This window comes from Globicephala melas, chromosome X (genome assembly GCF_963455315.2).
Source record: "Globicephala melas chromosome X, mGloMel1.2, whole genome shotgun sequence".
Lineage (NCBI taxonomy): Eukaryota > Metazoa > Chordata > Mammalia > Artiodactyla > Delphinidae > Globicephala > Globicephala melas.
In genome coordinates, this window is record NC_083335.1 from 20,247,852 (window position 1) to 20,319,940 (window position 72,089).

The 72,089-nt window shown below is 37.6% G+C and overlaps 1 pseudogene; it reads left to right on the plus strand.

Moving 5' to 3' along the window:
- The first annotated feature begins 18,539 nt into the window (after positions 1–18,539).
- Positions 18,540–20,152, plus strand: LOC115846167 (histone deacetylase 1-like; annotated as a pseudogene).
- The last annotated feature ends 51,937 nt before the right edge of the window (positions 20,153–72,089 follow it).

Here is a 72,089-nt window from a genome sequence, read left to right on the forward strand (position 1 = left end):
CAATGTACTCACAGTCTCTCCTCAGGAAGAAAAACATTGTGTATCATGATTGTCATTGGACAAAGAAAGAGTCAGGTTGGCCTTGGCAACACTAGTGTCCAGCATGCATAACCCTTTTAGAGATCAGGATGTTTGCCCAGTCTGATCATTAGCTCCCTTCTGTTTCATAGCAGACAAAGCCAGGAAGACATATCATACAAACTCATCAATGGAAAATGAAAAGACCAATAAGAGGTAAACTATTCCACTACAAAATATAGATGGAATAAAGTTACAACTTCTAGAAAATGATGCAAATCTCTAAATCCAGGAGGAAGAAAACATTAATGTGCAAAACAAATTTCTAAGAAATAATTGCGCAATTTGCAGTACAAATGTGCTAGAAAATCAGAGGAAAATCTTCACTATTCATTTTCTGAAAGTTTCAGAGGGAGCTGATAACAAAATATGACATGGTTCTTTGTGAAATTCTTGAAAATATTGTGGCTGAAGATGACTTTTTTAAGCAGGGGAAGGATTTAGCAGTGCTTCTAAGGAAAGGAACTCAGTCCAAGATTACTGGTCATGATCATGTTCTTCATCACCAGATATTTTTATAGTGACAAAATTTAATAAATCAAAATATATTTATTTCCAGTCAAGAAATTCAGGATATTTTGGGAAGGGGTCGGAAGTAAAGAATTCCAGAATTTCAACAGAGTTGCATTTTGGCCTAATAACTGTTTGTCACAGAAAGAGTTGGAATGCGAATATATCTGTAAGAACCAACTAATATGCAAGTATTTTGAGATCCTTATTTAGATTGACTTGAGTTGTCTATTTACTGACTTTAGAGGTAATTTTCCTTACTTAGGAAACAAGAAGCTAATATTCTAATTTAATGTTCACAGCAACCTGTTGTGATTAAGGTAACTCTCATTAATATATCCATTTTAAAGTTGAGGAAACTGAAGCTCACAGAGGGCGAGCTATTTGCCCTGGCCCCACAGTTAATTTATTCAACAAACGTTTTTGAGCCTCTAATATAAGAAACTGTGATATGCAGATATGAAGATGAACGACTCCAAAAAGCCTAGACAACATGATTAAAATGCTTGTCCTCAAAGACATCATCTTCTATTGGGAAAGATACCAGTAGAAAAGTAATTGCGATACAAAGATGCTATAATAGAGATATAATATACAGGGAGCAAAGAGAACTGGGAGTACTTAGCTCTATATTTGGGGGAAAGTAGAGGGATCTTTAAAAAGACTTCACAGGGGCTTCCCTGGTGGCGCAGTGGTTGAGAGTCCGCCTGCCGATGCAGGGGACATGGGTTCGTGCCCCGGTCCGGGAGGATCCCGCATGCCGCAGAGCAGCTGGGCCCGTGAGCCATTGCCTCTGGGCCTGCGCGTCCGGAGCCTGTGCTCCGCAACGGGAGGGGCCACAGCAGTGAGAGGCCCGCGTACCGCAAAAAAAAAAAAAAAAAAAAAAAAAAAAAAAAACTTCACAGAAGAAATGAAAACTGAGCTAAATTGTAGAGAATAACAAGACAATTGTCAGGAAGACATAATAGGGAAGGCATAATAGATGGAATAGCCCAAGAGATCTGTGCTTCTTAAACTTTAACATGCACATGAATTACCTGTGGAGCTTATCAAAAAGCTGATTCTGAGTCAGTGGGTCTGAGGTAGGGCCTGAGATTGTGGATTTCTAACAAGATCCCAGGTGATTCTGATGCTGTCTGTACTGGGAACCCACTTGGGAATAACAAGGCAGTAAAGCACAGAGGTAGACTTTAGAAGTCCTCAGAAAGTTTTAGCCTAAGATCCACCAGTGGTAGACCTTTGCATAAGGACAGAACCCCAAGGAAGACTAAAATGTAAGGTTTGAGATGAAGGAAAAGACATTAAGAAGCAGTAAACAGGTAGAAGAAAAACCAAAAAGGACTGGTGTTTTAGAAGCTAAAGGCAGAGAGTTTCAAGAAGGAAGTAGTTAACGGTCTTAACTGTTCTATAACATTCAGTAAAGTAAGAATATTAAAAATGCTCACTGGAGAATTCCCTGGTATCCAGTGGTTAGGACTCCATGCTTTCACTGCTGAGGGCCTGGGTTCAATTCCTGGTCAGGGAACTAAGATCACACAAGCCACACAGTGTGGCCTAAAAAAAATATGCTCACTGGATTTAGCATGTAAGTAATCAGTGTTGACCACCTCAAACACGGTTACTGTGGAGTGCTCTTAGCCTGTGCTGCCCAGTACAATATCTCCCTGGTAATTTTGATGCTGATTACATGCTAAAATGACAATATTTTTGATATATTGGATTAACATATATTAACCGTAATTATACTTGTTTCTTCTTATTATTTTAATGTGGCTATTAGAAATTTTAAAAATGGCCATACTCCCCAAAGCAATCTATAGATTTAATGTGATCCCTAACAAATTACCCATGAAATTTTTTTCACAGAACAAGAAAAATATTCCTAAAATTGTATGGAACCATAAAAGACCCAGAATTGCCAAAGCAATGCTGAGGAAGAAGAACAATATTGGAGGTATAACCCTCCCAGACTTCGGACAATACTACAAAGCTACAGTAATCAAAACAGCATGGTATTGGCACAAAAACAGACGTATGGATCAACGGTAAAGAATAGTGAGCCCAGAAACAAACCCACACACCTACAGTCAATTAATCTTTGACAGAGGTGGAAAGAACATACAGTGGAGAAAAGACAGTCTATTCAGCAAGTGGTATTGGGAAAGCTGGACAGCAGCATGTATATCAATGAAGTTAGAACACACCCTCACACCATACATATAAATAAACTTAAAATGGCTTAAAGACTTAAATATAAGACATGACACCATAAAATTCCTGGAAGAGAACACAGGCGAAAGATTCTCTGACATAAATCATAGCAATATTTTCTGAGATCAGTCTCCCAACGGAATAGAAATAAAATAAACAGGTGGGACCTAATCAAACTTACAATCTTTTGCATAACAAAGAAAACCATAAACAAAATGAAAAGACAACCTAAGGACTGGGAAAAAATATTTGCAAACAGTGTAACCAACAAGGGCTTAATGTCCAAAATACACAAACAGCTCATACAACTCAATAACAACAACAGCAACAAAAACAAGCAACCCAATAAAAAAATGGACAGAATACCTAAATAAACATTTCTCCAAAGAAGACATCCAAGTGGCCAATAGGCACATGAAAAAAATGTTCCACATCACTAATTATTAGAGAAATATAAATCAAAACTACAATGAGGTATCACCTCACACTGGTCAGAATGGCCATCATTAAAAAAATACTACAAATAATAAATGCTGGAGAGGGTATGGAGAAAAGGGAACCCTCTTGCACCGTTGGTGGGCATGTAAATTGATACAGCCACTATGGAGAACAGTATGGAGATTCCTTATTAAACTAAAAATAGAAATATCATATGACCCAGCAATCCCACTCCTGGGCATATATCCGGAGAAAACCATAATTCAAAAAGATACATGCACCCCAATGTTCATCACAGCACTATTCACAATAGCCAAGACATGGGAACAACCTAAGGGTCCATGGACAGATGAATGGATAAAGAAGATGTGGTATATATACAATGGAATACTACTGAGCCATAAAAAAGAATGAAATAATGCAATTTGCAGTAAAATGGATGGACCTAGAGGTTATTATACTGAGTGAAGTCAGAGAAAGACAAATATCATATGATATCACTTATATGTGGAATCTAAAATATGCTACAAATGAACTTATTTACAAAATAGAAACAGACTCACGACATAGAAAACAAATTTATGGTTACCAAAGGGGAAGGTGGGCAGGGGGAGGGATAAATGAGGAGTTTGGGATTAGCAGATACAAATTAGTATATATAATCTATATTTTTTGACTGCACCATGCAGCATGCGGGATCTTAGTTCCCTGACCAGGGATTGAACCTGTGCCCCTGCACTGGGAGCTTGGAGTCTTAACCACTGGACCACCAGGAAAGTCCCACAAACTACCATATATAAAATAGATGAATAAGAGGAACCTACTGTATAGCACAGGGGACTATATTCAATAGCTTGCAATAACTTATAATGGAAAAGAATATGAAAAAGAATACACACACACACACACACACAAACATTGGGTTGGCTGAAAAGTTCATCCAGGTTTTTCCATAAGATCTTACAGAAAAACCTGAACGAACTTTTTGGCCAGCCCAATATATAACAATCACTTTGCTGTACTCCAGAAACTAACACAATGTAAATTAGTTATACTTCAATTAAAAAAGTACACGTGTGGCTCACGTATGGTTCACATTATAATTCTATTGGACAGTGCTGATCTAGGCAGATAAAAATTGAGCTAGAAATAAAAGTAAGCAAGGATGTGGATACAGTGAAGAGAGTGAAATGTAGGATCAATGTAGGAAAGCATTTTTATATATGAAGGAATTCAATGTATTTATATATTAAAAGTAAAGTGCCAATATAGGGAAAATGTTAAAGACAAAGAAGAAAGTTTATCATTGATAAATGATAGAGTGGTTATAGAAAAGCATAGACATGGGAATACATCAGACTTAAGGCTTAATTCCTGGCTCCACTACTTCTTAACTCTGTGAGTTGGGCAACTTTACTCATTCTAGGATTCATTTTCCTTACCTGTAACTTGGAGATGATAATAGTTCTTAAGCCATAGGGTTGCTGGAAGGAAGGATTAAGTAGATTAATAAACGTTAAGCACTTAGCACAGTGCTTGGCACACAGTAAGTACTTAATAATTGTTAGTTATTATTAATGATACACTTTAAAGGCAGAATATCTCAGGTGCAGGAATTCATCTTGGACTAGAAGAAGGAATTCTAAGTTTAGGACTTCCTATATCTGATGACTGATTACTTCCAGTTAATCAGTGAAGTAAGAAATAAGGTTATTTGTTGAGAAAGAAAGGTAGACAATGATACTGAGAGATCTGATCAGGGACATGCTTCCAAGTAGTGTTGGTGGCCAGCTAAGGTTGGAGACCATGGGTTTGTGGTGGCACCTAACTGTAAAGTGCAGGGTTTGTGTGTGTAGGGGCAAAGAGGGCAGGTGGTTGAATTGGTTTGGATTGGAGGTTTGCTGAATAGGCACAGTACCAGCACAAAGAAATAGAGTGGAGTATGCTAGCAAATAGTGGTTTAAGTGATACACAGAAGGGTCTAGGTAAGTTAGATAGTGAAAGAAGTGTGATGAGGGAAGAGATAAAAGCACTGGAGGAAATAGAAGAGGGTAAGGAATGGAGGAAATGAAGTTAAAGAACGAGTGGAAAGGGAGCATTGGAATAAGAGAGTAGGAGTGGTAGAAAGTAATGGTTAGAGAATCACATATTTGAATTTACGATGTCAGCAGTGGACCTTTTCCAGATGATGACAAACTCTAGAGTGTGAAGTAAAGGTAAAGATTACTGGAATCAAGGAACCAAGACCATGGTGTTGGTTGACTTCTTCCTCCAACTTCTACACCAGTAATAAATAGAAATAGAGATAGTGATGGTCTTTTCTCATCATACTTTAATAGGAATCTCTCAACTGTTTGATCACTCAGTGTGAAGTTAGATGTATGTTTGACATAGGTATTTTTAAGAAAAATATGGTAAGAAATTGTCTTTCTTTACTACATATGAACAGATATTTTTTATCAGGAAGGGATGTTAGATTTTATCAAATATTTGAATTTTTATCATATTGGCATCTATTGAGATGATGATATGGGTTTTATCCTTTGACCTATTACTGGTATAAAATAAACTAAGAAATTTCTTAATATTGAACCATTCTCAATATAATAATATTGAGGGAAATTTATAGCAGTACAGGCCTACCTCAAGAAAGAAGGAAAATCTCAAATAAACAACCTAACCTACCATATAAAGGAATTAGAAAAGGAAGAATAAAGCCCGAAGTCAGTAGAAGGAAGGAAAAAATAACGATCAGAATGGAAATCAAATGGAAAAATCAGAAAAAAACTACAAGTAAACAAAGTAAACAATAATTGGGGCTAGAGTGACGTATCCTAGCTAACTCCTCCTGGAGGGAAGTAGGAGAAGGGAGTTTTGGAGAGGTACATAAGGCAAAGAAAAATGGTATCATGAGTAGGTACTTAATAAAGAGTTTACCTGGGCTTATGCTTCTGAGAGGACATCCACATACTTAGGGGACTGTTGCTTCTCTCTCTGATTTTGCTAGAATCCATGTGAGGTAAAAATTATACGATTATATATCCACATTGTGTCACTGGCCTACTCTGGCACCACTACTTGGGAAGAAACTCGAGAAACTAGAGAACTTGGACTAGGAAAAGAGATGCTCACTCTCCTGATACACTGCATGGAGGTCACAAAGTTTAGTCTGCTCTCCATGACTATCATCACCCTGGGTCAGGCCATCCAAGCAGGGGAGTGAGGAGTAGAACAGGAAATATACACATATTTTTCAATTAATCTTTGTATAAGACTGTTCAGAAGGCTGGTGTTATTTAGGTAGCAGTAGAAATGCATGTATCCAATCCAATGGGGAGACAAAGAAAAAAATAGCTGAAAGAAATTGAAGTATAACAGAGCATAGATTAAGTGCTAATACATAAAAATCCAAAATGGAATTCATTGGGGTTCTACACCATGATGTTTTAGCAACATTGCCATTGTAGGCACAGATTCCTATATCTAGCAATGTATTTATTCCTTAAAAACTATATCTCAGGACAACAAATGATTAGTAGAGCTTTTCCTCTCTTTATTCAGCATTCTTTTTAGCTAGGGGAGAATACCACACCTATACACAATAATTACTATCAATCTGGAGGGAAAAAACCTAGTTTAATCCATCAAGAGTAAATAATAATTGCAATTATACATGCAGCCAACATTGGAGAACCTAAATAATAAAGAAAAGAAAATATTAACAGATCTGAAGGGAGAAATAGACAGTATACAGTAATAGTGAGGTACCACAATACCCCACTTTCAACAATGGATAGGTCATCCAGAAAGAAAGTCAACAAAGGAACATTGGATATGAACCATACTTTAGACCAAATGGAATAGATATATACAGAACATTGCATCCAACAGTAGCAGAATACGCATCCTTCTTAGTGCCCATGGAACATTCCTGGAGAGATCAATGAAAGGTCACAAAACATGACTTAGCAAGTTTAAGAAGATTGAAATCATACCAGGTATCTTTTCCAATCACACTGGTATTAAACTGGAAATCAATAATAGGAGGAAAGCTGAAAAATTCACAAATATGTGGAAATTAAACAACACACAACTGAACAACCAAAGTGCCAAAGGTGAAATCAAAAGGGAAATGAAGAAATATCTTGAAACAAATTAAAATAGAAGCACAGCACATCAAAACCTATGGAATGCTGCATAAGCAATTCTAAGAGGGGATTTTATAGCAATAAATGCCTACATTAAGGAAGACCTCAAATAAACAACCTAACTTTACACCTCAAGGAACTAGAAAAAAGAACAAAGTCCAAAGTTAGCAGAAGGAAGGAAATAACAAAGATCAACATATAAATAAATGAGAGAGCACAAAAGCAATAGAAAATATCAACAAAACAAATAGCTGTTTTTTTGAAAGAATAAACAAAATTGACAAACCTTTAGCTAGATTAACTCTGAAAAAAGAGAATACTCAAATAAAATCAGAAATAAAATGGGTGACATTACAACTGATACACAGAATTACAAAGGATCTGAAGAGATCACTATGAACAGTTATACACCAATGAATTGAATAACCTAGAAGAAATAAATTCCTAGAAACATACTAACTCAGTAAGAGTTTTTTCTATCATGAAGAAGTAGAAACTCTGAACAGACCAATGGGAGGTGATTGAATCACTAATCAAAACCTCCCAACACAGAAAAGCCCAGGACCAGATGGTTTCACTGGTGACTTCTACCAAATATTATGGAGGAACTAACACCAATCCTTCACAAATTCCTCCCAAAAAATGGAAGAGAAGGGACCACTCTCAAACTTATTTTATAAGGTGAGCATTATCCTGATACCAAATCCAGATATGAACACTGCAATAAAACTACAGACCAATATCTCTAATGAATGTAGATGCAAAAATTCTCAACAAAATATTAGCAAAATGAATTCAACAGCACATTAAAAGGATTATAAACCACAACTAAATGGGACTTATCTATGAAGCAAGGATGCTTCAACATATACAAATCAATAAATGTGATACACCACATTAATGGAATGAAAGAAATCATATGACCATCTCAATAGGTGCAGAAAAAGCATTTGACAAATTACAACATCCTTTCATGAAAAAATGTGCAATAAATTGGGTATAGAAGGAACATACCTCAATATAACAAAGGCCATATATGACAAACTCACAGCCAAAATTGTACTCCATGGTGAAAGTTTGAAAGCTTTTCCTCTAAGATCAGGAACAAGACAAGAGTGCCCACTCTCACCACTCCTGTTTAAAATAGTACTGGAAATACTAACCAGAACACTTAGGCAATTATTAGAAATAAAAGACATCCAAATACGAAAGGAAAAAGTAAAATTGTCTTTTTTGTAGTTGATATATATAGGAAATTCTAAAGACTCAACCGAAAACCATTCGAACTAATCAATACGTTCAGTATAGTTGCATGGTACAAAATTAACATACACAAAATTAGTTGTATTTATATACATTAACAACAAAACATTTGAAAAATGAATAAAACAATCCCATTCACAGTAGCATCAAAAAAGTAAAATACTTAGAAATAAATTTAATCAAGGAGGTGAAATATCTGTACATTAAAAACTATAAGGCTTTGATGAAAGAAATTTAATAAGACACAAACAAATGGAAGGATATCTGGTATTCATGGATCAAAAGAATAGTACTGTTAAAATGTCAGTACTACCTAAAGCCATCTATAGATTCAATAAAATCTCTATCAAAATTTCAAGAGCATTTTTCATAGAAATAGAAAAAACAATCCTAAAGTTAGTATGAAGTCACAAAAAACCATGAATAGCAAAAGCAAGCTGGAGAAAGAACAAAGCTGGAGGCATCATACTTCCTGGTTTCAAACTATACTACAAAGCTATAGTAATCAAAAGAGTATGGTATTGGCATAAAAACAGACACATAGACCAATGGAACAGACTAGAGAACCCAGAAATAAACCCTTGTATATTCGGTCAACTAACATTTGACATGGGGATCAGGATACTCAGTTGGAAACAATACTCTCTTTCAATAAATGGTGTTGGGAAAGCTGGATAACCACATGCAGGATAATGAAATTGGACCCTATCTTACACCACTCACAGAAATTAACTCAAAATGGATTAAAGACTTGAAAATAAAACTTCTAGAAGAAATTATAGGAAAAAGTTTCTTGACTTTGGTCTTGACAGTGATTTTCTGGATATGACACCAAAAGCACAAGTAACAAGAGCAAAAATAAATAGATGGGACTACATCAAACTAACAAGCTTTTGCACAGCAAAAGAAACAACAAAATGAAAAAGTAACCTACAAAACAGGAGAAAATATTTGCAAATCATATATCTGATAAAGCATTAATATCCAAAAATATGTAAAGAATTCATACAACTCAATAGAAAAAACAAACACACAAACAAAAACCTGATTAAAAAATGGCAGAGGAACAGAATAGACATTTTTCCAAAGAAGACATACCCATGGCCAACAGGCACATGAAAAGATGCTCGACATCACTAACCATCAGGGAAATGCAAGTCGAAATCACAATGAAATAATCACCTCACACCTGTTAGAAAGCTAGCATCAAAAAAGACAAGAAATAACAAGTGTTGAGGAGGATGTGGAAAATGTAAATTGGTGCAGCCACTATGGAAAACAGTATGGAGTTTCCTCAAAAAAACAAACAAACAAACAAACTACCATTTGATCCAGCAATCCCATTTCTGGTTATATATCCAAAGGAAGTGAAAACAGGATCTCAAAAAGATGTCTGTGCCCCCATGTTCTATTCACAATAGCCAAGATATGGAAATAACCTTGTCCATGAGTTGATGAATGGTTAAAGAAAGTGTTATAGATATACGTACTGCCATTTGTGACAATTTGGGTAAAACTTGAGGGCATTATGCTAAGTGAAATAAGTCAGGCAGAGAAAAGCAAATTGATGTCACTTAAATGTGGAATCCAATAAAAGCCCAGCCCATTAAAAAGGAGAGTAGAGTGGTGGTTACCAGGGCCTGGGGAATGTAGGAAATGTGGAGATATTGTTCAAAGGGTACAAGCTTCTAGTTGTAAGATTGACAGGTTCTGAGGATCTAATGTACAGCATGGTGATCATAGCTAATTACTAATGCATTATATACTTGAAAGTTGCTAAGACAGTAGATCTTAAGTGTTCTCCCCACAAAAAAGAAATGGTAATTGCATAATAGGATGGAGGTATTAGTTAATGCTATGGTGGTAGGTAATCATTTTGCAATATATTAATGTATCAAATCAACATGTCTTACACCTTAAATTTACACAATGTAATATGTCAAATATATCTCAATGAAGCTATAAAATATGTAAGTAAATAAAAGGAAAATGTGAATCCTAGGATAAGAATGTTATAATATGATGGTCTAGGCTGGAGAAAATGCTAGATATCTGGAATTTATTTGTACTCCTAAATTTCCTCAGGCTGGGGTAACATATCTAATTTTCCATCCAATTGTGTGTTATCTGAGTGATGTGCAAGGTAGAAGTCAAGGAGAGAGTTATATCTCTGATGAAAGAGGGAAAGAATTCTGCTTCCATTGTTCCCAAGTTTATTCCATGAATAAATAAGATCAATACCTATGTTAAAGTAGTATGGTCCCACTGCATCACTTAATCTCAAGGAAAACAATCTATTACCTATTTAAGAATAGTTTGTCAGACTAAAGCCTCTGGTTGACAGAGTAACCATCAAAAAATTCTTTATGTGGGTGGAGTGGTGAAAAGCTCCTACCTCCTTTGATCAAAAAGAAGGTTTAAAAATGGTGTTATGAAAAAGCTGTTACGAACTTTAAAATAAATAACACATGTTAACATACGAACATAGAGGTATAAGAACCTCTCATATAAGAATGGGAGAGGTGATTTCTAGTGTTGATTTTATAAAATAAATTATTAGTCTACAATAACATGTTAGGTGAAATATTTAGGGTAGTTTTAGTTCCCTTTTATAGTAACCTATACAAATAGGGAGACATTAGTTACAAATACCTGTGTTCATGTAAAAAGGAGCAGGGAACAAAAAAATGGTGTTATGAAATCAGTTTAAAAAAATTGATGTCTAATTGCAGCTAAATTGTGTGTATATTTAGATACAACTTTGGTAATCTCACTAAGTGTCAGTGTTTTGCCAAGTGAAAGCTCAAGAGGAAAGAAATAAGATTGAAAGAACTTCCTCTTCCGGAAGACCCATGAAAGTCACATGGACAGGTATCTTCTCCTGTTTATAATTCAATTTTGTAAGGTGCTAGACAGACCTAGTGACAAAGGGGTGTAATTTGAGAACAATGATGCACAAAGCATGGCTGGTGTGGCACACCATTTATTCTTCCCTGTACTTGCATAATCATACTTTTATGCTGATTGACTCCACAAGCTTAATACTCAGGATGTACGCTTTGCTACCTTTTCTGGATATTTTATTAACAAAAAAGGTATATCATGCTGATCCAATTTCATGTTTCAGAGATCCAGCTGCAGAATAGATGATGAAGCCACATAAGTTATTAGCTTAGCTGAATGCATAAAAAGTTTAATCAATAATCAGTTTGCATATTTTAATGGAACCAGTGCAATGACTGTGATAATCAAAAAATACATATCAAACGAATTTATATTCTTAGTTTATTCTGAAGAGTAAATTAGTGCTCTTTAGGCTGGTATTTTCAAAGTAAATAGATATTTGTGAACTTAAAAAGAGATAAATACCAGAATTATTCTTCTGCAATTTTTGTTTTTTAATCCTCCCTCTCCCCCCAGAAAAAGTCTCCAGATATTAACACAGAAACTCTGTTTACCAGATGGGCAGCAGAACTATCCCCAAACCTATCCAACCATGGATTTGTCAAACATAGCAACTGGGGACCTTCTAGAAAAACATGATTGACAGAGACTCAGGGATGTAGACCATACTTGGACCAAGGCTGATTGATTTCTGACTAAGAGGGTCAGTTGAATGGTTCAGGAATAGTTTCTTCACTACACATGTTGATGCAGTCAGTTTTCAGGGTATTACGTCAAAAACTCAAGTGATTGGCTTAAAGAAAGTTTTAACTTCTGGTATCTAATTCAGCAAGCCTCTATTATACTACTATGTGCCAAAAACTATTTTAGATATTGGAGGTGGTATTGTGATCTTGTTACCTGTCTTCCAGGACCTTATACTTTAGCAAATTATTTAGGAAGACGGATGCTTGCATAGCTAATAGAACACAGAATGATAAGCAACAGAATATAACCCAGGGTTATAGAACATAGAGGATGCTTGTGAGAGGGGCTGAAAGAAAAGGTAAAATTTGAGTGGGCCTTGAAGGTTAGAAAGGTTGCTGACTCCAATAACTGGCAATGACAGGCATTCCAGGCAGAGTGGTATTCTTCACATTTCTTGAACAGCAGAGTCCTTTTTCATTGAAACTGGAAAAAAGGTTTTTGTCAAGGTTAAATGTACATTTAGAGATACTTTCATCACTTTTTCATTTTATAAAAAGTAAGCTGACTGCTACTAGAAATCAGAGTCTTGACATATCTGCTGTTTTCAGGTTGCTGGTTAGACAGCACTGCTGCCTGTACTGTGCGCTTGGATAACTCCAGCTAAAACTAGGAACTGGGCCTCAGCCATGTATGCAAGAACAGAATAAATGAGGCAGATGTTTTCCTGACTTCTGCTCTTTTGAATCTGCTCTGTGCAGAAGGGAGACGTTGTTTGCTTCAAATTATTTAAGTACAGCATTTGTCACTTCTGTAATTCACTTACCACCACCAGATATGCAATTACTTTAACTGCGAGCCACTTGCATCTTAGTTTTACTGTCTAAAAATATGTCAGCTTTTATTTGAAGAGCTAAGATTGAAATTGTCACTTGGGGCCATTCCAAAACTTTGCTAATTGTGCACTTTAAGTAGAGTAATATTTGAATTAATTTTCCTCTTGGATTTTAAGAAAAATAATTACTCATGTCATGGTTTTCATTTATAACTATCTTTTTACATTATTATTATTATTATTATTATTTTGGTACGCGGGCCTCTCACTGTTGTGGCCTCTCCCGTTGCAGAGCACAGGCTCTGGACACGCAGACTCAGCGGCCATGGCTCATGGGCCCAGCCGCTCCGTGGCATGTGGGATCTTCCCGGACCAGGGCACGAACCTGTGTCCCCTGCATCGGCAGGCAGACTCTCAACCACTGCGCCACCAGGGAAGCCCAGGGCAGATTGCTTTAATGCTGCATGCCACCAGTAAGTTTGCTGCTGCTAAAGAAATGTTCTTATTTGGCAAGAAATGGGAATGGCAAGAGAGAGAAGTCTAATCAGATACCATACTGCTCCTGACCCAACTGGGCATCTTGACAATGTAATGCCACATTGGGATAATTTAGGTGTTTTGATTGAAAGTTAGTCTCACGCAGGTTACCCTAAATCATGGAGTTATTATAAGTTACCATAGTAACCCTGCTCTGGGGCTCTGTTTCTCTGGGCCACCAAAGTGTCACTGTTGATACAGGGCTCTCTCTCTCTCATGGAATCTTGACTTCTTTCTCTTCAATTACAAATATTTTCTTCTGCTACCAACAAGAAGGTTATCTTATTATCCAATCAATTACTAGCAGGAAAGAGTTTGATTGATCTAGCTAATTACCTGATGGGGTTAGCCCTCCTTGAATCAGGTGGTCCACTTGTGATACAGTAAGCGCTATCCCCTGCTCAAGCAGCCTCCCAGTGATGCTTTCATTAGCAGGAGCTATGGAAAGAGCAGTTTCCCTTAGAAGAGGACAATGAGAGTGACAATATTGGCACAAAGTACTCAGAGCTAACTGAAAAGCCATAAAACTTCCTTATCTGAAACCAATATTTCCCATATTCACACCAGTTAAGATTAATTGCTCCTTCCTATGGGCTTCCATAACATTTTAAAATAAGTTTATTGAGGTTTAACTGACATACAATATTCTGTACATGTGTAAAGTGTAAAAGTGGATGATTTTTGACATATGTATACATTCATGAAATCATCGCCATAATCAAGATAATTAATATTTACATCAACATAAAATGTTCTCTCTGTTATTCCATAGAGGGATAAATGACAAAGATCCTTCCCTGAAGGAAATGAATGTCAAGTGAAAAACATGTAAAGAACTCATTTCAGATGGGCTAGACAGAATGAAACTGCATACAGTGCACTGTGTTTTCTATTCAAGATTTTCAATTCCTGAAAGAAAGAATGAATCTTATTTACTTGGTGTGGATCCTGTGCCCACCCCTGGATCAACAACTGTGGCCAAGGGATTAGGATCTCATAGAATTAACATGACCACTGTTGGCCTATCGCCTCTGCATATAGGGGCCATTCCCAGAGAAAGGAGAATTGTAAGCTGGGGCACCATTCCAAGAGGTGTTTACTATAGGATGATAGAGGTTAAGAGACAACCAACATCAAACAAAATATGAACCTTAATTTCCTCTTTCTTACTCTACCACATCTGCATTATACTGTTGAATTTTCTGTCTGGTAGAAATTTTGATTCATAGTGATTTGCCTTTCTCTAGGAATTTGAAAACCCTACTTTTTTGACATAAAATTTGTATGTCTAATTAGCTACCTTTAATTTCTTGTCATTCATTTTTGAAATTGTCTACTTCAGAGTTAATGCCACAAAATTTGCATGTCTACTCAATTCTAACCCTCAACGAAACACACACACACACACACACACACACACACACACACACTCTCACACACACATGCGCATATACAGCCTGCCTCTCTCCAGGATTCTTTGTGTATCTGTTTTGTTTTGTTTTTAACCAGGCAATTTACCTATGTGCAATTGTGGGCATGATATAATGACTTTGTGGGTGGAGAATTCAGTTTGTATCAGTCTCCAAGTAGTTCTAAGAACCAGGAATAGAGAAAGTATTGTAGATTCTGGAGCTGTTCCTGTTTTGATCCTTAAACAGGATTAAAGGAAGAAAAATTAAAGAGACTGAGAATGGAGTGAACTAGGTTTTTTCTGGTCTGGAGATATGAGGATCGGAACCATCTTTTTAAGGTTTTAAAGGGCATGAACAATTTCTACAAAAGGAATTGGGATTAGTTGTTCTTTTTGCAGCAGAACATCACAATACAAGGAACTGAATTTACATCTAAGCAGGAAAATTGTTCCTTAGTCATAGGAAGGAACTTTTTTGCTTGTTGGGATGTTAAGTTGGAAGAATGGGTAACTGAGGGTAAGTGGCATTTCTGCTTCCTGGAGAGCTCTAGAGAAGGGCAAATAATCCTACATTGTACCAAACTGTACTGATCCTACACTGTACCGAAGTTGAGGAAAACAGAAATTTTCTCAGACTTTTTTACAACTCTTCAACTCTGCTATTCCTGATGATTTCCAAATGCTACTCCATTGGCGGCAAGTATCACTTAAAGACTTCTCTGGAAAGAGAGACCTTGTAGGCTCTTTTCCAGGTCTTTTGTAGTTTAGTTGTCTCTCAAGTCGAGTAAACATTTCCTCACTGGATATTCACTTATTTGCACAATGCATAAAAATTAGACATACTTTTGGATCTATTTATATATCACGTGTTGGGCTTAATTAGCCTGAAGTTTGAACAGATAATAGCATTTTCTTTTATGGCTCTCCACCCTGGGGATTGCAATAATTATTAATAGCAACAAGGGATTTCAATAGTGAAGATATTGGTTTAATAATAACTCAGAGTTCTTTAAAGAGACTCAGGGAGTCCACAGAGGCTCTCCCCTCCCTTCTCCAAAGTCATAAAATGACAGTAGCAAAAGAAGTGGAGTGTAAAGAAATTTAAACTATCCTCTGATGAAGAGCAGAGATGTAACTGTGGGTAGGCCTTGGGCTGGAGTTTCTACAGTGCCCCCACCAACCAAAAAAAATATAATAAAACCAGTCTGTTTAAGGAAAAAAAGGCCTCCCCTCATCTCCACCATATGCAGATGTCTTTCAAAAGACTTGACCAGCCTGTGGGAACAAAGTATTTGACCTCCGAGACACCATCCTAGCAGTGTTTGAAGGAGCTTGCTAATCTTAAGGACCATGCCACACATCAAAGGAAAGGAAAATGGTAGCTTTTTGACAAAGTACGCTAAAGGAAGGCTACCATGTGGTCTTTAGAAAGTTAACATTTGGCAGAGCTTGGCTAGACTGTGAGATCTTCAAGGGCAGAGAAGTTATTTGGTTTCCCTCCCCATAGAGGATTATGGGAATGCAACATAATGGTTAAATTATAGACTGAACAAAGCCTAATTTGTGAGATAAGGCTATAGCTAACAAGGATATATTCATGTTTTCCAAAGGCAAATGGCTTCATTCACCCATTACTTACTAAGTACTTCTGTGTTGTGCAGTGTGTTAAGAGCTAGGGATTCAGTCCTGATAAAGACATTATTCCTGTCCTAGAAGGTCTTACACGCTTGGGTAAGGGGTGGGGACTGACTAGTAAACGGGTGATTAAAATGCAGCTAGTCAGGTATTTCCATATGGGAAATATGGGGACAGTGGGATGGAGTACAGAGGAGGGGCAAGCGCTTTGCCAGGACTGGGCAGGGGAAAATGGAGGTAGGCATGGATTTTGGAGAATTTGCTATTTTGTATGCTCTGTGCCACAAGTCCTCTCTGTTAGAATGACTAAGAAATGCTGAATGAATTTTAATTTTCTTTAATGTTCCAATTCTTTTTTAATATTTAACTAAAATTAATTTTTTGCAATGCACCATTACAGAAAAAGAAAGGAAAAAATTTCCAATTCCTTATTCAATAGGTAATTTCCTACATGAATGAGATGGTGTCAAATGAAACACATTCATTCATTCAAAAAATTACATCTTAATGCCTCAAGAAGAATGTGAGCAAGAATTCACCAGACAGAACTTGGAAAATACTCCACCGAGCCCCACTGAGCTGTCCTTGCCAAGGCGAAGGACAGGTAATTTGCCGTGACTAATAGAAAAACATAAAGAACATTAATATGAAAAATGAAAGCATAATCCATGGTATAACAGGCAATGAAACCATTCGCATAACTGATTACTCTTCAAGGTAACATGTTCTTCCTCTCAGGAATCTTTTTCTTTGGCCCAGTCTTTTAAAAGCCTGCTAAAGTGACATCACTTGAAAGGTCATGGGAGCAGCTGTCTTTATCCTCGTGTCCAGAGAGTGATACTGGGACACTCATAATTTGAGGAAAGAATTATTAAAGAAAATACTTAGAGACCTTGGCGATGTTATATGTTCCCTCTGAACATCCTGAGACATAATATTAAGAAACAATGATTGTAATATTAGTGCGTTTTAATTTGAAACTTAGTAGCAGGCTATTAGAGGACCTAGGGTTCAATCTTAGCTCCACTGCATGTTAGCTTTGTGTACTTGGACAAGTCACTTATCTCCACGTGATTCTCAGTTTCTTTATCAGTAAATTGGAGATAATATGATCTCCTCTGCTTATCTTGCAAGGTTGAGAAAAACCAAATAAAAGAGCACTAGTGGAAGCTTTTAAAGACCATAACGATTAAACATAAAAGGATTATTAGGAAAATCCTGACTAATTTTTATGTTGTTAGGTTAGGTCATACCAGCTTATCAAAGTGAATTGTTTTGTATATATTGTTCTTCTTGAAGTTCAAAGAAGAATAGAGCAAATTATGTCCCTTTATAATATGGAAACCTTTGATCTTCTGAAGGTAGTTATTTCCATAGAAACTCTAAATCTGCTGTGGGAACATCCCAAATGCTCATATCCTCCCATGGCTTTGGGTGATAAAAGAGGCAGATACAAGGCAGAATTGGCAAACACAGTAGCCATTGTGTGCTGACAGGGCCAAGGTGACTTATGTTTTTTTTTTTTCAATGTGTTGTGGGCCTTGATAGCACATTAATGACTGGCTAGTGTCCTTACCCTGTGTTATCTTATATGGACAACCTACCTGAAGTCTAGAGGGTGGTATATTGTAATGGCCAAGAGCAAGAGATTTAAGGGAAGGTAAATAATTGCTTTAGATCCTGGCTCTGCTATTTAATAGCTGTGTGATCGAGAGTAAGTTACATAAACTCACTGAGCCTGAGGTTCCAGGTCCCATTAAAATGGACATGACAGTAGTATACAACTCATTTAGGGATGTTGGGAGGATTGAATGAGTTAATATCTGTAAAGAGGCTGAGCAGAGCCGCTGGCAGGAGGGCAGAGGGACCTACGGAGGGGAGCAAGATGGCTCAGACTCAGGGCACCAGGGGGAAAGTCTGTTACTACTACGATGGGTTTTTGTGAGAATCCAGTAAGAAAATGAATGTGAATGTGCTTTGACACCATAAAGTGTAATGACGTGCAAGAGGTGAGCTGTGGCTTACAATAATTCTGAATAGTGATGGTTAGTTTTCTGTTGTGGGAGTGAATTCCCTGGAGATATAGTGAGGGGATGTTGGAAATTACGTTGGATGTAGTTTCCAATTATGTTGTATATTATGGACAAGGCCACCCAATGAAGCCTCACTGAATCTGCATGACTCACAATTTGCTCCTTAACTATGGCCTCGACCGAAAGATGGAAATTTATCACCCTCGCAAAGCCAATGCTGAGGAGAGAACCAAGTACCACACTGATGACTACATTAAATTCTTGCTCTCCATCTGCCCAGATAACATGTCCAAGTACAGCAAGCAGATGCAGAGATTCTACGTTGGTGAGAACTGTCTGGTATTTGATGGCCTGTTTGAGTTCTGTCAGCTATCTCCTGGTGGCTCTGTGGCAAGTGCCCTGAAAATAAACAGTAGACGGACATCGCTGTGAATTGGGCTGGGGGCTTACACCATGCAAAGAAGTCCGAGGCATCTGGCTTCTGTTACGTCAATGTCAATGATATCGTCTTGGCTATCCTGGAACTGCTGAAGTATCACCAGAGAGTGCTGTATATTGACGTTGATATTCACCATGGCGATGGTGTGGAAGAGGCCTTCTATACCACAGACCGAGTCGTGACTGTGTCCTTTCATAAATATGGAGAGTACTTCCCAGGAACTTGGGACCTATGGGATATTAGGGTTGGCAAAGGCAAGTATTATGCTGTTAACTACCCTCTCTGAGATGGGATTGATGACGAGTTCTATGAGGCCATTTTCAAGCCAGTCATGTCCAAAGTAATGGAGATGTTCCAGCTCAGTGCAGTCGTCTTACACTGTGGCTCTGATTTCCTGTCTGGGGATCAGTTAGATTGCTTCGATTCGACCATCAAAGGGCAAGCCAAGCGTGTGGAATTTGTGAAGAGCTTTAACCTGCCTATGCTGATGCTGGGAGGAGGTGGCTACACCATTATAATGTCTCCTGGTGCTGGACTTATGAAACAGCTGTGGCCCTGGACATGGAGATCCCTAATGAGCTTTCATACAACGACTACTTTGAATACTTTGGACCAGATTTCAAATTTCACATCAGTCTTTCCAATATGACTCACCAGAACACTAATGAGTATCTGGAAAAGCTCAAACAGCGACTGTTTGAGAACCTGAGAATGCTGACCCGCATAACTGGAGTCCAAATGCAGGCCATTCCTGAGGATGCCATTCCAGAGGAGAGTGGTGATGAGGATGAAGAAGACCCTGACAAGCACATCTCACTGTGTTCCTCGGACAAACAAATTGCCTGTGAGGAAGAGTTCTCTGACTCTGATGGGGAGGGAAAAGGAGGTCGCAAGAACTCTTCCAACTTCAAAAAAGCCAAGAGAGTCAAAACGGAATATGAGAAAGAGAAAGACCCAGAAGAAAAGAAAGAAGTCACAGAAGAGGAGAAAACCAAGGGGGAGAAGCAAGAAGCCAAGGGGGTCTGAGCAGACGTCTCCAGGTCTGGCTTCTTGCCAAGTTCCCCACCTTTATCTTGCACCCCCTCGGAGTTTATGTTTTCTATTTCTCTGTGTATTTATATAAAATATATTAAATATAAATATCCCCAGGGACTGGACAGGAACCAGGGCCCCGAGCTCAGGGCACATGTGTTAGGTGAAGCTTTTCTAGTAGCTGCCTCACCACCCATCCCTCCTGAATTCTTAATTTTGAACCATAACGGGTGCCAGGTCTGGCTAGAAGGGATACACTTAAGCACCCATAGGACAAAATCTTGAAGTGCCTCTTAGTAGCTTTGAAAAGGTGCCCTTATTGAGCATTTTAGAAGGGGTGACTGGATCTTCAGGGACTCCCTGGTCTTTTCAGGCTCCTTAAGGTAACATCAGCCATTTTTAGATTGGTTCTGTTCTCATACCTTTCTACTGGCCCCCAGTAAGCCAAGAAACTCACACTGCCTGCCCTCTCTGTCCTCCCACAATTCTGCAGGTGAAGATTGTTAGTCCAGTTTCCTTTTTGAGATACTGTTTTCATTTTTGTGAGAATCTTTGTAATAAAATGGTACATGTCTATACACTAAAAAATGTGTATATACAAAGAGGCCGAATCCTTGGTATTCAACAAATATTAACTATTTTATTAGTTAGCCCTCAACATCTGGGATGGATGGGAACAGTAAGAGGTTGTTTCAGGTGAGAACCATCACATCGAATTATGGAGATAAGAGTAATGGAGCTGAAAGGAGCGATAGAAACAGTGATTGAAAACATAGCTCTGGCATCGTAGAGTCTAGGTTCAGAGTCCAGCTCTATGTGACCTTAGACAAGTCAGTTAACTCTCAGAGCTTCACTTTAAATCGTGAGGATCATATTCATTGCTTTTTCACAGGGCTGTTTTGAAGGATCAATTATGTGATGCATATGAAATGCAAAAGAGGATTGTCCCAATCATGTGCATCTGTTATAATTCCTATCGTTAAGTGGTCTTCTGTCCTTCCACCTTTCGCCATGGGCAGAACTGTGAAGTCCTAAACAGTCTGACCTCATGAGTTGAGTCCCACTGAGTTGGAATTAGTGCAAATGTACATGTAGACTCGTGTCCTCCTTTGTACTGTCCTGGAAGGATAGGTCTGCTAAAAAGTGAAAGATACCATGCATATATGGCCAATTGATCAAAGGTGCCAGAGCAATTTAGTGGAGGGAAAATAGTCTTTTCAACAAATAGTGCTGGATCAACCAGACATCAATACAGGAAAAAAGTGAACATGAAATTTTACCTTGTGCCATACACAAAAATCACCTCGAAATGGATAATAAATGTAAATGGATTCTCAATGGAACTAAATATAAAGCCCCAAACTCTAAAGTGTTTAGAAGACAACATAGGAGAAAATCTTTGTGACTTTGGGGTAGGTAAAAGTTCATAGATAGAATACAAAAAGCACAAAAGTATTTAAAAATGATAAATTTAATGTTATCAAAATTAAAAACTTTTGCTCTTTGAAAGATATTGTTGAGAAAATGAAAAGTCAAACCTTGGAATAGAAGAAAATATACACAGCACTTACATCAGACGAAATACTTATATCCAGAATATATAAATGCCTTTTACAACTCCTTAGTGAGAAAACAACCAATAAAAATGGGCAAAAGATTTGAACAGATATTTCATGAAAGAAGATGGCCATGAATAGCCATCAAATGAATGATACAACCTAGGCTGAATTTAAGAGGGGTGTTGTGTGGACCCCATAACAGTTAGACTGGCATTTGAGGGGATGGGCAGGGAGAGAGGGCAACCCTGCTTCTTCCCACCACCTCTTCCCATACATTTCTCTATTTTCTCCTTTCCTTTTGCTTCTTATTATCCTCTTGTCCTGAGGAGAAAAGCTTTTGGAGGGCTCAAGTTCAGTGGTCTGTATTTGTCCTAAGGTCATACAGCTGGTTGTAGGCAGAACCAGAAGCCAAAGCCTAGCGTCCTGACTTCCTGGGTGCGGATTCTTCATGGGCCAATGAAAGGAGTGTGGCCTGGGGTGCCGTGGGCCTTGTTGGTTTCCCTTTCTTTCCACCTTCAGATTAAAGTTGTGTGGTTCTTTAAAACTGGCAGTCCAGCAGAAGTAGAGCCAGTGTTAGTTGCTGAGATCTAGTAGGTGTTTCTGTTTCACCCTGAGTGGCAGAATTACACCTTAGAACTTTGGGCGAAGATCAGCGTTGGCTTTTGGCCCCCTGAATCAAGGCATAAATTTATATAGCTGTAGCAGAGTTGTGCTTTCAAGCTGATGTTCTCAGTTATTTGTAAAGTTTTGTAAAATATTTCTCTCTTGCCGGTCTGAAAAAAAAATCCTTTCCCCAGAACTGCCTAGAATCATCTGCCACTAACTAGCTGTGTGACCTTGGGCAGTCACATCCCTCTCTGCACCTCAGTTTCCTCATGAGTAAGACTGGGGATTGAACCAGTTGATCTCTGAGGGCCCTTCAGATTTGACATTTTCTACGGTCTCTTGTTCCACGATTCTGTCAACTGCCTTAACATTGAAATGCCGCCAACATATATTTAGATATATTTTTTGCTGTCGATTTGCAGTCTCTGGGATTCCTCTGCCTTGTTTATTGCTTCCTTAGAGCTGTATTGCATAATTTGCCTGCTTAGGATCTTGCTGTTTCCTATAGGTGGTGTCTGAAAGGTGAAGACGAGTATTCAGTGCAGGAGCCCAGCCACAGACCCATCCCTTTCTGACAACAAAGCTATGTGTTTCTCCCTTTTCTTGTCCTCTGCCCCTCTTCCAGTTTGTTCCATTGCTACATTTGGGTTATATGATTACATCTGCAATAGCAGGCACAGATGTTTTTATGTTTTTCTCACTCAATTGTATGGTTAATGGTGAAATGGATTTTTTGAGCAGATGCTCACGTGTGGGTGCTATTCTTTTCTCTCCTGATACATTCTCTACACAAACAGCAGATTGTGTGTCTGGTGTGAGTTTGAGCCTACCAAGAGAAGAATTCAAGCTGAATAACACTGGGCTGATTTTCAAGCTCCTAAAAAAATAATTCAGGCACTAAATTTGACAAACTCTTTGTAGTGCCCCTGCAGCCCAGATCCAGACCTGTATCTCCAGCCTTTGCCAGTTTTACATGAGGAGGCCGAGATTAAGCATTTGTCCTTTGAAGGGCTGCCTTATGAAGGAAAATGATAACAGATTCATTTTCAAAAGAGCTGAACTCAGTTGCTCTGTCACTGTGACCTCTGAGACTCAAGGCATGTTATTTAACCTCTGTTTCTTCATCTATGAGATGGAACTGACAATACAAAGCTGGTGTGGATCATTGAAAGAATTGCCAAGTAGCAGAGGTCCCTGCTTAAGTCTAATCCATGTCCACTACTGGGCATGTACGGCTAATTGGAACTGACTGACCAGAAGTCTATTTGTACAAAGGACTGAGAAGCCTCCAGGGAGAGAGGCACATCTGTGGAAGGGTTAAGAGCTTGGGTTTAACCCAAATTTCAGTAGTGCCAGGGTTTCTCATCCTGGGCACTATTAAAATTTGGGGTCAGATAATTGTTTATTGTGATGGCTGTCCTGTTCATTGTAGGATGCGTAGCAACATCTCTGACCTCAACCTAGTAGTGCACCCCAGCCCCCCTCAAAGTTGTGACAACTAAAATTGCTTCCAGATATTGCCAAATGTGCTCTAGCGTGGTAGGGGCCCAACTGAGAACCACTGCCTTAGAGGCACTCAATACTGGCTTTAAATTCACTTACTCAATGTCATGCAGCTAGTAACCCCCTGTGCTTCAATATTCTCATTTGTAAAATGGGGGCTTAGCTATTTTGCAGAAATGATTGTTGAGTGAATTAAAACAACAGATTTGTACAAACCTTGGCACATAGTAACACAGTAACTCCCTACCACCATAGGACCTTTGGTTGTTTCTTACCTTTGTCTAAGATACGCTCTTTCTCTCACCCTGTGTCTATCTTGTCTCCAGCTCATCCTTCAGATCTCAACTAAAGAGCCATTTCCAAGAGGAAGCCTTCCTTGATTCCTCAGACGATATCAGAGTTCAGAGGACTCGTAGCACTTATTTTGTTGACATTATACATTATAAGACTTGGGGGATCATTTCATTAACATCTGTTGGACTGCTAGGCTGTAAGCTTCATGAGGGCAGGTGCTATGTCTCTCTTGTTCACTGTTGAATTGTCAGAGCTCTGGACAGAGCCTGAAACAAAACATGCATTTAATAAAATATTACTGAAGGAAAGGAGGAAGAAAGAAATGAAGAGCTCAACAAACATTGCAAATATCATTAAACTTTAATTCCTCTAAGGAGTTATAGGCAGCTGATCAGCCCAGTAAACAGAATTCAGTGACAGGAGAGGAACAGTAGTTTTTTCTGTTTGTTTGTTTTTATTGAAATATAGTTGATTTACAGTGTCATGTTAGTTTCAGGTGTACAGCACAGTGATTCAGTTATATATATATACATATATGTGTATGTGTATATATATATATGTATATATGTACTTTTTCCAGATTCTTTTCCCTTATAAGTCATTACTAAATATCAAGTATAGTTCCCTGTGCTATACAGTAGGTCCTTTTTGGTTATTTTATATATAGTAGTGTGTATATGTTAATCCCAAACTCCTAATTTATCACTCCCCCCCTTTCCCCTTTGGTAGCATAAGTTTGTCTTCTATGTGTGTGCGTCTATTTCTGTTTTGTATATAAGTTCATTTGTACCTTTTTTTTAGATTCTACATATAAGTGATACATACGATATTTGTCTTTGTCTGGCTTACTTCACTTAGTATTATAATCTCTAGATCCATCCATGTTGCCGCAAATGGCATTATTTCATTCATTTCTATAGCTGAGTGTATTCCATTGTATAAATATACCACATCTTCTTCATCCATCTGTCAATGGGCATTTAGGTTTCTTCCATGTCTTGGCTATTGTGAATAGTGCTACGGTGAACACTGGGGTGCATGTAACTTTTCGAATTATGGTTTTCTCTGGATATACAGTAAGTCCCCTACATATGAATGAGTTCCATTCTGAGAGCACATTCATAAGTCCAATTTGTTCATAAGTCCAACCAAGTTAGCCTAGGTACCCAACTAACACAATCGGCTATATAGTACTGTACTGTAATAAGTTTATAATACTTTTCACACAAAAAATACATAAAAAACAAACATAAAAAATAAAACTTTTTTTTTTTTTTTGCATTACGCGGGCCTCTCACTGCTGTGGCCCCTCCCGTTGCAGAGCACAGGCTCCGGACGCACAGGCTCAGCGGCCATGGCTTACGGGCCCAGCTGCTCCATGGCACGTGGGATCCTCCCGGACCGGGGCACGAACCTGCGTCACCTGCATTGGCAGGCGGACTCTCAACCACTGCGCCACCAGGGAAGCCCAAGAAAACATTTTTGATCTTACAGTATAGTATCTTGAAAAGTACAGTACAACAGCTGGCATATAGGGGGTGGCATCGAGTGAACAGGCAAGAAGAGTTACTGACTGGAGGAGGGAAAGGAGGTGGGAGGTGGTAGAGGTGAAGGATCATCAGCAATAGGAGATAGAAGGCAAGCTGCAGTTTCACTCATGCCTGACATTGATGGAGCACACGTTCACATCTTTTGAAAGTTCACAACTTGAAGGTTTGTATGTGGGGGACTTACTGTATGCCCAGGAGAGGGATTCCAGGATCATATGGTAGCTCCATTTTTAGTTCTTTAAGGAACCTCCATACTGTTCTCCATAGTGGCTGTACCAATTTACACTCCCACCAATAGGGTAGGAGGGTTCCTCTTTCCCTACACCCTCTCCAACATTTATTATTTGTATACTTTTTGATGATGGCCATTCTGACTGGAGTGAGGTGATACCTCATTTTAGTTTTGGTTGCATTTCTCTAGTAATTAGCAATGTTGAGCATTTTTTCATGTGCCTGTTGGCCATCTGTATGTCTTCTTTGGAGAAATATCTATTTAGTTCTTCTGCCCATTTTTTGATTAATACACAGAAATCTATTGCATTTCTATACACTAACAATGAAAGATCAGAAAGAGAAATTAAGGAAACAATCCTATTTACCATCACATGAAAAAGGATAAAAGGCCTAGGAATAAACCTACCTAAGGAGGCAAAAGACCTGTACTTTGAAAACTATAAGACACTGTTGAAAGAAACTGAAGATGACACAAACAGATGGAAAGATATACTGTATTTTGGGATTGGAAAAATCAATATTGTCAAAATAACTATACCACCTAAGGCAAACTACAGATTCAATGCAACCTCTATCAAATTACCAACATTTTTCACAGAACTAGAACAAAAAATTTTACAGTTTGTATGGAAACACAAAAGACTCCAAATAGCCAAAGCAATCTTAAGAAAGAAAAATGGAGCTGGAGGAATCAGATTCCCTGACTTCAGACTATACTACAAAGCTACAGTAATCAAAACAGTATGGTACTGGCACAAAAACCGACATATAGATCAATGGAACAGGATAGAAAGCCCAGAAATAAACCCACGCACCTATGGTCAATTAATCTACGACAAAGGAGGCAAGACTATACAATGGGGAAAAGACAGTCTCTTCAATAAGTAGTGCTGGGAAAACTGGACAGCCACATATAAAAGAATGAAATTGGAACATTCTCTAACACCATATACAAAAATAAACTCAAAATGGATTAAATACCTAAACGTAAGGCCAGATACTATAAAACTCCTAAAGGAAAACATAGGCAGAACTTGACATAAGTCTCAACAATATCTTTTTGGATCTGTGTCCTGGAGTAATAGAAATAAAACCGAAAATAAACAAATGGGACCTAGTTAAATTTAAAATATTTTGCAAAGGAAAAAGTAAAGGAGACCATAAACAAACCCAAAAGACAACCCACGGACTGGGAGAAGATATTTGCGAACAATGCAACTGACAAGGGATTAATTTCCAAAATATGCAAACAGCTCATACAGCTCAATATCAAAAAAGAGCAGTAGTTTTAAGGAAAGTCTGTCACTCAAAACTCTCTCCAGCTTGGTTCCCATAGACTTTGTGGGATTTGGTGAGGCGCAGTAAATGTAATACCTCTTTTCTACCCCAGTTTGGAACTAAAAGATTCAGACAGATGGAGATCAACAATATCATCTTCATTCCTAAAAACAGCTGGATTTAGAGAACATAGTTTAGGTGTGCAGCAAGAATGAACCTCCTAATTCTGCACCCCAGAATTAGCTAGAGTTACCTAGTCAAAGGAAGCACTCAACAAATGCAGCACACTCCATCCAATGGGGCCCTGCATCTCTAAAACTCACGGTGTGCAGAACTAAGACTATTAGCTTCCTGACGGCAGGCCTGTCCGAAAGGGAGAAGCAAGAAGTGTTAAGCTGAGTGAAGACTGTCTTCCTCCTGGGGAGAAAGGCCAGTAGTATTACTCCAGTGTATGTCCCCCCATTTAGGAACATGATACCATGGGAAAGAACATCACTCCACCTCCACTCCTGCCAACAGATTTATATCTGTGTCCAAAGGAAATAGAGAATTGGGAGCAAAAACTGGCATGGGTATTTCATTAAAGAGCCTGTAATATATTGGGACTCAAGAAGTATTGCTCTGGGACTTCTCTAACTAATTACAGTGTAGAAAGGTAGAGAGGTGATCTTCTCCATTTTTCCACAGAACTGCAGCTGTGGCACATTGAAAGCTCCAGTACATTGATCTCACCAGTTGTTTCTGGGAGAGAATGCAGCCCCCATGGAAATGGTAGTGGGTTCCTCCAAATGTGGGTGTGATCTGTGGATGAAGTAGTACTCAGCGTAGGGCTTTCTAGTTCAGGAGAAGAGGCCATGCTTAGTTGGCAATTTTCAGAGGCTAGTATTACAAGGACCAATGAAATGATTCATGCACCCCTATTTTATTTTATTAAAAATTTTTTTGAACTTTAGTTTTTCTTTTACTTTTTATACCATATTCAAAGGTTACTTTCCATTTAACGTTATTACAAAATATTGGCTATATTCCCTGTTTTGTACAATGCATCTCTGAGCCTATCTTACACCTAATATTTTGTACTTCCCACTACCCCACCCCTGTAATGTCCCCCCACACTGGTAACCACTAGTTTTTTCTCTATATCTTTGAGTCTGCTTCTTTTTTGTTATATTCACTAGTTTGATTTATTTTTTTACATTCCATATATGTGACATCATACAGTATTTGTCTTTCTTTGTCTGACATTTCATTTAGCATAATGCCCTCTAAGTTCATCTGTGTTGATGCAAATGGCAAAATTTCATTCTTTTTTATGGTTGAGTAGTATTCCATTGTATATATATACACTGCATCTTCTTTATCCATTCATCTGTTGATGGACACTTAGGTCATTTCCTTATCTTGGCAATTGTAAATAATGCTGCTGTGGACATTGGGGTGCACTTATCTTTTCAAATTCGTGTTTGTGTTTATATATATATATATATATACACACACCCACCCACACACATATATATATATATAACCAGGAGTGGAATTGCTGGGTCATATGGTAGCTCTATTTTTAGTTTTTTGAGGAACCTCCATACTGTTTTCCACAGTGGCTGCACCCATTTACATTCCCACCAACAGTGTATGAGGATTCCCTTTTCTCCACATCCTCGGCAACATTTGTTATTTGTGTTCTTTTTGATGATAGCTATTCTGACAGATGTGAGGTGATATCTCATTGTGATTTTGATTTGCATTTCCTTGATGATTAGTGATGTTGAGCATCTTTTCATACGCCTGTTGGCCATCTGCATTTCCTCTTTGGAAAAATGTCTATTCGGTTTTTGTGCCCATTTTTTAATCGGGTTGCTTGTTTTTTTGATGTTGAGTTGTATGAGCTGTTTATATATGTTGGATATTAATCCCTTATTATATATATTATATATAATATTATATATTATATCATTTGCAAATATCTTCTCCCATTCAGTAGGTAGTCTTTTCATCTTGTCAATGGTTTCCTTTGCTGAATGTACCCCTATTTTAAACCCTGAGCTATGTAAATCAGGCAAATTTGTACATGAGTGCAAAAGCTCTGTAAGCTGTAAATCCATTCAAATGCGAAGGGCTATTGAAATTTTCCTTTTCATGGTTTCATTTGTTGCATTTCCAACCTGATACACTTTTAGGACCTCAGGTGTTCATGATATTTTAGTGCCCATTTGCTGTGGTGTGGCTACTTTTCAGAATCAAGACAGATGGGTAGGTAGGCGTGGTGGCTTGAGAACAAAATAGAATGATCCATGCCAGTACTCAACGAAGCCTTGGTGTTCTTGTACAGTCAGATACATTAAAATAGTTATTCACTAATTTATTCATTAAACCTCAACTTACTAAGTAGCCTGTGGGAGGCTTGCTTTCACCAGTTTTAAATTGGGAATAATACCAATAGCTCATTCTCAGGCCTGTTATGCAGATTTAAATGAGGTAATGAATGCAAGGTACTTACTATAGTTTCAAGCACATGTTTGTTTGTTTTAATCCATAACACTTATTACTACCATTATATTATACAATATATTTCTTTGTATATAGTCTACTTTCCCCTGCCAAAATGCAAGCTCTATGAAGGCAGGGACTTGATTTTGAATCTCCAGAGCCTTGCAAAGTGGAGGTGCTCAATAATTATTAGTTGAATGAATTAATGAACACTCAATAAATAAGTTTCCCTAAATTCCAGACTCATGTGTGCTATGTCCTAATCTTCATTTCTGCTTGAATGACCAATAGACAACTTAAACCTATCATGTCCAAACTAAACCCTTGGTTCCCACTGTACCTCCGTCCTCTCAACGACAAATCAGCTTCTCTTTGTATTTTTCATTTTAGTAAATGGTAACTCCATCTTTCCAGTTGCTCTAACCAACAACTTTAGAATCATCCTTAGGTACTTTCTTTTTCTAATCCTTCATTTCTAATCTATCAGCAAGTTCTGTTCCCTCTATCTCCAAAATATATCTAAAATATAACCATTTCTTAGAGCTTCCACTGCTATCTACCTAGTCCAAGTCACCATCATTTCTTGCCCAGAAAATTGCTTCTATGATTATCATCTAATTGTGTTCTTCTTATCATATATTTATTTTTTAAAATATAAATATGATCATATCACATCTCTGCTCAAATGTTCTGAAAACCTCCCAAGCCACTGTACTTAAAATACCACTCCTGCACTTTATTCCTTTACTCTACTCAACTTGTCATAATATATATCACTACTTGATTTTATATGATTTGTTTGGTTATCTATTGCTATCCAGTAGGATATAAACTCCAAAGGGTCTTTGTAATTTTCTTCATATATCCTTCAGTCTAGAACACTGCATGGCAACAATGATGACGGATGTCTGTCATGCGTGTGACTGTGTGTCTGTGTGAATGTGTGGCTGTATCAGTGTGAGATTATGTGTGAGTGTGACTGTGTGAGTATATGTAGTAGCGGATGAGAGTGAGAATGTGTGAAGGTTAGTGTTAGACAACTTGTAAGAGATTTTTGGAGTGAATGTTTGAGCGTGGGAAAGTGTGTATGTGTGTGAGACCTGCAAAGATATATGTGACAGAATATGTGAGTTAGTGTGCCAGAGAGAGTGTGTATTTGTCAGTGTGTGTGAGTGTGATGATGTGTGTGTATGTGTATGAGTGTGTGAAGGTGTTTGTGAATGAGTATTTACAAGTATGTGAGTGTGTCATGTGTGTGTAAGTATCTCTCGCTCAGAATTCTCCCCAGACCCTTGTGCGGTCCTCCCATACTACAAACTCACTGAGTAAAAGATTCTCCCAAATGTACTCCTCTTCCTTTGTTTCTCAGGAAAGGCACTACTAGCCATCTCATCACCCAACCAGAGATATGGGAATCATACTCCAGTCATTCCTCGTTCTTAGCTTCATATCACCAAATTTCAAATCGATTTCCTCTTTTCTATTTCAACTAAAAAGTTCTGAGTTGAGGCCCTCATCTTCTATCATCCTCAAAAGTCTCCTGGTTAGAGTCCTTGTTTCTAGTCTTGAAACACTGCCTGAGGCCATTCCAGAACAACTCATGGAAGTGCTGGGGTATCAGTTAGAGATTCAATAAATGCTTCTCAATGATGCTGTGGAGGTAATTCCTGTGTTGTTTGGAAGATTACATGAGGTATGCTCTGAGGTCCTTTCCAACACTTGAAAATCTGATTCTTTGCCCCAGTCCCACCAAGAACTAACACTACAAAAGGGTCCACCGTCAATATGATCTTTGATAACAGCTTTATCTACTTTATTCATTAGCATTGGATCAGATGAATGAATGAGAGTATTTAGTGGGCACCAGGAACTTCTGCCAAATCCCTTATCAGGTAGGGACACGATGCTACTAGCAAGAAAAATGGGAGGAGCTCACTGGCTTTAGTTTTTCTCCCCCATCTGCCCTGTTTTAGAATATTAGTAATCTCACTTTGTGCTTTACATCTTAGGGACCTTAGGTTTTAACTGAATGTCCTTACTCAGTCATGCTTCACAAACCCCAATTTCTGGCCACAAGATTTCCACCTTAACATACATTCAATCACTTCATTCATTCACTCAGTAATTACTAAACATTTGCTATATGCCAAGGTATAGTGCTGGATACCAGAGTTGGGAGAAAACATATAATAATGTTTAAAACGACCATCTATTTAGTTCCAGCAAGGTGATAGGCACTGTAGAAAAAAATGTTTTGCATTAATATAATTTAGTCTTCAAAATAGCCTTGTTGCTACAGATGAGAAAGGCGAGGCCCAGAGATATGAGGTAATGTGTCCAAGTTCACACAGTAAGAGGTGGAGCTTGGATTTGAACCCAAGTCTAACTCCAAACCACATGGTTTTAACCACCATCTATATCTCCTTTTATACTGCCTGCAAGGTATTTGTAAAAATCTGATGGAAACTCCCTTACCTTTCCACATTGTCTGACAATCCACATTTCACTAATTTTATGTTCTTTCTTATCTTTATACAATGGAAAGATTTCATTCTTTTTTATGGCTGAATAATATTACATTGTATGTATATGTATGTATATATCACAATTTCTTTATCCATTCATCCATCTATGGACACTTAGGTTGTTTCCATGTCTTGGTTATTGTAAACAATGCTGCAAGGAACATAGTGGTGCTTATATCTTTTTGTTAGTGTTTTTGTTTTCTTCGAATAAATACCTACAAGTGGAATTGCTGGATCATATAGTACTTCTATTTTTAACTTTTTGAGGAAACTTTATTTTTTTTTCGATAGTGGCTGCACCAGTTTACATTCCCACAAACCGTACACAAAGGTTCCCTTTTCTCTGCAGCCTCACCAACACTTGCTGTCTCGTCTTTTTTATAGTAGCCATTAGAATGTGTGATGTGATATCTCAATTTGGTTCTGATCTACATTTCCCTGATGATTAGTGATGTTGAGCATTTTTTCATGTACCTGGTAGCCATCTGCATGTCCTCTTTGGAAAATGTCTATTCAGATCTTCTGCCCATTTTTAAATCAGATTGTTTGCTTTTGTGCTATTGAGTTGTGTGAGTTCTTTATTTATTTTGGAAATTAGCCCCTTAACAGATATATGATTTGCAAATATTTTATCCCATTCAGTTGGTTGCCTTTTGTTTTGTTGATGTTTTCCCTTGCTGTGCAAAAGCTTTTAAGTATGATGTAGTCTCACTTACTTATTTTTGCTTTTGTTGCTTTTGCTTTTGGTGTCATATTTTAAAAATTATCACCAAGACCTATGTCAAGGAGCTTATTGCCTATGTTTTCTCCTAGGAGTTTTATGGTTTCAGGTCTTATGTTCAGTCTTTAATCCATTTTGAGTTAGTTTATGTGTATGATGTAAAATAGTCATCCAGTTTCATTATTCTCCATGTGGCTGTGCAGTTTTTCCAACACCTTTTATTGAAGAAGGTATACTTTCTGCATTGTATACTCTTGGCTCCTTTGTTGTAAATTAATTGGCCATATATGTGTAGGTTTACTTCTGGGCTGTCTATTCTGTTCCATTGATCTATGTGTCTGTTTTTATGCCAGTACCATACGGTTTTAATTACCATGCTCTTATTTAAGGTTCACACTCCACTTGAGTTCTGTATCTTAGTCCCTGTTCCCTTCTCAAGGACCTATATATATTTCCTTCTTTCTTGAATATTTACTAGGTCATTCCCATCAGCATGTAAATATGCTGTAGTATCTTCAACCTTAAGACCAAAAAACTTCCTTGACATATGACACATTCCAGAAAACTCATTTCTTGGTTCCCCTTCACACCAAAATGTCTTAAAAGATTTGTATGTACTCACTTTAATTCCTCACCTTCCATCGTCTTTATAACCCCTTTATATCAGGCTTTTATTTCTATCATTCAACTGAAATACTCTTAGCAAGGTTACTGTGACCTACCACTTGCAAAAACCAAGAGTCAATGTTTTTGTCTTCAAAGACTTGACCTCTTAGCAACATTTGTCTCATGTGATCACTTCTTTCTAGAATAACGTATTTTTTTCTTTGCTTCTCTTTTCCTCCTGCCTTATGGGTTCTCCTTTTCAGCCTTTGCTGGCTCCTCCTCCTCTGCTAACTTGGTTCTGGATAACCATCTCCATCTATACAATCTCCCTAGGTAGTCTCACTGAGAACCATGGGTCTGATAACTACTATATGGCAAGGGCTCTCAAACTTATGTCCCCATTTCTGACCATTCCTTTGAGCTTGTGGATCCAACTGTTTACTCGCCATCACTACTTAGATGTCTAATAAGCATCTCAAGCTTAACATGTCCAAAACTGAACTTCTGATCTTCCCCATCCCTAGTAAATCTGCCTCTCTCATATTCTCCTCTATCTCAGAAATGCCAACTCAATTATTCCAGTTACTTAGGCCACAAACCTCCTTGACTCCTCTTTTTATCACACACCCCACATCCTATTCCTTAGGAAATCTTCTTGTTTCTATGTGAGGAAAGAATTAACACCGAAGATCTGGTTGCTTATACCTTGCGTGTCGAAGGAAACTGGAACCATCATTGACCCTTGGTCAACCCTTGGAAATGTGACCCTCAGAATGTTCTTTATGTCAGTGATTTATGATTTAATTGTGTTTTTGTTCACCTGGAGAAATGAACTCTGCTGTACCAGCTTGACAGTTTGCTTTGCATAAGCATGAAGTTCAATGATGTGCACCTGGTTGTATTGTTGGAATCCCAAGTTTCCATTGCCATGGTTAGTTATGTAGTATGATGTGCCTAAGTGACCAGCTCTTAATTATAGCCTCAGGCCCAAAGACTCAGATGTGCCTTCCTGGACTGATACATTCCACACATGTCCCCATAGTTTGCTTCTAGACACATAGCATGCACTGTGTGGCCCCAGATGGGAAAGGACATGGAAGCCTGTGTTTAGCCTCTTAGACTTTGCCCAATGAATATCTTTGCCTATTGCTTTTGCTGTGTATCCTTTGCTGTAATAAACCTTATCATTCGGATTAAGCTGTTGAGTTTTGTGAGTCCTTGTAGTGAATTAACAAACTTGAAGGTGGTCTTGGGGTTCCTGAAACACTCTACCTGCAAAATATATCCAGAATTCAACTACTTCGTACCATCTTTGCTGCTCCCACTCCAGTCCAAACTATCATTATCTCTAGTTTGGGATAATGCAACAGTGATTCCACCCTTACTTCCATATAGCCAGTTTTCTAAAAAGCAGCCAGAGTGATCTTCAAAAAATGTAAATCTTATTCCATCACTCTGCCATTGAATACCTTCCAATGACTTTCTACCCTATAATAGAGTAAAAATCATGCTCCTTATCTCTTAGCCTACAAGGTCCAACATGATCTGGCCTCCTGACATCTCTCTGAAATAATCACTTACCACTCCCTCCATTGATCATTTTGCTCCTCTTTTTTCCTCGAATACCTCGAGTTCATTCATTCTGGCAGAAGCTATTCTCTCTGGAGATCTAGCTCTAGCTCTTCGTCTATATCTTTCCATGGCTAGCTCCTTCTGGTCATTTAGGTCTCAGCTCTGATGTCACCTCTACAAACCACCCTAGCTTTTAGCCACCCCCCCATTATTTTATTCATGCCACTTATTAATATCTGAAATTATCTTGTCTGTATTTAGAACACAGTCCACTTGAGGGCAGACTTTGTCTTTCTCATTTACTCATGTTTTCCAAGTGCCTAGAGCAGTGCCTTCTCTCATAGTAGTAGGCATTCAGAAAATGTGTGCTAATTGAATTGAATGAGTGAATGAAATACAAAACAGCTTTCAGCTCTAAGGAAGTCCCTATTGGGAGGTTTTTGTATTTTGTTTTATTTTGTTTTTTATTTTCTGAAGCATGCTGGAAAAATGTTTAGGTAGGCAGTGTGTGTATAAGGGCTAAGAAATTTTCTGATACAGTGCAAGCTCCATCAACTATATTATTCATTGTCAGGTCCTCAGTTCCTGGAGCAGCACTAGCTTATCATAGGTGCTCAAGAAAGATTTGTTGTATAAATGAATGGTGTCTAACACAAAGTGCGCTTCATAAATATTTGGAGAAAAATAAGAATTTAAGACATATAGCAAATACTTGCATGTATGATTTATGTCTTTCCCCTTCTCATGTTCCACATTTTCCTCCCCACAATAAAAGATATTTTCCATTCTTTCAATCAATATTTATCAAGGGTCTAATTTATACTAGTGATATTATGATATAAATAATTATCCAAACTAACTTATTAAAAGCATTACAAAACAGAACTTCTTTAATAGTTGAGCTCATCTTATATCTTTGTTAACTGGGCAGTAAGAAAATTGGTGGAAGACCAGAATCACACTATATCATGCAGTATCATAGATTTTGATTCCACATCTAAAGATATATACATAGGGAGAGAATTAAAAGGATGAAGCTGGATAAAAGACCTAACAATAGTACAGACCAGACTGAACATTTTTTGTCTACCCCTAAAGCCCATGTCTACTGCTGGGATTTTAAGAAAGTGTTTCTATGAAGTTCAGTGCACTTCAATAAATTTTACAAAACGATTAATTGCCTTGGTCAAATAAGTTGAATATGCAACTCTGATAGCATTATTTGGATGCCTGCTTTTTCAGTAAAACGTTACAGGTCAATTATTGGCTCAGAAAGACAAATTATTTCAAGGGTTTTGGGACAATGAATAATCCTTGCAATGTCTAGGAAACTCAGGGGTGCCATAATGAACATCCGTGTACATACATCCATTTATATTGTTGAGGTAGATTTCTACAAATAAAATTGATAGATCAAAAGGTATGCACTCTTAAAAAGTTCATAGTTACTGCCAAATTACTTTCCAAAATGGTTAGAGCAAATTTATACTCCTGCCAACATCGTTGAGCTATTGCCCTTTTCCTGTACCCTCTCTAGCTGTAGCTATCATTAGATCTTCTAATTTTTCCACTCTAATTTTCAAAAAATCATATCCCTTTGATATTTCAATTTTCATTTCCTTGACAACTACTGAGGTTGCACATATTTTAGTATGTTTATTATTTTTTAATTCTGTGAACATTATATTCACATGCTTTGCCTATTTTGTATTGTATAATTATATTTTCTATAATAAATAATTATTGTTTGCAGGGTTTTTGTGTATTAGAAGTGAATGTTTTGCTTGTTATTATATTTTTAAATGCTTTATCCTCTTTATTGTCATCTGAATTTATAGAATCTTTTGATGCATAGAAAATTTTAATATTTATGTGGTTAAAGTGATCACATTTTTTATTTTATCGCTTCTAGATTTTTTATCTTGATGGGAAATCCTTACCCATACTAAATTTACAAAATATTATCCTCTTACTACTTCTGGTTTTTTTCCAGTTTAATTTTTAATCATTCTAAAATATATGTAGGTAAGAATCTAAATTAATTTTCTTCCAAAGATGTGTATTCCAATGGATTTAATTAGATTTACTGAATAATCCTTTGTTCCCTCACCTCTCTGATTGCCCCCATTTTAATATGTTTCATTCCTATATATACACGGATCTGTCCCTTGACTCTCTTTTCTGTTCCACTTGTCCATTTGTCTGTTCTTTTGTCAATACCGTAGTCCTTTGATTACAGTGGCTTTACAATATATTTTGAGATCTGATAGGTCAAGTCCTCCCATATTATTCTTCAAAAATGTCTTGGCGCTTGTACATTTCTTCTATCATAAGAATTTTAAATTTTTTATGATTGCAAAAAAGTCCACTTAAATTTTGATTGAAAATAAGTTAATATGCTAACTAACTCTATTGCTCAGCATTGCTATTATCAACTAACATTAAATAAATAACTCTTAGCTCTTTAACCATAGAGACTGCTATTCAGGTGGGAAAATCATCTTGATTGCAAATCAAAATTTGCAATTCATGATGTCTGATCCTGTGATTTGCTGCTCGTATGTTTTCTGTATCTGTAGCCTCCTACATGTCATTACTGATGAGTACTCACATGGCTATTTTGTGCTTGTGCCAACTGCTGTGGAGGACACTTGCTTTATTCCTGGAGGTAAGCCCCTGAACCCTCCAAAATAAGTTTCCTCTAAGCCACATGGTCTACATTTTATCTCATGCCGTATTAAATATCCTCTATGATATTTTTCAGAATCCAATCCAAACAACAGAAACTTAATTGGGATTTAGAAATTTATTACAAGTTTAAAGTATTGTCTTCATTTCCAAGAATCATGGTATATCTATCCATATATTCAGGTACTTTTATATGGCTTTGATCAGTTCTTACATTTTTTCATTATAACACTTATTCCTTGGTACTTTATAGATTTTACAGCAATTTTGAGTAGATTTTCTTTTTCTTTCTTGAATTTCAATTTCTAATTGTATACTGTTAGCATAAAACAAAACTTATCTTATTTCTAGCCAACTTCCTAAATTTTCTTATCCTAATAGTTGATTTACCCAAGTAAGATTTTGGATTTTCTAGGTATACAATTATAACGTCTTAAATAATATTAATTTTGTCTCACGTTCTAAAATGTATACCACATATTTAACTTTGCTATCTTATTTCATTACCTACTACTCCAAACAGATAGAGGAAAATATTTTTTATACTAATGCTCAATAGTTTTAGAGATCATCTGAATACTATGCAGCCGTTAAAAATGACCTTATTGGAGAATACTTAATGACATGGGAAATACTAGTCACACATTAATTTAAAAAAATACAGAATTGTTTTTGGAATATGATGTAGTTTTAAAACACAGACACACACAGAGACACATACACACAGGCACATACACTATCACATTCAAAATGAAATTCAAAATGAAAAAAAAATCCGAGGTGACTATATGTCAATATAGACTGTATAATTATGCAATGATAGAATTTTTCCTTTTCTTTATATTTTTAGGTATTTTACAATTTACATAATGAGCAAATATAGTTCTTGTGATCAGAATAAAACCATAAATGTTATTAAGAGCAAGATAGAGGTTTTTTAGGGGTACTGCTACCAGACAGCAAGAGGAGCTTCTTACTTGGTCTGCAAGTTCTAGTCATTAAATTCCAAAATATTAACTGCAAAGAGTTTTTAATATAATGGAAGTTGCACAATATCCTGTCTTTATATTTCTATGACGCTAGTTACTATCTTCGTAGCTTTGTGGAATGCTGGCATTGCAACTCTCCTTTAGTGCAAACTGGCTCTGCCAATGCCATCTGCAAAACACATCTGCGGCAAAATGGCTATCTCATTGGATATAGGTAGAGAAAAGAAGCAATCTTTGCTGAGCACTGCCTAGAAGACTTTCCTCCATTACTGAGAGTCTGTTCCCCCCTAGAGATCCTCTTCTGCTTTTTCTACCATAACTCATCCCCTTAGCTGACATAGTTCCATTTAAAATTGGTCCCTTTGCAGGTTCACTGGTACTTTACTCTATTTCATGCAGGTTATAAAAGTGGTTGTAACTTTTGTACTTGAGTAGAATTAAATAACTTTCAGTCTCATCCTTTATAGCCTTTGCCCACTCCTCCTACAGAGATTTTATTTAGGAAAGATGTTCACCTGAATTTGCTATTAGCTGTAAGTCAGCCAATCTAAGCATGGGAGCATCTTAAATCCTGGGGATGGAGGCTCCTTAGATTTTGTTGTCTGTGGCCTTTGATTTCTTTCCCTCCTGGTGGAAATAGATCGGAGGGCACTGAAGGTTAAAGAAACCTCATAGAGTAGAGGCTGTCAAAGGCCCATTAGGTGAAATCTAAGATAGGAATCCCAAAGCTCACCAAGTTTGAAACTGTAAACTTTCACTCAAACACTTAGAATATAGGTATGTTACTTAAGCCATTTGTTTTTATGTTAGAAAGCCCAAATTGTTTTATCTTGTTAAAGAAGATTGTCATGGAAATGTTAATCATTAACTGGATTGCTATATACTGAGTTTGTACCCTGGCTTTGAGCAAATCAGGAACATCCCACACTTTGATCCATGTTTGAAGATTTGGATGATATTTTCTTCATTTCTTTTATTTCCTAACAGAGATGCTGCTATTGAAAACAAACTGTTGCTTTGTCAAAGCACATATTCTGTTACTCTGTGTTATTTTTACAGAGCCTAATAAAACATTATGCTACTAATCAAAGGTGATAGATACAAAGCATTGTTTTGTCTTCTGGCATTATGGATTATGCTAATGGCTATCTGCCCATAATTGATATTTGTTCTTCAGTCACAAAAAAATAAACAGAATCAACTATAAAAGACAACTATTTTGTTGTGATAGATGCTCTGCAGTTGTCTTTTATTCTCCATTTTGTTTTTCATAATTTCTTAGTTCATTATTTAGTAGTATAATACTTTTATAGCACTAGGACTGTCACTGCATACCAAATGGGGATTTGAAATATATTGTATAAACACAGAGATGTCACCCCTAATATGCTCACCATGCAGCTGGGAAAGAACAATCAATCCAATAACATTTAAGACATATTGAGGATAATATTTTTCTTTTGTTTTCACACATGTTGGAGGGTAACTCACACTTTAATTTTCTGTAGAGTAAGAATTGGTAATAAAGAAATCAATCCAGAGAGACCTTAAAAATGGCAGAGGAGTAAGACGTGGAGATCATCTTCCTTCCCATAAATACATCATAAATACAGCTACATGTGGAACAACTCCTACAGAACATCTACTGAAGGCTGGCAGAAGACCTCACACTTCCCAAAAGGCAAGAAACTCCCCACGTACCTGGGTAGGGCAAAAGAAAAAAGAAAAAATAGAGACAAAAAATAGGGACGGGATCTGCACCTCTGGGAGGGAACTGTGAAGGAGGAAAAGTTTCCATACACTAGGAAGACCCTTCACTGGCAGAGACAGGGGGTGGGTGGAGGGGAAGCTTCAGAGCTATGGAGGAGAGCACAGAAACAGGGGTGCAGAGGGCAGGGCGGAGAGATTCCCACACAGAGGATGGGTGCCTCTGAGGTGGGAGAGCACAATTCGGGACACTGGTCCACCAGAGACCTCGTGGCTCCATGTAATATCAAACGGTAAAAGCTCTCCCAGAGATCTCCATCTCAACGCTAAGACCCAGCTCCAATCAATGACCAGCAAGCTACAGTGCTGGACACCCTATGCCAAACAACTAGGAAGACAGGAACAGAACCACACCCATTAGCAGAGAGGCTGCCTAAAATCATAATAAGGTCACAGACACCCCAAAACACACCACCGGATGAAGTCCTTCCCACCAGAAAGACAATATCTAGCCTCATCCACCAGAACACAGGCACTAGTTCCCTCCACCAGGAAGCCTACACAACCCACTGAACCAACCTTAGCCACTGGGGGCAGACACCAAAAACAATGGGAACTACGAACCAGCAGCCTGTGAAAAGGAGACCCCAAACACAGTAAGTTAAGCAAAATGAGAAGACAGAGAAAGACACAGCAGATGACGTAACAAGGTAAAACCCCACCAAACGAAACAAATGAAGAGGATATAAGCAGTCTACCTGGAAAAGAATTCAGAGTAATGATAGTAGAGATGATTCAAAATCTTGGATATAGAATGGACAATATACCAGAGACTTTTAACAAGGACCTAGAACAACTAAAGAGCAAACAAACGATGAACAGCACAATTAATGAAATTAAAAATTCTCTAGAAGGAATCAATAGCAGAATACCTGAGTCAGAAGAACGGATAAGTGACCTGGAAGATAAAATACTGGAAAAAACTACCACAGAGGACAATAAAGAAAAAAAATGAAAAGAATTGATGACAGTCTCAGAGACCTCTGGGACAACATTAAACACACCAACATTAGAATTATAGGGGTCCTAGAAGAAGAAGAGAAAAAGAAGGGGACTGAGAAAATATTTGAAGAGATTATAGTTGAAAGCTTCCCTGATATGGGAAAGGAAATAGTCAATCAAGTCCAGGAAGCACAGAGAGTCCCATACAGGATAAATCCAAGGAGAAATACGCCAAGACACATATTAATTAAACTGTCAAAAATTAAATACAAAGAAAACATATTAAAAACAGCAAGGGAAAAACAACAAATAACATACAAGGGAATCACCATAAGGATAAGAGGTGGTTTTTCAGCAGAAACTCTGCAAACCAGAAGGAAGTGGCAAGACATATTTAAAGTGATGAAAGGGAAAAGCCTACAACCAAGATTACTCTACCCAGCAAGGATCTCATTCAGTTTCGATGGAGAAATTAAAACCTTTACAGACAAGCAAATGCTAAGAGAATTCAGCTCCACCAAACCAGCTTTACAACAAATGCTAAAGGAACTTCTCTAAGCAGGAAACACAAGAGAAGGAAAAGACCTACAATAACAAAAACCAAAACAATTAAGAAAATGGGAATAGGAACATACATATCGATAATTACCTTAAATATAAATGGATTAAATGTTCCCACCAAAAGACATAGACTGGCTGAATGGATACCAAAAAAAGACCCGTATATATGCTGTGTACAAGAGACTCACTTCAGACCTAGGGACACATACAGACTGAAAGTGAGGTGATGGAAAAAGATATGCCATGTAAATGGAAATCAAAAGAAAGCTGGAGTAGCAATTCTCATATCAGACAAAATAGACTTTAAAATAAACACTATTACAAGAGGCAAAGAAGGACACTGCATAATGATCAAGGGATCAATCCAAGAAAAAGATATAACAATTGTAAATATTTATGCACCCAACATAGGAGCACCTCAATACGTAAGGCAAATGCCAACAGCCATAAAAGGGGAAAACGACAGTAACACAGTCATAGTAGGGGACTTTAACACCCCACTTTCACCAATGGACAGATCATCCAAAATGAAAATAAATAAGAAAACACAAGCTTTAAAAGATACATTAAACAAGACGGACTTATATTGATATTTATAGGACATTCCATCCAAAAACAACAGAATATACTTTCTTCTCAAGTGCTCATGGAACATTCTCCAGGATAGATCATATCTAGGGTCACAAATCAAGCCTTGGTAAATTTAAGAAAATTTAAATCGTATCAAGTATCTTTTCGACCACAATGCTATAAGACTAGATATAAATTAAAGGAAAAAATGTGTAAAAAATACACACACATGGAGACTAAACCATACACTACTTAATAGCCAAGATATCCCTGAAGAAGTCAAAAAGAAAACCAAAAAGTACTTAACAACAAATGACAATGAAAACACGACGACCCAAAACCTATGGGATGCAGCCTAAATAGTTCTAAGGGGGAAGTTTATAGCAATACAATCCTACCTCGAGAAACAAGAAACATCTCAAATAAGCAACCTAACCTTACACCTAAAGCAATTAGATAAAGAAGAACAAAAAGACCCTCAAGTTAGCAGAAGGAAAGAAATCATAATGGTCAGATCAGAAATAAATGAAAAAGAAATGAAGGAAATAGTAGCAAAGTTCAATAAAAATAAAAGCTGGTTCTTTGGAAAGATAAACAAAATTGACAAACCATTAGCCAGACTCATCAAGAAAAAAAGGGAGAAGACTCAAATCAATAGAATAGAAATGGAAATGGAGAAGTAAAAAATGACACTGTAGAAATACAAAGGATCTTAAGAAATTACTACAAGCAAATATATCCCAATAAAATGGACAACCTGGAAAAAATGGACAAATTCTTAGAAAAGCACAGCTTCCGATACTGAACCAGGAAGAAACAGAAAATATAAACAGACCAATCACATGCACTGAAATTGAGACTGTGATTAAAAATCTTCCAACAAACAAAAGCCCAGGACCAGATGGCTTCCCAGGTGAATTCTATCAAACATTTAGAGAAGAGATAACACCTATCCTTCTAAAACTCTTCCAAAATATATCAGAGAGAGGAACACTCCCAAACTCATTCTATGAGGCCACCATCACCCTGATACCAAAACCAGACAAAGATGTCACAAAGGAAGAAAACTACAGGCCAATATCACTGATGAACATACATGCAAAAATCCTCAACGAAATACTAGTGAACAGAATCTAACAGCACATTAAAAGGATCATACACCATGATCAAGTGGGGTTTATCCCAGAAATGCAAGGATTCTTCAATATATGCAAATCAATCAATGTGATACACCATATTAACAAATTGAAGGAGAAAAACCATAAGATCATCTCAATAGATGCAGAAAAAGCGTTCAACAAAATTCAACACCCATTTATGATAAAAACCCTCCAGAAAGTAGGCATAGAGGGAACTTACCTCAACATAATAAAGGCCATATATTACAAACCCACAGCCAACATCGTTCTCAATGGTGAAAACCTGAAACCATTTCCTTTAAGATCAGGAACCAGACAAGGTTGTCCACTATCACCACTCTTATTCAACATAGTCTTGGAAGTTTTAGCCACAGCAATAGGAGAAGTAAAATAAATAAAAGGAATCCAAATCTGAAAAGAAGAAGTAAAGCTGTTACTGTTTGCAGATGACATGATACTATACATGGAGAATCCTAAAAATGCTACCAGAAAACCACTAGAGCTAATCAATGAATTTGGTAAAGTTGCAGGATACAAAATTAATGCACAGAAATCTCTTGCATTCCTATACACTAATGATGAAAAATCTGAAAGAGAAATTAAGGAAACACTCCCATTTACCATTGTAACAAAAAGAATAAAATACCTAGGAATAAACCTACCTAAGGAGACAAAAGACCTGTATGCAGAAAACTATAAGAAACTGATGAAAGAAATTAAGGATGATACAAACAGATGGAGAGATATACCATGTTCTTGGATTGGAATAATCAACATTATGAAAATGACTCTACTACCCAAAGCAATCTACAGATTCAATAGAATCCGTATCGAACTACCAATGGCATTTTTCACAGACATAGAACAAAAAAATTGCACAATTTGTATGGAAACACAACAGACCCTGAATAGCAAAAACAATCTTGAGAAAGAAAAATGGAGCTGGAGGAATCAGGCTCCCTGACTTCAGACTATACTACAAAGTTATAGTAATCAAGACAGTATGGTACTGGCAGAAAAAGAGAAATGTAGATCAATGGAACAGGATAGAAAGCCCAAAGATATACCCATGCACATAAGGTTACCTTTTGTTTGATAAAAGAGGCTAGAATATACAATGGAGGAAAGACAGCCCCATCAAGAAGTGGTGTTGGTAATACTGGACAACTACATGTAAAATACTGAAATTTGAACACTCTCTACCACCATACACAAAAATAAATTCAAAGTGTATTAAAGACCTAAATGTAAGACCAGACACTATAAATCTCTTAGAGGAAACATAGGCAGAACAGTCTATGACATAAATCACAGCAAGATCCTTTTTGACCCACCTCCTAGAGAAATGGAAATAAAAACAAAAATAAACAAATGGGACCTAATGAAACTTCAAAGCTTTTGCACAGCAAAGGAAACCATAAACAAGATGAAAAGACAACCCTCAGAATAGGAGAAAATATTTGCCAACGAAGCAACTGACAAAGATTAATCTCCAAAATTTACAAGGAGCTCATGCAGCTTAATAACAAAAAAACAAACAACCCAATCCAAAAATGGGCAGAAGACCTAAATAGACATTTCCCCAAAGAAGATATACAGATTGCCAACAAACATGAAAGGAGGCTCAACATCACTAATCATTAGAGAAATGTAAATCAAAACTACAATGAGGTATCACCTCACTCCAGTCAGAATGGCCATCATCAAAAAATCTACAAACTGTAAATGCTGCAGAGGGTGTGGAGAAAAGTGAACCCTCTTGCACTGTTGGTAGGAATGTAAATTGATACAGCCACTATGGAGAACAGTATGGAGGTTCCTTAAAAATCTAAAAATAGAACTACCATATGACCCAGCAATCCTACTACTGGGCATATACCCTGAGAAAACCATAATTCAAATAGAGTCATGTACCACAATATTCATTTCAGCTCTATTTATAATACCCAGGACATGGAAGCAGCCTAAGATGAATTGACAGATGAATAGATAGAGAAGATGTAGCACATATGTACAACAGAGTATTGCTCAGCCATATAAAGAAGTGAAATTGAGTTATTTCTAGTGACGTGGATGGACCTAGAGACTGTCATACTTAGTGAAGTAAGTCAGAAAGAGAAAAACAAATACCGTATGCTAACACATATATATGAAATCTAAAAAAAATATTGTTTTGAAGAACCTAGGGGCAGGACAGGAATAAAGACGCAGACGTAGAGAATGGACTTGAGGACACGGGGGGGGTAAGGGTAAGCTGGGATGAAGTGAGAGAGTGGCATGGATATATATACACTACCAAATGTAAAATAGATAGCTAGTGGGAAGCAGCCACATAGCACAGGGAGATCAGCTGGGTGCTTTGTGACCACCTAGAGGGGTGGGATAGGGAGAGTGGGAGGGAGACTCAAGAGGGGGGATATATAGGGATATTTGTGTATGTATAGCTGATTCACTTTGTCATAAAGCAGAAACTAACACACCCTTGTAAAGCAATTATACTCCAATAAAGATGTTTAAAAAATTAAGAAAAGATAAAAGCCACTGTATAGGGAGCAAAATATTCAATAAAACCTGAAAAACAAAGAAAAGAAGGGATATCCAGCCTGGCATTATCATGAATAGAATAAGTATTATGTGAAAATCTTGACTATAATAACAATAATTTCACTGAAATAAAGGCAAGAAAAAATTATAGAACAAATATACAATAAACTATAAATTATTTTATATTATTAATCATGCATATATTGTCAGCCCACCAACAGAACATCTGGACATGTATAATAATATATTAATTCTGTCACATTTGATATTTTCCCTGCTTTTAGTAATATAAAAAGCATATATTTATACATTAAAAAAATTCTCAACATGAAGGTAAAATACCGAGGTAAAATATATCATATTTAACATATGTGGGCTTCTATTTAAACTTTTTTCTTAGCACCACATATTTTAGGGGTGGGCCTGTCTAATACTGCTTCCACCCAGTTCAAAGCTACCCTCAGGTCTCATCTGAATTATTGCAATAGTCTTCTCACTGTTTTCTCTGCTACATGCCATCACACCATCTATTCTTAACACTGTAGTCAGGATGACTGCTGAAATGTAGTCAGATTGAATCATTCCTATATTCAAAACCCTTCAAAGGTTCTTCATGTCTTCAAAGCATATCTTCAAAGCATTACAATGGCTTACAAAGGTCCCACAGCCCCTTGTTATCTCTGAGTTTCATCTCCTACTACCCCTCCTAGCTTATTGCCTTCTCTTTTACTTAGTTTTCATACTACTATGCAAGGCACACGTCTGCCTCAGGGCTTTTTCATTCATTCCAATGACACTTATGAGCAGTGATTCATCTGAGAATGTGTTAGATCCCCCTCATAGGGGTTCCCATAACCCCCTGAACTTCCATGTCAAACGTTTGCCATAATTTATTGTTATGTCAGTTTAGGTATTTGTTTCCGTAAGTGGATTTCGAGGTTCCTGAGAACAGGGAACCTGAGAGCCATATCCTCAGTGATTAACACAGTGTCTGGAAATAATAAGCAGTGTTTTAGTGTTTGTGTACTTTTCTAAGCACTGACTATATATTAAGTGATTAATCCTAACAAATCACTTGAACAGGTAATATTACTCCCCAATTTACAGATGAAAAGAACAAGGCACAGAGATTAAGCAAATTGCCCAAGATCACAAAGAATAATTGCTTGAGCCAGAATTTGAACCTAGCCTGACTGCCCAGCTCCAGAGCTCTTGCTCCAAACCAACATATTGTACTGCCTCTGGAGCAAGATAAATGTTAAGACTGCAATACAGGTTTTCTAAATGAATGCAGAGGTTAGGGCACATGTAGGCTTAGTGGATGGCACTTACGGAAGACAATCTGTCAAGAGAGGCTAAAAAGACCCCTGTGCCAGTAGGCAATGACTCTGCACCCACTGAAAACGCAAGGGTGACCCATAGACACCTGATTTTTCTCCATGATCGTCGCAACTAGCTGGGTGTTCCATATTCTTCTTTCCTGGAAGCACTGCTTACATTACTAGCAGAGTATTCTTAAGGAAACCTTCCTGTTCCTGACATAGTATCCTTATTTGAAAGTAACAAGGCCATCATTGTAAATCAGAAAAAGAAAAATGCATTGTTCATGAACCTTAAAAATAATGAAAGGAATAAATAAGGATGAGAGATGGAAAGGGTATTTTTCTTCTCAGAAAATTTTAAAAAATCATCACACTACTCTTAGTTGAAGCAACAGTATGCGATTTATATATTACAGTGTTATGAGTAGCCTGCTTACTCATATAATTCTTAATATCTTATCATTCTCTTATCCTATTCATTGTTTTGTATGAGGCTCATTTACTCAGAAGAACTTTGTCCAAAGACGGTAGAAAAATATTCTTGAAATGTTTGGCAGGCCACGAGTGCAGAATATTTGAAAGGAAATGTTATGTTGTGCCCACCTGGGTATATTTTTATATATCTTTGTTCCTTCTGAGCCTACTGATGTGAACTCCACCTGTCTTCAGTAGCTGTTTGAAGAGACTAAAACAGGTTAGACACCACTAGATCTCCATGCCATCAGACAATCTAGGGAATTGGTTGAGAAAGTCAAACCTGAGTGTGTGCTAAAAGGTATTCACTGGAGGGTAGATAGGCGTTTCAGAAAACAGACTTATCTCGACAGCCAACCTCTCTCCTACAGAAGTCACTCATCGTGGGTTACTTAGGGAAGACAGTAAGTTTTATATAAGGGGGGATTTTATTTTAGGTCTTAGGGTAATTTAATAGGGGGGAGAACTCTCACACCCTTGTTAATTCACTGATAGATGGTGTTAACTGTCCACACAGGCAATTGATTTAGTGACACAGTATGCCAAAATAGCTCTGCAGCTTAGCTGAAAGTCACCAGAAAAGAGAGAGTACCATTCCCACAGACAAACACATAACCACTTTTCTGACTTAGGCTATCTTGAGGATTTCATTATTTTTTATTTATTTTAAACGTCAGTTTCTTTTCATGTCATTGGGAAGATTAATATGATTCATAAAGACTTGATGTTGTAGCTAGGGTGAGGCTATGGAATAGTACACTGTTTTGTCAAATCAATTAGGCATTAATTAATGACTTATTGAGCACATAAACATTCCAAGTTTTATTTAAAGTTTGGGGGAAATGGTGGTATATGTGTGCACAGTACATTTCTATGAAGTACCTCTTCTATTCTCCAGAAACCTAGAGATCAAACTGTGGTACTGAAAATTGGCTGATTAAAAATTCACTCTTTCCTGGACTATGGTGGTAATCTCATTGGTCTCTCCACATCCACTTTTTCTCACACTCAATCCAGCCCCAGAGAAATTAAAGTGATCAGCCTGTAACAAATAAGATTATGACATTTCACTGTTTAAATCTGTTTAATGGCTTCAATTTTATTGGTAGAGAAATTCAAATTTTTTATTATGGAATGAAATGAACATCATCATTGTCACCTGTCATAGCTTCTTATGCCTATCCTCACATAACCAAAATATAAACCACACTGGACTATTCTCAGAAAACAGCTTAGACTTTTAAATTCCATGCTTTTGAACATTCTCTTATCATTCCATGAATGCCCCTGACACAGATTCCATGAGGTCTTGACTCTAGTTGTATCATAGAGAAACTCTCCATCTACTGTGAAAGACAGCCAGCCAAAATAAACAATTACTCTTCTGATTGCAGCAGAATGGTAAAGAAAAATGAAAATACTCCTGTAATGAACACCTAGTAATGCTTAATTGGATATAACAGAATTCTTTTATGTACATAGTTGAGATCATAGTTTCTGGTATCAGAAATGAAGAGAAACCTGATAACCAGAGCAGAAAGTACATGACTTAATGCTGTAACTATGATAGGGATAGGAATGATAAGGGGTTATGAGTGTCAATAATCTAAGGGTTAGGGTTTTTAACATTTATCTAAGGAGAGGAGATTAGGCCTTGGGCTCACACAAGGGAAACAATTTGAAGTTAAGATGGTGATCTAAAGATAGGACCATGGAAAAGCTACAGTTTGGGCTAAAGGATGAATTATGGGGGGAAAAAAGACACAAAACAAATCAAGATTCCCAAAGCCCAGGAAGAATTTTTGTCTCTGTGTCTCTGGGTAGAAAATTTTCAAAATATCTCTCTTAACAATTCAAAATGCTAGGTCTGCAACACATGTGGATTTGGGTTAACAGGTCCCCTCCACCTGTGTGATGCAAGAAGTTCCAAGCCAAGAAATCAGCATAAGATTGGGGATAAGCTCCTTTTGCCCCTGGACATTGGCAAACACAAAATCATCCTGAAGAGATATGCCTCCAGGCCAGGTGATCCACAATTCCTTCATACACAGTTGTACAGAAAATAACTCACAATCCAAAATTTAAAAACACAGAAGGAAATGATCCATCATGAGTGAGAACAGCAGACACAGCAAAATGGAAGCTTCATACCCTTCCCTCATTCCACTCAGTACATCTTAAAATAATCTGATAGACTATAAAATAAATGTTTATGATAATTAAGATCTAGTTGGAATAAAACTCATGAGATAACAAGACAAATAAAAAAGAAAATGAATGAGTATATCTGAAAGAACCAAGTAGCACTTCCAGAAATGGTCTTTGAGTTTAAATCACAATATTGGGCACAACTGTATATAATCTATATAGAATGTGTGAACTAGAAGATTTTTAAATATTATCGAGAGTTCATTTCAGAGAGATAAAGAAGTAGAAAATGTGAAAGAGATATCAGGAGACATGAAGGATAGAATGAGACATTTCAATATACAATAGAAGTTCCAGAAAGAGAAAATAGAATAGCAATGAGGCAATAGTCAAATATTTTTCTAGAATTTATGAATATGAATCCTCAGTCACTGGAAGTATAATCAATCACCAGAAGATAGATAAAACTGAGACTACTTGTAGACATATAATAGGAAATTGCAGACTAACAACAAAGGAAATATCTTGTAACCAGAGGAGGGAAGACTGCCTGTAAAGAAATTACAGACCATTAGACAGGCTAAAGCTTCTCAAAAGCAGTGATAGAAGCCAGAAAACAATAAAATCATTACCTCAGATAATGGAACAACACAATTGTCAATCTAGTGTTCTATAGCTAATTTGTAAGGTAAAGATGAACATATTTTTCAAATAAAGACTGAGAGTTCACTAGCCATAGAAATTCACTGAAACAACTATTAATGGAACTACTTCAAAATGATAGAAATTGAACTCAGAAGAAAGGAGTGAGATTTAAAAAGGAATGGTGGGACTTCCCTGGTGGTGCAGTGGTTAAGAATCCACTTGCCAGTGCAGGGGACAAGGGTTCCATCCCTGGTCCGGGAAGATCCCACATGCCAAGGAGCAACTAAGCCTGTGCACCACAACTACTGAGACTGCGCTCTAGAGCCCATAAGCCACAACTACTGAGTCCACATGCCACGAAGCAACTAAGCCTGTTCGCCACAACTATTGAGACTGTGCTCTAGAGCCCATAAGCCACAACTACTGAGCCCACGTGCCACAACTACTGAAGTCCACGTGCCTAGAGCCCCTGCTCCACAAGAGAAGCCACTACAATGAGAAGATCACACACCAAAATGAAGAGTAGCCCCCACTAGCCGCAACTAGAGAAAGCTGGCGCACAGCAATGAAGACCCAACATAGCCAATAAATAAATAAATAAATTTATAAAAAATAAAGCAATGGTAACTAACAAAGTTATAAATATGCAAGGAATTTAGGCATGGGCTGCATAAAACCATAATTGGCTAATTTCAGAGGGGTATAAAACCAAGCGGAGCAGACTCCAGAAGGATTCAACCCCACTAACACCTTGATTTCAGACTCTGACCTCCATACCTAGGCTGACAGTTACATCTAAAAGGCCCCAACTGCTGAACCAAGATGGCAGAGTACAAGGATGTGCTCTCACTCCCTCTTGTGAGAACACCAGATTCACAACTAGCTGCTGGACAATCTTCGAAAGGAAGACACTGGAACTCACCAAAAAAGATACCCCACATCCAAAGACAAAGGAGAAGCCACAATGAGATGGTAGGAGAGGCACAATCACAGTAAAATCAAATCCCATAAATGCTGGATGGATGACTCACAGACTGGAGAACAATTATACCACAGAAGTCCACCCACTGGAGTGAAGGTTCTGAGCCCCACGTCAGACTTCCCAACCTGGGGGTCTGGCAATGGGAGGAGGAATTCCTAGAGAATCACACTTTGAAGGCTAGCGGGATTTGATTGCAGGACTTTGACAGGACTGGGGGGAACAGAGACTCCACTCTTGAAGGGCACACACAAAGTAGTGTGTGCACTGGGACCCAGAGGAAGGAGCAGTGACCCCAGGAGAGACTGAACCAGACCTACCTGCCAGTGTTGGAGGGTCTCCTGCAGAGGTGGGGGGTGGCTGTGGCTCACCATGTGGACAAGAACACTGGCAGCAGAAGTTCTGGGAAGTACTCCTTGGTGTGAGCCCTCCCAGAGTCTATTAGCCCCACCAAAAAGACCAGGTAGGCTCCAGTGTTGGGTTGCCTCGGACCAAACAACCAACAGGGAGGGAACCTGGCCCCACCCATCAGCAGTCAAGTGGATTAAAGTTTTACTGAGCTCTGCCAACCAGAGCAACAGCCAGCTCTACCCACCACCAGTCCCTCCCATCAGGAAACTTGCACAAGCCTCTTAGATAGCCTCACCCACCAGAAGGCAGACAGCAGAAGCAAGAAGAACTACAATCCTGCAGCCTGTGGATTAAAAACCACATTCACAGAAAGATAGACAAGATGAAAAGGCAGAGGGCTATGTACCAGATGAAGGAACAAGATAAAACCCCAGAAAAACAGCTAAATGAAGTGGAGATAGGCAACCTTCCAGAAAAAGAATTCAGAATAATGATAGTGAAGATGATCCAGGACCTCAGAAAAAGAATGGAGGCAAGGGCTTCCCTGGTGGTGCAGTGGTTGAGAGTCCACCTGCCGATGCAGGGGACATGGGTTCGTGCCCCGGTCCAGGAAGATCCCACATGCCGTGGAGTGGCTGGGCCCGTGAGCCATGGCTGCTGAGCCTGCGCGTCTGCAGCCTGTGCTCAGCAACAGGAGAGGCCACACAGTGAGAGGCCCGCGTACCGCAAAAAAAAAAAAAAAAAGAATGGAGGCAAAAATCGAGGAGATGCAAGAAACATTTAACAAAGACCTAGAAGAATTAAAGAACAAACAGAGATGAACAATACAATAACTGAAATGAAAACTACACTAGAAGGAGTCAATAGCAGAATAACTGAGGCAGAAGAACGGATAAGTGACCTGGAAGACAGAATGGTGCAATTCACTGCTGTGGAACAGAATAAAGAAAAAAGAATGAAAAGAAATGAAGACAGCGTAAGAGACCTCTGGGACAACATTAAATGCAACAATATTCACATTATAGGGGTCCCAGAAGGAGAAGAGAGAGAGAAAGTACCCAAGAAAATACTTGAAGAGATTATAGTCGAAAATTTCCCTAACATGGGAAAGGAAAAAGCCACCCAAGTCCAGGAAGTACAGCGAGTCCCACATAGGATAAACCCAAGGAGAAACACGCTGAGACACATAGTAATCAAATTGGCATAAATTAAAGACAAAGAAAAATTATTGAAAGCAGCAAGGGAAAAACGACAAATAACATACAAGGGAACTCCCATAAGGTTAACAGCTGATTTCTCAGCAGAAACTCTACAAGCCAGAAGGGAGTGGCATGATATCCTTAAAGTGATGAAAGGGAAGAACCTATAACCAAGATTACTCTACCTGGCAAGGATCTCATTCAGATTCGATGGAGAAATCAAAAGCATTACAGGCAAGCAAAAGCAAAGAGAATTCAGCACCACCGAACCAGCTCTACAACAAATGCTAGAGGAACTTCTCTAACTGGGAAACACAAGAGAAAAAAGGACCTACAAAAACAAACCCAAAACAGTTAAGAAAGTGGTCATAGGAACATACATATTGATAATTACCTTAAACGTCAATGGATTACATGCTCCAAGCAGAAGACACAGGCTTGCTGAATGGATACAAAAACAAGACCCATATATATGCTGTCTACAAGAGACCCATTTCAGACCTAGGGACACATACAGACTGAAAGTGAGGGGATGGAAAGAGATATTCCATGCAAACGGAAATCAAAAGAAAGCTGGAGTAGCAATACTCATATCAGATGAAATAGACTTTAAAATAAAGAATGTTACAAGAGACAAGGAAGGACACTGCATAATGATCAAGGGCTCAATCCAAGAAGAAGATATAACAATTATAAATATATATGCACCCAACATCGGAGCACCTCAATACATAAGGCAACTGCTAACAGGTATAAAAGAGGAAATCGACAGTAACACAATAATAGTGGGGGACTTTAACACCTCACTTACACCAATGGACAGATCATCCAGACAGAAAATTAATAAGGAAACACAAGCTTTAAATGACACAATAGACCAGATAGATTTAATTGATATTAATAGGACATTCCATCCAAAAACAGCAGATTACACTTTCTTCTCAAGTGCGCATGGAACATTCTCCAGGATAGATCACATCATGGGTCACAAATCAAGCCTTGGCAAATTTAAGAAAATTGAAATCATACCAAGCATCTTTTGTGACCACAATGCTATGAGATTAGAAATGAATTACAGGGGAAAAAATGTAAGACACCAACACATGGAGGCTAAACAATACGTTACTAAATAACCAACAGATCACTGAAGAAATCAAAAAATACCTAGAGACAAATGACAATGAAAACACGACGATCCAAAACTATGGGATGCAGCAAAAGCAGTTCTAAGAGGGAATTTTATAGCTATGCAAGCCTACCTCAAGAAACAAGAAAAATCTCAAATAAACAATCTAACCTTACACCTAAAGGAACTAGAGAAAGAAGAACAAACAAATCCCAAAGTCAGCAGAAGGAAAGAAATCATAAAGATCAGAGCAGAAATAAATGAAACAGAAACAAAGAAAACAATAGCAAAGATCAATAAAACTAAAAGCTGGTTCTTTGAGAAGATAAACAAAATTGATAAACCATTAGCCAGACTCATCAAGAAAAAGAGGGAGAGGACTCAAATCAATAAAATTAGAAATGAAAAAGGAGAAGTTACAACAGACACACTTTGCAGAAATACAAAGCATCCTAAGAGACTACTACAAGCAATTGTATGCCAATAAAATGGACACACTGGAAGAAGTGGACAAATTCTTAGAAAGGTATAACCTTCCAAGACTGAACCAGGAAGAAATAGAAAATATGAACAGACCAATCACAAGTAATGAAATTGAAACTGTGATTAAAAATCTTCCAACAAACAAAAGTCCAAGACCAGATGGCTTCAGAGGTGAATTCTATCAAACATTTAGAGAAGAGCTAACAGCCATCCTTCTCAAACTCTTCCAAAACTTTGCGGAGGAAGGAACACTGCCAAACTCATTCTATCAGGCCACCATCACCCTGATACCAAAACCAGACAAAGATACTACAAAAACAGAAAATTACAGACCAATATCACTGATGAATATAGATACAAAAATCCTCAACAAAATACTAGCAAACAGAATCCAACAACACATTAGAAGGATCATGCACCATGATCAAGTGGGATTTGTCCCATGGATACAGGGATTCTTCAATATATGAAAATCAATCAATATGATGCATCATATTAACAAATTGAAGAATAAAAACCATATGATCATCTCAATAGATGCAGAAGAAGCTTCTGACAAAATTCAATACGCATTTATGATAAAAACTCTCCAGAAAGTGAGGATAGAGGGTACCTATCTCAACGTAATAGAGGCCATATATGACAAACCCACAGCAAACATCATTCTCAATAGTGAAAAACTCAAAGCATTTCCTCTAAGATCAGGAACAAGACAAGGATGTCCACTCTCACCCCTATTATTCAACATAGTTTTGGAAGTCCTAGCCACGGCAATCAAAGAAGAAAAAGGAATACAAATTGGAAAAGAAAGAAGTAAAGCTGTCACTGTGTGCACATGACATGATACTATACATAGAGGATCCTAAAGATGCCACCAGAAAACTACTAGAGCTAATCAATGAATTTGATAAAGTTGCAGGATACAAAATTATTTCACAGAAATCTCTTGCATTCTTATACACTAATGATGAAATATCTGAAAGAGAAATTAAGGAAACACTCCCATTTACCATTGCAACAAAAAGAATAAAATACCTAGGAATAAACCTCCCTAGGGAGACAAAAGACCTGTACACAGAAAACTATAAGACCCTGATGAAAGAAATTGAAGATGATACCAACAGATTGAGAGATAGATCATGTTCTTGGATTAGAACAATCAATATTGTGAACATGAATATACTACGCAAAGCAATCTGCAGATTCAATGTAATCCCTATCAAATTACCAATATCATTTTTTACAGAACTAGAACAAAAAATCTTAGAATTAGTATGGAGACACAAAAGACCCCGAATAGCCAAAGCAGTCTTGAGGCAAAAAACGGAGCTGGAGGGGCTTCCCTGGTGGCGCAGTGGTTGAGAGTCCGCCTGCTGCTGCAGGGGACACGGGTTCGTGCCCCGGTCTGGGAGGATCCCACGTGCCGCGGAGCGGCTGGGCCCGTGAGCCATGGCCGCTGAGCCTGCGCGTCCGGAGCCTGTGCTCCGCAACGGGAGCAGCCACAACAGCGAGAGGCCCGCATACCGCAAAAAAAAAAAAAAAAAAAACGGAGCTGGAGGAATCAGACTCCCTGACTTCAGACTATATTAAAAAGCTACAGTAATCAAGACAATATGGTACTGGCACAAAAACAGAAATATAGATCAATGGAACAAGATAGAAAGCCCAGAGATAAACCCACGCACCTATGGTCACCTAATCTATGACAAAGGAGGCAAGGATATACAATGGAGAAAAGACAGTCTCTTCAATAAGTGGTGCTGGGAAAACTGGCCAGCTAATGTAAAAGAATGAAATTAGAGCACTCCCTAACACCATACACAAGTATAAACTCAAAATGGATTAGAGACCTAAATGTAAGACCAGACACTATAAAACTCTTAGAGGAAAACATAGGCAGAACACTCTATGAAATAAATCACCGCAATGTCTTTTTTGACCCACCTCCTAGAGTAATGGAAATAAAAACAAAAATAAACAAATGGGACCTAATGAAACTTAAAACTTTTGCCCAGCAAAGGAAACCATAAATAAGACGAAAAGACAACCCTCAGAATGGGAAAAATATTTGCAAATGAATCAACGGACAAAGGATTAATCTCCAAAATATATAAAGAGCTCATGCAGCTCAATATTAAGAAAACAACCCAATACAAAAATGGGCAGAAAACCTAAATAGACATTTTTCCAAAGAAGGCATACAGATGGCCAAGAAGTACATGAAAAGCTGCTCAACATCACTAATTATTAGAGAAATGCAAATCAAAACTACAATGAGGCATCACCTCACACCAGCTAGAATGGGCATCATCAGAAAATCTACAAACAACAAATGCTGGAGCAGGTGTGGAGAAAAGGGGACCCTCTTGCTCTGTTGGTGGGAATGTAAATTGATACAGCCACTATGGAGAACAGTATGGAGGTTCCTTAAAAAACTAAAAATAGGATTACCATATGATCCAGCAATCCCACTACTGGGCATATACCCAGAGAAAACCATAATTCAAAAAGACACATGCACCCCAATGTTCATTGCAGCACTATTTAGAATAGCCAGGTCATGGAAGCAACCTAAATGTCCATCAACAGACGAATGGATAAAGAAGATGTCGTACATATATACAATAGAATATTACTCAACCATAAAAAGGAATGAAATTGGGTCCTTTGTAGAGATGTGTATGGACCTAGAGACTGTCATACAGTGTGAAGTACATCAGAAAGAGGAAAACAAATATCGTATATTAACGCATATATGTGGAACCTAGAAAAATGGTACAGATGAACCAGTTTTCAGAGCAGAAATTGAGACACAGACGTAGAGAACAAACCTATGGACACCAAGGGGGGAAAAGCAGGGGTGTGGGTGGTGGTGGTGTGATGAATTGGGAGATTCGGATTGACATGTATACACTGATGTGTATAAAATTGATGACTAATAAGAACCTGCTGTATAAAAAAATAAATAAAATAAAAATTTTTTTAAAAAATGGAATTAAAATGCTAGACATTTAAGAATGAAAGAAAATGATCTCTATAAAAGTTTTCTGAAGTTTTGAATTATTCCAAAGGAGGGTAGAGATACTGCTAAAATTTCGATTTTAAGTCAGTTATTTAAAATCTTAAGGCTAACAACTGTAACAATAGAAATAAAATGCATATTGTTTATACCAATAGGAAGGAAAAAGGTAAACAAAGAAGAGTGGATACTAATAGAATTCAGGAGAGGAGGAAAAGTAAGCTAAATCAAAGAATGGATATAGAAAAGAAAAAAAGCAAAATAGAATAATACAAGTAAATCCAAATATATCTGTAATCACAATGAATATAAATGTCTATAATTGTCATTTAAAAGCAAGGTTCTTACATTGCACATAAAACACATTTAGCCATATGTTGTTTATAAGATATGCCTGAAATGCAAAGACCTAGTGATGCTAAAGATAAAGTAATGAAAGAGAATACATCAGGATTAATATGCCATGGATATATCAGTGTCAAATGAAATAGATGTTAAGGCAATAAAAGGATTATTAGGGATAAGATAATGCTAAAAGTTACATTAAAGATATATTATGGATGATTTATAATCACCTAACACATAGAATCAAAACACATAACACCAAAAATATCAGAACTTGTACAAAGAAAAATCATAAATCCATGATCATGGTAGAATATTTTCATACTTATCTCTCAGAAACTAATGGATCAAGCAGTAAAAGTATTAAGACTATAGGATATTTGTATGGCAAAATTAGCAAGCCTATTCTAATGGACATATAGAGAATTTCACACTCAGTTATTACAGAATAAATTATTTTTTTCAGAGTACAAATGGACCATTATAAAAAGTAGATACATATTTTGTGATAACACTTAAAATCTATTCTGTTAATGAATTTCAAGTATATAATACAGTATTATTAACTATAATCACCATGCTATACATTAGCTCATCCATGTTAAAAAAAATACACGGTAACTTTGTGAGGTTGTGGATATGTTAATTGGCCTGACTCTTGCAATTATTTCACAATGTATATATATATCAAATCATCGCATCGTATACCTTAAATATATACAATGTTTATTTGTCAATTTATACCTCAATAAAAATGGTAAAAACCATATTGTGTAAAAATAAATTAATGAGGGCTTCCCTGGTGGCGCAGTGGTTGAGAGTCCGCCTGCTGATGCAGGGGACACGGGTTCGTGCCCCGGTCCGGGAAGATCCCACATGCTGCGGAGCGGCTGGGCCCATGAGGCATGGCCGCCGAGCCTGCACGTCCGGAGCCTGTGCTCTGCAACGGGAGAGGCCACAACAGTGAGACGCCCGCGTACCGCAAAAAAAATAAAAATAAAAATAAATAAATTAATTAATTAATTAATGAGATTCTGTCAAGAAAAATCATGAACTGTGGTTTAGCCTAGAAAGTAAATGTTAACAATATCAGACAATATCATACAGACCAGACAGTATTTTTGTTTAATATGAAATGATATGGCAGAAATAACTAAAAGATAACTAACTTCCAATATATTTAGAAATATTAAAATATATTTCTAATAATGCTTGGAGCAAATACAAAGCTATAATAGAATCAAATAATATTTTGAACCGAATTACAATGAAAGCACTTCATATCAAAAGTTGTGAGATGTAGCCAGAGCAGTAATGAGAGAGAAATTTGTAGGCTCAAACACATATATAAGAAAAGAGGAAGGGCTTAAAGTTCGTGATCAAAATGTGCAACACAAGAAACTAGAAAAAAAACAGCAGAATAAAACACAAAGAAAATAAAAAAGAAGGAAATAAGTTTAAAAGCAGAAATAAAGGAAAAAGAAAACAGAGGAAGCAAAGAAGAGAAACAAAAAGTTGTCTTTTTGTAAGTAAAATATAATAGATAGAACTGGAAATATGGATCAAAAAGAAAAACAAAAGGGTCAAATAAAGAATATTAAGTGTGAAAATATGAACATAACTGCCGCTAGAGGAGAAGATTTAAAAGCATAAGGGAGTACTGTGAATGACTTTTTGCCAATATTGTTTAAATGTGTATGAAATGGATAATTTCCTAGAAGAAAAAAAATTCTCAAAAGTGTTTCACAAGAACATTGAAAATCTGAATAAACATATAACCACTAAAGAAATTTAATCAGTAGATTAAAATCTGCCTGTGTAAACTACAACAACACCCACACGTAAACCCATATGCACACATCCCACCCAGGCAGTTTTACAGTCAAGTTCTGCCAAACCTTTAAGGAAGAGATCATCCCTGTATTATACAAACTGTTCTTGAGGCCCAGCCTCAGGGAGATTGAAAAACATCTCAGAAGGTTACAATATGCAGCAGCCAAGGTTGAGAACCACTGAGTTGGTTCCACTTCTTCATTCTGCAGCTAAGGAAAGAGGGACTTAGCCAAGTAAAGTGACTCTTTGAGCTCACAGAGCCAGTTATGTTTCCTGAACTGAGGTTGGTGTTTTCATTGGCACAGGAAGATTGCATGAAAATCTTTCTTGGATATTTTTCTTATTCAGAACTGCAAATCCTACATTTTTCATTCCTTTTCTTCTTTGCAAATGGTTATCAGTAGCAGAAAGTTACACTTTTTTTTTTTTTTTTTGCAGTACGCGGGCCTCTCACTGTTGTGGCCTGTCCCGTTGCAGAGCACAGGCTCCGGACGCGCAGGCTCAGCGGCCATGGCTCACGGGCCCAGCCGCTCCGCGGCATGTGGGATCTTCCCGGACCGGGGCACGAACCCGTGTCCCCTGCATCGGCAGGCGGACTCTCAACCACTTCACCACCAGGGAAGCCCAGAAAGTTACACTTTTGATGAGCTCATAATGGGAAGTAATACGTGCTTATTGAATGCCATTTCATTTTGGAGCAGATTTGATATTAAAATTAAATTCTTCAGGAGTGAAAGGAGCAGACAATAAACTGCTCACCTGAAATGGCTCAACATCAAGTTTTCACAACATAGAAAAAAGAGAGAAGTAGTCTGCTCAGTTTTTCTGTAAACCTAAAACTTCTCTAAAATATAAAGTCTATTAACTTTCAAAAATTATGGACAATATCCTTTTTCCTCTTATGAGAGAATTTTCTCTCACGGTTTACACACACCAAAAAAACATGGGTTACATAGCCTAGAACTTTCTTGGCATTTAGTTCCTTACTCTTGCTCAATATCAAAAGATTTGATAGACAGGGGGTATCTATCATATGCTAGCTGGTTCAGAGAGTCCAGTTAGATGGGACTATCTCAATAAATGTATCAGCCACAATTACATGCATAATGAACAGCAGTCAAAGTGTATTCGTGAGCGTTATGATTCATTCTTGGAAAAGTTGATTTAGCTCCAGCTCAACTGGGTAGTTCAGATTGTATTTCTCTTGGGTAATAAACATATCATTTACACCGTGAATATTTCTAGAATAGCCACAAATTATAATGAACACAGAGCATTACAATTTCTGTTGGAAGGGGACTTCCATTATGACAAAATTCAGATGGAAGGCCAATGTCCAAAACTGATATTTAAAAGAATATGAAGAAAAAAAAAAAAAAGAATATGAAGCCCCCAAACACCCAAACATTTCTGTCAAGAGTGATCTGCTTAAGAAACTACATAACATGTTTGGAAAAACACTCTATTTAACTCACACTCAAATAGAGACAATAAAAATAAACATCCATTGAATGCCTATTATCTATGAACTACTACTATCCATTATCTGATTTAATATACATGATAATTTTTAAAATTTGGCAGTACATTTTTCTGTAGGGGAAGCTATAGTAGAGATGTCAGGTGACTTACCTAAAATCACATGACATAGTCTGCGCTCTTAAGTCTGTTCATTATTATTCCCAGTGTTCTTACCATTACTCTGTTGTTGCCACCTGAGCTGCTCCTGAAACAATTTCTCCAAGCCCATGGGAGAGGTTGGGCAGGGCCCCCCCCGCTTTACTCTGAGTTTGTGTCTTCTCCTTGGCATTTCTCTCTTCCAACTTTTCTTATTAAACCGCATGTCAAGAGAAATCTATACCCGCTTTCTTTCTAGCTAAAGAATAAACAACAACAAATTTTTTGAACTATCTTTCCTTTTTGTTCCTTTTCACCAAGGTATGACAAACTGGGATATTCAAAATTAATAATTTTACTAAAACTAAAGGGAAAGAAAAATAAAAACAAACTAAAAGAAAGGGTCAGAAAAAAAATCATATCTCAAGTAGTTTTCTGATTTGAATAGATAAGGATAGGGTGAGAAGGCCCACATATAAAATAAGAACCTTGCACAGAAAAGTCCCCCATTTCATTCTGAAGTTCTTTTCACATAGGTCTTGAGCAGATTGGAACAGGGGTGGTCATAATGTTTATGGCCTAGCTCCAGGTGCATAAAGCAACCCTATACTTTTCCTGGTATATGGCAGCAAGGTCAGAAAGACTGACCTGAAATTCAGACTGAAATTCAAAGCCATCTTCCAATCACCTTCACTTGGTCCTGTGGTTATCTCCTCACAGCTCCTTACTCTGTTAGTAATTTTCACCCTCTACATTTGTTAATGGAACAAGTCTACAAACTCTAGACCTTGGACTCAGTGACCTCCAAGGTCCCTTCCAGATCTAAAAATATAGATTCTCAGTATTTGTCTTTCTCTGTTTGATTTATAATATTTTATTTAAAATAATATCTCTGAGATCCATTTGTGTTGTCTCAAATGGCAGGATTTCCTTCTTTCTCATGGTTGAAAATATTCACATATTTTTTATCCATTCATCCATTTATGGGCACTTAGATTGTATGATATCACTTATACGTGGAATCTAAATAAGCCAAACTCACCAGGGTCTGAGGGGTAGGGGAATAGGAGAGATCTTGTTTAAGGATACAAACGTGCAACTAGCTGACAAATAAGTCCCGGAGCACTGTACAATGAATATAGACAATACTGTATTATAATCATCCAACTTGCTAAGAGTCTAGATGTTAATTATTCCCACTACAAAAAAATGATAATTATGTGATGCCATAGAGGGGCTAACGATCACTATAATAGCAAGCATATTACAATATATAAATATATCAAATTAACATGTGGTATACCTTAAATTTATACAGTGTGTCAAATATATTTTAAAAAAAACTATAGACTTCCATGAGATAATGAGGCAATACATTTCCAAACCATTCGAATGCCTGAGAGCACTTTTTCATTAGAACCCTTGTGAAACACAGTGCTACCTTAAATTCCTTTGTCCTCAGTTCTTACTAATGTTCTAGATCATTCACAAAGCTCCTTTTGCCAGTGAGCTGCTATAATGAGATAACAGGTCTCATCACAACAGCAGTAACATAGAGGTTTTGTCTTGAAACTGTCCATCAAAAATGGGCTTCCAGAGAGTGCTATTATGTTTTCAGAGGTATGTATAGAGTTGATTAATTACAAGTTAATGGTAATGCAAACTTTAATTTTACCTTCAATGCATCCATCCTATTTTCTCTACAAGCCTAGGGACCTGCTATTGCAAAGTTATGATTTACTGCAGTGGTTTCTTCTGAAAGTCTGATAAGAGTTAGTGTTACTTTGAAAAATCATTATCAGTTTCTACTACTTTCATATTTTATCTCTTTGGTTATAATGAACATCTCCCCTGAAGAATCGCTTAAGGCTGTTCTTCACTGAAATAATGTGCATATCTCATTCAATTTGTTATATGAACAAGTAGCGCTAAATTCTCAACATTGCAGTTTTGTTTTACTTTGCTCACAAAATGGGGCCAACTATCTCAAAGGTTTATGGGCCATTCTTTTTGGAGTAAGACCAGGCTTTTTAATACAGAGGAACTAAGTGCCTTTGGCCTTATTTTGGTCATTTCTTCCTCCAACGTATGATTTTTCTTTTGTCTTTGAGACCAAGGAAAATAGCAGATCTTAAATGAAAAGAGAAAGCATATCTCACAGGATATTAGCTTAAACCCCAGGGCATTATCTCTACTTTCTTCCATGTCTAAGGCTTGTGTTGATTATTTCTAAGTTTCACTACAAGGCTGCCAAAATAAATCTATCCAAAACTAGCAGAGAAATACCAGGTTTCCACTGGTGTGAAAATCTATAAGTGTGGACACTAATATTCCCCCACCTCTACTCTGACTCAGAACATAGTCTAGTGCCTTTTAATGAAAATCAATTGGTATAAAAAATTCTCATTTCAAATGAAAAAGTTCATAGATTGGGAGAACTTATAAGACAGAGCAGAGAATAACTAGCATACAAAAAATGATCCCCAATAATGCACATTAATTCAATAAAATAATAAGTATTATTTTCATATCACTTGCTTGTGGTGGAGACTGGAAGTGGCGAAATGTGGTTTTAAGAGAGCAACTAAGGCACGATCTGTTACTTTGAGAGACTATTGTCATAAGATAAAAGCTGGAAGAATTTCCATGTAGTTTGGCAACGTGGAGAAGTAAAGTGTGTGTAAGATGGAGGGGAGAATGGACAAACAGGAATCTACAAGAATAAGCTAATACCCACATCAGTCTCCTGCGCCACCTCTTTTTTTTTTTTTTTTTTTTGCGGTACGCAGGCGTCTCACTGTTGTGGCCTCTCCCGTTGCGGAGCACAGGCTCCGGACGCGCAGGCTCAGCGGCCTTGGCTCACGGGCCCAGCCGCTCCGCGGCATGTGGGATCTTCCTGGACCGGGGCACCAACCTGTGTCCCCTGCATCGGCAGGCGGACTCTCAACCCCTGCGCCACCAGGGAAGCCCCGCCACCTCTTTGATGATGCAGATGCACTGCAAGAGAAGCCAATGTCTTTCATTAGGAAGCTGAACACATCTCATCCAGAAGTTAGAGAAACTGAAGGTGAAGGTCCAGCAGGAGCCAAGGTGGGGCTACAAGCCTGATTCTCAGTGACAATGTGCATGGACTACAATACTGTGTAACCCTACACTAAGCTTCTTAGTGTGTAACCGTGAGTGCTGCTTCATATATATATATATATATATATATATATATATATATATATATATATATATATATATATATAATTTATTGAGATGATTTTCATACTTACAATTCACCCTTTAAAAGTGTACAGTTTGGTGCTTCCCTGGTGGCGCAGTGGTTGACAGTCCGCCTGCCGATGCAGGGGACACGGGTTCGTGCCCCGGTCCGGGAAGATCCCACATGCCTCGGAGCGGCTGGGTCTGTGAGCCGTGGCCGCTGAGCCTGCGCGTCCGGAGCCTGTGCTCCGCAACGGGAGAGGCCACAGCAGTGAGAGGCCTGCGTACCACAAAAAAAAGAAAGAAAAAAAAAGTGTACAGTTTTATCCACAAAGTTCCTTTTCACTTGTAAGTTAACATCCACAGATTCCAGGGATTGGACATCTTTGGGTGGCCATTATTCTTCCTACTACAACTGTCAAAATATTTTAAGGGTTTTTTTGTTGCTGTTTTGTTTTATTTTTGCATCACAGAAGAGAAGCCAGACAATAGTTTCCCAGAATCCCCTCTCCTAAATTGTTCTGGATTAAAGTTTGCCAATGAGAGGCACTTGCATGAGATTTAGAGGGTGGAGCAGTCTATTATACTCTGGCAGCAGTTGCAGCCAGATGCAGAGGCAGATGTGAGATTCTCAGGAGATTCCTAGTGAGCTCTTGAGAGACGTCTGCTTTGTAGTGGCAGACAGGGATAGACGTTGGGAGCTTCCTCGAGATCCTTGAAAATCACAACAGCTTCCCAGCATATAAGTAACATATGATAGGAAACAAGCATCATTTCTATACCTTGACAAATTATCATATTTCTTTCTAAGTATGGATCAGCTCCTTTGCATTTTCAATACTGTGAAATTTTTCTGGGTTCCTTTAATGTGAGTGTTTTTGAACATGTCATTTCTTCTGTGACATTTTCTTCCTTTCCATTACAACCACTTTCCCGTTTCATGTTTGGTTTTATTTATTTTTTGTTTCCTGGCTACACCTTCACTTGTTGGCCAATTCCATTTTTCTATTATCCATTTTTGTAAAATGTCACATGGCTTTTATCACTGGCAGGAAAGTATGTAACACATTTAACATGCATGCTCTGCTGTCTGTGTCTGAACTGGGTATCAGATGCTTAGTGACCAATCACTGACAGATTGTGTGAGAAGTGATGTGACTGGTCATTTATCATGATGTGTATTTGTTATTTAGGTAGTGATATGTGGACGTAAGAGTTTAGCAGCAAAATCTGTACTTTATGCAGTTGTTCAACTGATATACTGTGGTAACTGAAATTTGAACCATATTTTTGGGCAGTGGTGTTAATAAGGTTAACCATAGTGTATTAGTTTGCTAGGGCTGCCACAACAAAGTACCACAAATTTATAGCTTAAATAACAGAAATTTATTTTCTCATAGTTCTGCTGGAGGCTGGAAGTCCAAGATCAAAGTATCTGTAGGGTTGGTCCTCCTGAGAGCCATGAGGAGAAGATGTGTTCCAGGCCTATCTCCTTGGCTTGTAGATGGCTGCCTCTTCCATGCGTCTTTACATCATCTTCCATCTGTATACGTCTGTGACCAAATTTCCTCTTTGTGAAAGGACACTAGTCATATTGGATTAAGGCCCACCCTAATGAACTCATTTTAACTTAATGACCTCAGTAAATTCCCTATCTCTGTGTAAGGTCACATTCTGACATATTGGGGGTTAGAACTTCAAATGAATTTTGGGGTGAGGACACAATTCAGGCGACAACACATGGTAACTGAGATTTGTACAAATACAAATTTTACAAAAAGAGAGTGTCTTCTGTTTACCTGAATGGACCCTGAGAGATAGAGCTAAAATGTGAGCTTTAGCAGTATCTTCCAAAACGACTCATGAGAGTTATGCTTCATTACTTCTTCCCAAGTGCTAAAAACACTCTTTGTCTTTATTATTGAATGTCAGATTTGTTATGTTTAGAATTTTGTGTCATATTTTCTTTTGTTAAGGTCTTTGAAGATAATACTGCAGAGCCCTTTTTTTAAAAAAAACTAAGTATATTTATATAAATTAGAAGGCATAGATCTTAAGTGTTCAGTCGGATGAGTTTTTTTTTTAACATCTTTATTGGAGTATAATTGCTTTACAATGGTGTGTTAGTTTCTGCTTTATAACAAAGTGAATCAGCTATACATATACATATATCTCCGTATCTCCTCCCTCCTGTGTCTCCCTCCCTCCCACCCTCCCTATCCCACCCCTCTAGGTGGTCACAGAGCACCGAGCTGATCTCCCTGTGCTATGCGGCTGCTTCCCACTAGCTATCTATTTTACGTTTGGTAGTGTATATATGTCCATGCCACTCTCTCACTTTGTCACAGCTTACCCTTTCCCCTCCCCATATCCTCAAGTCCATGCTCTAGTAGGTCTGTGTCTTCATTCCCGTCTTACCCCTAGGTTCTTCATGACCTTTTTTTTTTCTTAGATTCCATATATATGTGTTAGCATACGGTATTTGTTTTTCTCTTTCTGACTTACTTCACTCTGTATGACAGACTCTAGGTCCACCAACGTCACTACAAATAACTCAATTTCATTTCTTTTTATGGCTGAATAATATTCCATTGTATGTATGTGCCACGTCTTCTTTATCCATTCATCTGTTGATGGACACTTAAGTTGTTTCCACGTCCTGGCTATTGAAAATAGAGCTGCAATGAACATTTTGGTACATGACTCTTTTTGAATTATGGTTTTCTCAGGGTATATATGCCCAGTAGGGGGATTGCTGGGTCGTATGGTAGTTCTATTTTTAGTTTTTTAAGGAACCTCCATACTGTTCTCCATAGTGGCTGTATCAATTTACATTCTCACCAACAGTGCAAGAGGGTTCCCTTTTCTCTACACCCTCTCCAAAATTTACAAGCAGCTCATGCAGCTCGATATCAAAAAAACAAACAACCCAATCCAAAAATGGGCAGAAGACCTAAATAGACGTTTCTCCAAAGAAGATATACAGTTTGCCAACAAACACATGAAAGGGTGCTCAACATCGTTAACCATTAGAGAAATGTAAATCAAAACTACAATGAGATATCATCTCACACCGGTCAGAATGGCCATCATCAAAAAATCTAGAAACAGTTGGATGAGTTTTAACAATTGTACAGAACCATGTAACCAGCACCACAGTTAAGATATAGAACCCTTTCATCACCCTCAAAATTTCCCTTGTGTCTCTTTGTAATCAGTCCGCCTTGAACATCCAGACTCAGGCAACCTTTGTTCTGATTTCTATTGCCAAAGAGTAGTTGTGCCTGTTTTAGGATTCCATATAAATTGAACCATGCAGGTATGGCTGGCTTCTTTCACTGAGAATAATGCTTTTGGGATTCATCTTTGTGTTGTGTGTATTAGTAATTTGCTGAGTGGTATTGATTATAGGGATGTGTCACAATTTGTTCTGTTCATTCTTCTGTTGATAGACATTTGGGTTGTTTCCAATGCTTTATGAGCATTCTAGTAGAAAACTTTTGTGAACATATGTTTTTATTCTAGGAACAGAATCCCTGGGTCATAGTGTTGATATATGTTTAACTGCAAGAAATTACCAATCAGTTCTCTAGAGTGGCTGTAGCATTTTACATTCCTACCAGCAGTGTATGAGTATTACAGCCATTTCACATTCTCAACATCATTTGGAATTATCAGTTTTTAAAAAAATTTTAGCCATTCTACATTAGTATAAAATAGTATCTTACTGTATTTCCCTTATACTAGTGATGTTAATCACCTTTTCATATACCTATCGGCCATTCCTATGTCTCCTTTTGCAGATTAGTTTATTCAAGACTTTTGCCCATTAAAAAAACCGAGATTTTGCCTTTTGTTTTTAATGAATAAGCTTTATTTTTAGAGCAGTTTTAGGTGTACAGAAAAATTGATCAGAAAGTACAGAGTTCCCAAATTCCCCCTGCTTCTCGCCCACAAGTTCCTCCTATTATTAACATCTTGCATTAGTGTGGTGTATTTGTCACAATTGATGAACCACTAGTGATACCTTATTATTAATTAAAGTCTGTAGCTAACATTAGAGTTCGCTCTTTGTACATTCTATGGCTATTGAGAAATGTATAATGACATGTATCTATCATTATATTATTATACAGAATAGTTTCACTCCCTACAGATATTCTGTACTATGCCTATTCATTCCTACCCTTCACCCTACCCCTGGCAACCACTAAACTTTTTACTGCCTCCATAGTCTTACTTTTGCCAGAATGTCATATAGTTGGAATTATACAGTATGCAGCCTTTTTAGATTGTTTCTTTCGCTTAGCAATATGCATTTAAAATCTGCCGTGTCTTTTTTTGGTTTGATAGCTCATTTTTTTTATTGCTCAGTAATATTCTATTGTCTGCATATACCACAGTTTATCCACTCACCTGTTGAAGGACATCTTGGCTGCTTCTAAGTTTTGGCAATAAAGCTGCTATAAATATTCATGTGCAGACTTTTGTTTGGACATAAATTTTCAACTCATTTCAGTAAATACCAAGCAATGCAATTGCTGGATTTTATGTATGTTCATCTTCGTAAGAAACTGAAAAACGGTTTTCTAAGAGTTGTTTGTCTTTTTATTGTTGTTTTTTAGGAGTGATTTATATATTCTTGATACACATGTTCTATTTAAATATTCTACAATTTATTTACCTATTTTGTATATTAGTTCTTGGTGTGTATATGTGTGTATATATGTTCAGTGGCTTGTCTCTTCATGTTTGTAACAGCATCTTTTGGTAAACAATATATTTTTCATTTTTATGAAGTCCAATTTATAATGTTTTTCTTTCCTGGAAAGAGGCTTCACAGTTTTAACTTTTACTTTGGGTCTATAATCTATCTTAGGTTAATGTTTAATTATGGAATGAAGTAGGGCGTGAGGTTCATCTTTTTCCCATATGGCTATATAGTTGTTCCAGAAGCGAAAAATCTGTAATACAAATAACAATTTTCATTTCTAACCCTGACATCTTTATTTATGAAAATATTCTCTGTTGTAGGGAATGAGGGTCCCTTGGAGAAATGGCTATTTCCAGAGCTGGGGCCAGAAAAGTACAAGATGAGCCTGGAATATCTTATCGTCCAAGAAAGAAAGAAAGTTCTCAAAGAATAAGGTAAGCATGTCAAACGGGCATAGGAGCCAGCTTAAAACTGTTCCTACTGGACAAATCTTGGAAATTTGAGCGTCGACATGAATAAAGATAGTAATGGGTCATAATCTATGGAATAAAATAGGAATCCAATAAAATAAGCATGAATAAAAGAGGATGGAAAAATCTCCTTTAAAGTAGAATGTAAGCTAATATTAAATATTTCTTAATAAGTACAAGATAATTGTCTTAACTTTGGAGTGGGGAAACCTGGCAGAAACCATCTTAACCAATTGCTAAAAGTTACCACCACAAAAGGATACTGTGTGCTTTCTGATATGATGCATTGAGAAAAACACAGTGACACTTCCACGGTATTCCTGCCCCAAAGGCATACTATGAGTCTAATAATGGAGAAATATCAGGAACTGAGGAACACTTTGCAAAGTTACTAGAAAGCCTGCAGTCTCGAAAACTAAGGTCATGTCAAGGAGAGACTGGAGAACTGTTTCAGACAGAAGGAGACTGAAGAGACATGACAACTAAATGTAGCACATGATTCTGGATTGGATCCTGGACCTAAACATTTCATTTTGGGGACAATTGGAGAAAATCTTAATATATATGATCAGTGGATTAAATAATAGCATTATATCCTTAATTTTGATAGTTAGGCTGAGGTTTTGTAGGACAGTATGCTTGTTTATAGCAAATACATGCTGCAATAATACGTGGAAATGAGGCTTCATGCTTGCAACTCTCAAGCGGTTTAGGAAAAAAGATAATACAAACACACACATATACACACACATACTGACTATGAGAAAAAGATAAGCCAAATATGGTAAAATGTTAACAGTTGTTTCACCTGGGGGAAGGATATGTAGGGATTTGTAAAAATCGTACAAGTTTCTTGTATGTTTGAAATTATTTCAAAACAAGTTTAAAAAGAATGAATATTCAGAATTAATGTGTGAAAAACACTTTACCCTTTAAAACTTATTTTCATATTCATTTTCTCATTTGAGACTCACACCTGTTCTGTGAGGGGGCATTTTGTATCCACTTCTTATAAATAAGGAAATTGGGTTTTAGAGATGCTCAAGGGCTTGTCTGAAAGAACATGTCAGATGTAGAAGCTGAGCCAGGGATTCTCACCCCTAGTCTAGTCTTCTTTGTACAATTCCACACTGCCTTTAAAGATAATATCTTATGTTTGCCTTGTGCGTGTTACTCCTCTCCCATGGACCTTCATTTCCTCATTTGAAATCTGAAGTATTTTTATTAGTGGGCCACTCTGCAGGTTCTTCTCTCACTTAACAACATTGGAGCCCTTAGACTGAGAAATTGGCACTGTCCCCTCCAACTCTGAACTTCTGTGATGATTTCCACTGCCATTTTGCATAACAGCTGGTGTACTTGCAGGAAGCAGTATGGGATTTGAGAAAGATGCAGGGATTACTCCTCTTCCCTAGGGAGGACTTTTTACTCAAAGAACCCATTTTTCTGTACTGAGAGAAATAGTCACTGAGTGGATAAAGAGGAGACAAGGGACCTGAAGGAGGCTAGCAGGAATCCCTAGGGAACCTGGGAGGAGAGGATGCTGGGACTCAGCTGAAGGATGACCAGAGATGCTCCAAGGGCTGAGAGAAACCTTGTTTCCTGTCTCTCAGATGCCGCTGGGGCTGCTGGCCTCTCCCAGGGTGACCACCATGGTGGCACAGTGATGAAAGAAAGTTTCTGGAAGTACAATTTCCTCTTTACTCTGAGAGAGCATCATGTATCCACATCACAGATGTAGCACAGGTTCTCCCAAGATTGAGAGAGGAAATAGAAAATGGTACAGGTTGGCTTTAAGAATGTTAGAATGGACACTGGTTTTCCCTAAAAACAAAAACTAAAACCTTATGTCTCATCATTA